We start from the raw sequence: 72,089 nt of genomic DNA, 5'->3' as shown, positions 1-72,089 counted from the left end.
TTGAAAATTGCAGGGGACCGTTGGTCCCCTGCAATTTTCTTTTCAAATGTGCAAGGGCCTAACGGTCCCCTGCACTTATAGCAGTGAGCCAACGATTCCCTGCGCAGGGAACCGTTGGCTCTTTAATGAATTTTAAAAAATAAAAAAAAAATTCAAAATTTTTCGGTTCAGCATAGTAAACCACCGGTTTACATGTCGGTTCATAAACCAAAACTAAACCGAAATTAGTTAAGCCAAAACTGAACTGGTTGTTTCACGGTTCAAAATTAGGTAAACCAAAACTGAACTGCTAAAATCCGGTTTCAGTTCTAGTTCAGTCTGGTTCTAGTTTTGGTTTTATCCGGGCCGATTTTGGTCCGGTTCACAGGCCAAACCGGCCCGTGGCTAGATCTACAAAACACTTATAAGAAAACATATTTTATAGCCCACACCTTACTACATAGTGTGATTTTGCACTATACCTGTGAATCAATAACTTAAACATCACCAACATGGCACAATACATTACTCATATTCATATCCCATCCTACACTACCTTTCAAAAACACATTTCATTACATACAAATATAGACAAAATTCCAACCTTCTATTAACCCTAATAGACCATTAACATCAATTTAAACAACCCATTACCCATACATAAAAAGAATCAACACATAATCAAGATCAAACAATTCTAACCTATAAATTGAACAATAACTATGCAAAAACTCAATCAGTTACTACATCAATTATCAAATATACATATAACTATCCTAAGCAATCAAACCTCATGTGCACATTCAATTCAGAAGTTGTAGAAGCAATTTAGTAAAGAAATTTGCAAGAAATTACATTACTTACCTTGGTACGATAACGACAATAGTCTTCTTGTGGCTTGAAATGGTTCCAAAGGCTCTTCTTCTAGCAAGACGTGACTTTAGCACTCTCTAATTCTATCTTCTCTCTTGTTTGGCTAAAAGGAATTTTAGAAAAAGTGAGTGTTACATGTTCTATGGTCATTTTTATTTTTAGATTTATAAGACGCACATGAGCATGTATGCCAGTTATGAAACATTAAAATCATGTCCTGTGATTCTTGCAAAACTTATCCTTATCCTAGAATTCAAAATTCACTGACTAGACATGATCGTGTACCTTACTTACATGGGCATGCATCCTAGCCAATTTTGACCAAATCATATGATACATAAAAAGACCATTTTACGCTCTCAACCATATCATGCACGAGCATGTAGCCTCTCACACACAATTATGTGTGCCACATAATAACTTCTTAAACATACTTGTGGATGTTACACAAAGGAGAGTTAATAGGCTTTTAGAAATGAGGAGAACTTTAACTCATAATTTATTTTTCAATTAGTTTAAAATTTTGATCTAAACTTAGTTTTTGTTATCAGTCAAAAACCATCTCTTCTATTAGTTAGTCGGTGTCTTTCTACACAATTATTTTGCTATTATGGCCATAGGTTTCTTAATTGCAGTAACAACAAACCAAATTTCATTTAACTTTCCATATAGCTTTCTTTACCACAAATTTGGTTTAACTACAAACTTTTGATTGGTGTTGGACTAATGTAATCTATTTGGGAGGATGTAGTGAAAAACTTGAGGGTTTGTTTGGCTATCTTTTTTATTTTTAAACTAAGTACATTTGAGAAGGATTTTGGATAGGCGAAAGCATTTATACGGTATGTCAAGCAAGGAAAAGGTTCTATGTTTGACTTTGTCATTTTCAAGCCTTGAATAACCAAGGAAGCACAAAAACACACAGTATGGTACATTGGCCATTTTGGCGATTTAAAATAAAAAAGAAACATGTTTCTTTAATAAAAACATGTTTCTTACACATAAAAGGGAACAAATTCTTTCTCCTTTTATTTTGAAATTAAATAACCCTAAACCTAATATCTCCTCTCCCTCGCACTCAATCTATCACGCATCCTCTCCATATTTGAACGGTGGTTGACTGGCTGTGCATAAACTCTATTTTTTTTTCTCCCTCTTATTTGTACATGCAAACTAAAAGTGAAAAAGAAATAATAATGGCATTCTTCCTAAGAATTCTAATTTCTTGCAATATATATTAAATTATTCCTTTTGTTGCTATGGGATTATGAATTTTATGTTTTATGATGCTTTGGGATTGTGAAATTTATGTGTTAATGACAGCCTTGGCAGACACATGCTTCATTCCTATGATTTCTAATTTCTTGCAATATATATATTAAATTATTTTGTGTGTGTATATATATACACACACATATGTTTATTTTCTTTTTAAAATATGAATATATAAATATTGATTTAATCTATACATACATGTTTCAAACACTTGAGTTTGTAATTTATTTTTTGTATGAAATTATTATGTTATATGTTATTATAAATTGGTGAGAGAAAATTAATTATTGTATTTTTTATTAAAATATAGGTTACTATATTTTTTATAAAAATTTGATATTTATAAAAAAAAAAACTTATTTTTTCATATTTGCACGTTTCTCCACACTTCCATTTTCTACTTTTTTTAAGAAAATACATTTTGATGTTTTCATTTTGGTGTTTCGACGTTTTCGTTTCTGTGCTACTTAGTTAGTAACTAAATATTTATAAATCAAAGAGTTCAAATCTTTTTTTTTATAGTGCCCATAGCATGCAAAAGTTGAGTTCTTTCTCTTCACACAGTTGAGTTGTGTTGGAGAAAATGAATAAGTTATTGGCCTTTTAAGGATGGGAGTTGTTGTCAACACATCAATCACCTTCGTAAGCTTGTACCAAGTTGGGAATTGAGGATTATCAATCTTAGGTAGAGCTAGATGTTTCCTTATAACATCCGATTGTTAGAATAATATAGACATACATTGATTAAATATTTTTTATTATTTAACAAAATTGGGTGAATGTGTAATTCAGAAAAATTTTATTTTATGGGTTCAATATGATCTTTCAAATGTGGATCGACACACTTCATGTTGTAATTATTCATTTTGGGTTGTAAGTGTGGGTTGATATAAAGTTAATTGGGCTTTTGATGGGATAGTCTAATTTACTATTATACCCTTTGGTAATAAATTAATACAGACAAGGTCCCCTCCCCAGTTTATATAAAAAGAGCATAAGTTATTTGGGACTATCACTTCTGCAAAACTTATTCTATAAAAACTTGGGGAGGAAAACTTTGTGCTATGGATTGATAATCAGTCTTCTCTAGATCAATCAAATGGCACAAATAGGTATGTTTTAATCCCTAAATCATCTATAATTTGATTTTATAGTTTATTGTGATTAAATTAAGCAAATTGGGTAGAAGTTTAGTATTCTTTAATTTTACTATTGGTGTTTAATTTCATTTTTTCAGCCTACATTTGGTATCAAAGCATCACATTTAGGTTATAAGGTCTGTTATTCACTGAAAATTGGATGAATTTTGGATTATTTGAGTAAAATTCCTGAATTGGGGTTTTTTTTGATTTATGTCCAATTGTTGATGATTAGGCATGGAAAATATATATTTATGTTTGTTATTGATTACATATGCTTTTAAACATGTTTTGGAATAAAATATCGATAAAAAATGGACCGAAATAAGCCTTGAATCCATTTGTGCAACCGTCTAGGTAAAAGACCAATTTTGATTGTTCTGTTCCTTGTCATTGGCCAGAACTACTGTGGTTGGAGTTATTAGTGTCTGAAGATCATTTAACTTATGATTGCCAAACCGATCTCCAATCAAAACAACTAAATTTTGTATTGGCAACGACAATAGGTAGTTAGGGTTCTTGGTGACCCCATGGGCTTTAATTAGGTTAGGAAAACTCGATTATCCTAGTTAATGGGCACCTAAACTCATCATCAATGGTTAGTGCGTTGATCAATCAATGGGTCGACCTGGGGCAATCAATGGATTTCTTGACCTAAAAACTAGATTGACCTTATCTAACCATAGGTTTGTTGGTGTAGGCAAGTGAGATTTCCTCCCAGTGCATCATTGATGGGTGTCATGTTTGACCAGCACATGATGACATGTGCGCATGTCTTTTTGGTGTGTAGAGATGTGTGACAATGTTTTCTAGCACATGAAGGTGATTTTTCGACATGTCAGAATGTTTATTTGTGTTTTGAATGTGTAGATGCTTATTTTACTATGTTATATTTCGTTTAAAACACATATATGATATAATTTTGCTATAAATTGCTGCAATTTGAGAATTAAAGTTCCAAAATGGTTGTTTTGTTCATTGTGTTTAATGCAACTTAAATTTAAAGATTGTTAAAGATATTAATGCACAATATCTCATAAAATCTTTGTTGAAATAAATTTGCTTAGTATCATAGGAATAAATTAGTGGATTGCCCAAATGTTTAATCATCAAAGCAGTGCATGCATCGAAGCTCATGAAATATGCTATCCAGTAATGATACATTCTTTAGTTATAATACATATAATTTTCTATCCAAAGGGAGTTATTATATGTATTAAGACTAATGGTAGGTAAGGTTAATTATATGAAATACTTTGTTCATGGTCATGAATAAATACAATACATCCAAAGGTGGTTGTATTTAATGTTCCTTCGCTTATGATGATGAATAAATCCAATACACCTAAAAGTGGTTGTATATATTCAATTGACATGTGCCTTCTTTTAAAAAGAGGATGAACATTAGTCTAGAAATTTTATTTGCCCAAAGGAGACATTTCTTTTGAAAATCAATTATTCATAAGATCCTCATACGGTTTTATAACTTTATGCTTTGGGATTCTAATTGCATGTCATATTGTTTACCCAAAGGAAAGCTTATGGTGATACAATAATGATCCCAATTTAGAATAGCTTATAAGGTTTTGAGGCTATTCTAATTGGTTAATTATATGTATTGCCCATCAATTGCATGTATACTTATGAATTCAGTTACTATTACAGTGAACAATAATAATGTTGTTATTGAACTCCTAACTGGTAGTAATTTTAAGAGATGAAGGTTTGATATAGAACTTGCACTTGGTATTATTGATATTGATATAGCCTTACGGGTTGATAAACCTCTAAAAACCATTTATGAGAGTTCAACTGTTGAGAAAAAGTATCTTGCTAAATAGGAAAGATCTAACAAACTCAAATTTATTACAAAGAAAAAGACTATGGTTGAGTATCTTTTAAGTAGTCTGCTAGAGTCAACAAATGTTAGAGAATTTTTTGATATCATTGGATAGAGATATCAGGTTTCTAATTATGTTGAAGTTTCTTATTTGATAAGTGAGTTGTTAGATGCTAGATATGACAACTCCCAATGAGTTAGAGAATTTATTTTGAAGATTATGGGGATACAATCAAAACTGAAAAATCGTGTTATTCTCATTAATGCCAATTATATTGATGATTATAGCCTTTATTCCTTACCTGTAAAGTTTAATCAGATTAAAATAGTTTATTATACTGTAAGAGAGAACTTGACTATTAATGACTTGATTACTAGGTGTGTGGCTGAAAAAGAGAAACTAAAGTTAGAGAAATTCGAAACAATGAATATGGTTGGTACGCCTAAGAATCAATTTAAGGAGAGATGACAAAATAAGAAATTTAGGTCTCATGCTCTAGTGAATATAGGCATACTTATTTTTGGTAGTTGTTTTCTGTCTGATATTTATGTAGACTTTGTTTTGTTGACTCAATGAGTCATTATGCTCTTATTTTGATGATAACAAACTAATATGTCCCTAATTATATTAACTAATGATTTTACTTGAGTATGAGCTTAGATTGCAAAAATTGATTCAATGCACTTGAAGGAGTTTCAAGATGGAAATGAAAGAGAAAACTCAATTAAAGAATTCTTGAAGATTTGAAGTAAAACTCAAGTTTAGGTAGACATGTTTGTAATTTAGAGCATTCATTTTGATTAGAATATTTATTTGCATTGGATAGCTCACTTAAAAACTCATTTTTATATCTTTCACATTTTGACTTAAAATGTCATTTTTCAAACTTATTGGGTTAACCAAGTTTTTCACTAAAGTTTTTTAATTCATTTAAAATGATGAAGTTTTGTGAACTACATTTTCATATCTTAAAGTTGGTTTTGAAAGAATTTTCAAAAATGGGTTAAATTGTCACTTTTCAAAGTTTTAAGGGTTAAATTATGATTTTTGAAAATTCAGGGGGTAAAATGTCATAAAATTTGGTCAACCGAATTTGACCAATCGAATCAGCTTCCGAATTGTCCAGAAGCCATGTATTTTGGCTTCAAAAATTCGGTCGACCGAATTTTGGTTTGAATTTTTCCAACGGCTAGTGCCACGTCACATTCGATTGACTGAATTCCATCCGGTTGATCGAATTGTACGTTTTCTGGAAAACTAAAACGACTATCTTTGTGCACAACGGTCACTTTCCTTATTTTCTTCTATATAAACTCAATCAAATTCGTTCGAAAAGAACTTTTGCCACCAAGAACTTTCACATATTTGAGAGCAAATTAGTTTTGAGCTATTTACTTGCAAATTCTCTTCTCTAATCAAAACTCTTGCTCATACACTTTGTAATTCCATTTGCATTGGGTTGTACTAAGCTTTAACTTTCATATACACTCTTTGACAGAGATCATATTTCAATTTCGTACTAAAATTCGTGCTATAAAAGAGTGAGGTTCACTCTTGGAGAGATTAGCAAATTTCTAGTGAGAGAAATTGAGCTTTAACATTTGTAAAGGTTAATAGCACCTTGGAAGCTATTTTGGTTGTGAAGAAAAGCTTAGTTGAGGTTTTAGTCAACCAAGGATTAGTGGAATACTCCAAGGGAGAAAGCTTGGAGGAGTGGACGTAGGTCGGGTTGAGTCGAACCACAATACATCGCGTGTTTGATTTTCTCTTCCCTTAAACTCATACTTTATGTTATGTTATTTTGATTGTGTTGGTTATTTGAAATATTTTTAGTTATTCTCACAAATTAGATTAAAAATAGGCAATATTAATTGATTTGAATAAATTGTTCTAATTTTTTAATTAGGTAAAGATTGTTTTAAATTGCCTAATTCACTCCCCTCTTAGGCCATTCGATCCTACATGTTTGGCTCTTAATAATGTTGATTATTCCTTGAATGCTGAAAATATAGGTATTAAAAGCCTTTTGGTTAGCCAGAAGTCATTCTTGTTATGACATAAAAGGCTAGGCATAACTCTAAAAATAGGGTTAACAGAAAAATTAAAGATGAAATTCTCCATCTCTGGGTTTTCAAGATTTGGAGACTTGTGTCGGTTGTATAAGGAGAAAAATTGACAAAGAATAAGAAATATAGTCCAACCAGGAGTAATGAATTTTTAAAGCTCATTCATACAGATATTAATGGACCTTATTCGTCCACCTTATGTGGTAATAGGTATTTTGTCACCTTTATTGATGACTATTCTAGATATGGGTATATTTTTTTGATTAAAGAGAAATCTAATGCTCTTGAGAAGTTCAAAATTTTTAAAATAGAATAAGAGAAACAGACTAGAAAAATCATCAAGGTTGTGAGCTTTGATCGAGGTGAAGAATATTATGATAGATATGTTGGTTCCTTTTACCAAGTATTTGTAGGATATGGAATTATTTTTCAGTGCACTATACCAGGGACTTTTGAACAAAATGGTGTAGCTGAGAGGTGTAATCGTACCCTTAATGATATGGTGAGAAGTATGATATGTAGATCTAATTTGCCAGAGTATTTATGAGGAGAAGCTATTAAGATTGCATTGTACATTTTGATTAGGGTTATTTCAAAATTAGTGCCCAAGACTCCTTTTGAGCTTTAAACAAGAAGAAAACTTAGTTTGAGATATGTTTGAATTTAGGGTTGTTTAGCCGAAGTAAGGGGTTTGCAATCCTAACGAAAAGAAATTAGATCATAGGAGTGTTAAGAGATATTTCATTAGTTATCTTGAACATACCAAAGGATATAGATTTTATTGCCTATATTGTAACATTAGAGTGGTTAAGTCAATAACTGCTAAATTTCTTGAGCTTAATTTAATAAAAGGTAACAACTCTCACTATTAAAGGAATTTGCAAAAAGGACCATCTAGGTTAGAACCATTGACTAATGCTTTCATTCTAAATAGAATCATTCGAAACATAAGCTTATTTAGAATGAAAGCATTACTGATGATACTATTTTAGATCATGCATTAGTCTAATTTTCTGTATCTAATACTGTACCTGATAAGCCCATTACTGTAATTTCAGTTAAAAGATCAACTAGATATAGACATCCAACTATTTATGATGATTATTATGTCTATCTTAGTGAGTCTAATTATGATATTGGTCAAATTGTAGATCTTGTGAATTTTACAAAGGCCATTTCTTGCCTACAATCAGATATACTGTATAAAGCTATAAAGGAACAAATGCAATCAATGAGTGACAATAGCGTATGGAATCTAGTAGAACTCCCTGGTGGGTTAGACCTATTAGTTGTAAATGGGTTTTTAGAAAAACTTTAAGGATAAAATTGATAGATTTAAAGTCAGATTGGTTGCTAAGGGCTTTACTAAAAAAGAAGGTATAAACTTCAATAAGACTTTTTCCAGTGTCCACTAAAGATTTATTCACAATTATTATGGTTTTGGTGTCTTATTTTGTTTTGGAGCATCACTAAATGGATGTGAAAATAACTTTTTCTAAATATAAATCTTTATGAAGAAATTTATATGTAGCAACTAAAAGGTTTTGAAGTTAAAGGTAAAAGACATTTAGTATGCAGGTTGAAGTTATCTATTTATGGTTTTAAATAGACATCTTAACAGTGGTATTTGAAAGTTTGATGAGGTAATAACTTTGTATGAGTTCGTTGAAACAAAGTTTGATTAGTACGTATATATCAAGATCAGTGAAAAAAGATTCATTCTTTCTGGTCTTTTATGTTAATGATATTCTGTTGGCCAGCAATGATGGTAATTGGTTTCATAAATCAGAGCAATTTTTTGTCTAAGTGTTTTGATATGAAAGACCTTGGAGAAGCATATTTTGTCCTTAGTATTGAGATTATCACAAAATTGATTACATTAAACGAGTGCTTAAGAGGTTTAATTTGCACAATTGTAAGGGTGGTAAAGGATGCATGGTGAAAGGAGATAAGTTTGGTATTAAGCAATGTCCTCATAATAATGTAGAAAAGGGCATATATATCTCATGTTCCTTATGCTAGTACAATTGGGAATTTGATGTATGCTCAAGTCTGTACTAGGTTAGACATTGCATTCATTGTGAATGTGCTTGGTCGTTATCTTTCCAATCCAGGTACTAATTACTAGATTACTACCAAGAAAATCATGAGATATTTACAGTGGACAAAAGATTTCAAGCTGGCATACAAAAAGGTTGAGAATCTTGTAGTAACGTATTCTGATTCAAACTTTGGTGGTTGTGTGGATGATTTTAAATCCACTTCAAGATTTATTTTCATGCTCGCTAGTGAGGTTATATAATGGAAAAGTACAAAACAGACTTTGATAACATCTTTAACCATGTATGCAGAATTTGTTGTTTGTTATGGAACAATCTTACAAGCAATATGGTTGAAAATTTTATTACTGAGCTTCAAGTTGTTGAATCCATCTCTAAGCCTTTGATGATTTACTATGATAATAATGTAACAATATTCTTTTCTAAGAATAACAAAATTAGCAGTAAATCAAAACATATAAATCTAAAGTATTTGATAGTCAAGGTGTTGGTAAAGAAAAGTAATATTGTTATAGAATACATTAGTATATATTGCATTTTGGTAGATCCTCTAACCAAAGGTCTAAAACCCATTATTTTTAAACCACGTGTAGAGAATATGGGTGTCTTGGATCATTTGATACCTTAAGTTAGAGGAATGAGTCATTAATGTATTTCTTGTTACCTTGATACAGTTTATTGTGACTAAGCATTCATACAAATTTCTAGTATGATGTTCATTGATTGATATAAATATAAATACAGTTTATCTTGAGTATGATAGTTGTATGATTGATGGTGTTACAGTATAAATACAATATGTGTCTCAAGAATAAAGTTTATCTTGAGTATAACAATTGCATAAGCATTTTTTTTGTATATCTCGAGATTGTTGGTGAAATGTGTAAACTTCGTTGGAAGTTGTTAACTTCATTTGAAGTTGTGAGATTTTTTTTGTTTCTTTTGAAACATAAAGGTTAAAGAAAAATAATAAAGAAGACTGACATGTAATAGCATATATTTATTATGATCACATTTGGATGATATTTATGCCACGCTTAGAGATCCATGTAATATGATTGCATATAATTGTAATTATGGACATCTTATGTTTTTATTAAAACATAAAGATTGTCTTAATTCGTTATTGACAGGATTGTTTTAAATTAAAGTGTTGTTTTTGGACTATATTTTTTTTCTTACAAGTTAGTGGTTACTTTAGAATAATAAAATGTCATTTACTCAGAAAAAATTGTTTATAAAAGATTATTTTCTTAACATACATATGTATACATATAAAATTTAATCAATGTTGCTCCAATGGGAGAATGTTGAAATAATGTGGGCATATATTAATTAAATATTTTTTATCATTTAATAAAACCGGGTGAATATGTAATTTAAAAAGATTTTATTTATAGGTCGCTGTGAAAATTTAGAAGCGGACTGATACATTTCATGTTGTAATTATTAATTTCGGATTGTAAGCGTGGGTTGATATAAGGTTAATTGGGTTTTCTATGGGAGAGCCCAATTGACTATTTTACCCTTTGGTAATAAATTAACACAGACAAGGTCACCTTCTCAATTTATATAAAAAGTGCGAAGTTATTTGGGACCATCATTTCTGCAAAACGCATTCTGCAAAAACCTAGGGAGGAAGACTTTGCATTGTGGATTGATAATCAATCTTCTCTGGATCAACCCAATGACACAAACATGTATGTTTTAATTTCTAAATCATCTATAATATGATTTTATAGCTTATTGTAATCAAATTAAGAAAATTGGGTAGACGTTCAGTATTATGTAATTTTACTATTGGGGTTGAATTTCGTTTTTTTGCCTACATCAGAAAGAAAGGAACCAAGATTCCCTGATAGTAAACTATCCCAACATGTGGTTACTAACCTTTCGTACATTCTTATAGAGATTAACATATAATTCTTGTAATAATGTTTGAGAGGGAATGATAAGATTTTCGACTAGGTTAGTCCAATCTCATGAACCAAACCATGACCATAATATCATATCATTAAAGTCGTCGATTTTGATCCATGACTCACACAACATTGGTTGACAATAGACATAATTTTTAAGTTGTTCTTCGAATTGTGGAGACTAAAAGATGAGTCTTCTACCTAATAAAAGCTTTCTTTTTTATCATTATTGTCAACTTCCTTTTCTTTGATGGTAAAGAGTTTGAAAACATGGATGTTGATGATTTTGTCACCTCAAATGGAATCAAAGTGTTAGGGTTATTCATGGTCAAAAGCAACCATTATAGAGGTTGATGCAACTTATTTTTCTTTTTCCTTTTGAGAATTGGTCCTTTGAGTTTCTTCGAAGAAAGAGTTTTTTAGAGTTATTTGAAATGAAAAAGTGTAAAGATGAAGGTATTGAAAGTGGGAACAAAGTGACAGGTTTAAGGTAAAAAGAAATGAAAACGACATAAGCGCTAACCTATTTAAATATTATTTGTTGAATGAAAAAAAAAACTATTTTAAATTGTATTCATAAATAACTAATTGTGTGATAAAAAATAATGACATTTATTTAAAGGAGACAGTGATCACAAGGTAATTTTATATAAACACAAAATGACATACTTTTTTCTTCTCTAAACACTTTTTAGTCAAAAACACTTATAAAATGGTCTACAAACAACAAAATTAAAGGTATAAACTGATCAGTGTACACATGTATCATAGAATATCATCAAGGTCATTTATAAAAACTAGTTTTTGTATTACCTGATAAAAGCACTGGCTAATGAATCAAAGATGAAGAAGTTGTCGTCACGTTTTCCTTCCTTCTCTCTTAGATCTGTCACATTTTCCATTGAATCGACTCCAGATGAAACTTTTGTTATGCGATTCGTCTTCATCTGAAGTTGAATCAATGGAAAATGAAGTCGGTGTTGGAGAAGCCAAACTCTTCCTCCTCGATTCATTGCGCCAATGCTTCTTCCTTTATTGTGGGACATCATCAGAGGTGGCAGAGAGAGAAGGGAGGAGAACGGTGGTCATCACTATCACCATCATTGTTGTCGTCAGAGAGAAGAAAACTCGTGTTTGTGGGGGTGAAATGTCACATTTTCAAAGTTGAGGTTAAGGTGAATTGTCACTTTTTAAAACCTTAGGGCAGAGGGAAGGGAAGGGGCGGGGGGAGGGGTAGGGAGAAGAAATGAAATAAAATTATATATTTTTTAATATGAAAGGTAAAATGATAGTTTTACTCTTACCTATAACTAAAATTTTTAACAGAAGTTACCCAATTTTGAGATTGGGCTAAAACTTTGGTGGGAAATAGTCTTTTAGCCTTAATACTTTATACTAGAAATTGTACATAAACTTTTGTGAAGTGTTGAAGAGACATTCTTAATTTTTACCACTTTATAACCTCAGTTTTCATGTGTAAAGTGTCTTAGATGAGGAAACCTTTCACAATGCGATGAGCTATGAGTGTTAACATGATTTATATGCTTATTTATGTCTTTGTAACACCATAAAAAATAGTTTAGTAATACTCTGACTCCACGTATGAGATATAATTTGAAAAAAAAAAAAAAACCCACAGTTCAAGCATACAAGACTAAGATATATTAGATGATATCTATACAGATAATTTTATTTACTTACTATAATTGAAGCAGAGCAATCAACTTCCTTAAGTCTACACAGGTTTAAAAATCAAGAGCCAATTATGTACTTATTCTTCAACCAATTCCCTAATATCAATGTGTTTTGTTCTCAAGTGTTGATAAAGATTTTTAGCTATGTCTATAGCACTAATATTATCACAGCATATGGTTATACAATCATGAGAAATTTAATAATCAAACAACATTTGCTTTAACCATAAACTTACTCGACTTTATCTTTGATTAATTCACGATAAATTTGTTATCAATAAAACATCTACAAGGACAATGATGGCACGCCATTATTAGTAAAATGTATGTTACTGATATACACACGGCCTATCAGCAGTCAAGAGACAGAAGATTAATGGGGTTTGGTGCTTTTATCATCATCCTGCAAGTGTATCAAGTGACAGTGTGGGGAGGCTCAGGCTCATCAGTTCTTGAAGTCTAAATTTATTGAAAGAGAAAATCAAGCCCCAGTCCTAGTCACATAACTTCCCTTTCTGCTGAAAATTGTTTAGTCTATAATTTGTGTTCTGACTCTGCAAGCTATGTATTGATATCCATAAATATTACATGTAAATTTAAGGTTTGATATTTCAGTCTCAGTGCCCTGAAACAGTATGAGATGCCGGTAACCATTTAAGTAAACAGTTTAAATCCAAAACATGTTTTCAAAGTTAATAGATGCATCTGTCATTATTTATTTTAAGCATGAATCTCAAATTATAGCAGATCTTATGCAAATCGCCTCAAATTCAGAACAGCATCTAGCAGAGCAAAATGACAAAGCATATTTATTCCAAACATCTGTTCAAGCTCTAAAAACTTACAAGTTGAAACAATGAAATAGAGCTGAGAGTATTGTTACATCTTTGAAGCAAACATAAAAAGTGGAAAACTCTGTCTCATGTTTTTGCCACCAGCTTCTTTTCGACTGAGAAATCATTGATCAGCAGCGGATCTTTTCTTTGTGGTGTAAGGGTAATATTCCTTGCCAGTGTCTCTTCTTGTGGTTTGACCACCAACATCAATTGCGGCAGAAGTAACAGCAAGTGCTGTGCCAGCAGAAATAGCAGTAGAAATGCTCCTTCCTGCAGACAGAATTGTGCATCAACAGATATATTTTCACAAAATACAAGTTGAAGGCAAAAAAAGATGAATGAATTGACATCGGTACAGATTAAAGAAGGCAAGATTTGATATTTCTGCATATCAATGGCACTAACTTGAGATTCAGAAGGCAGTGACATTCAATCTTAAGCATGTACACAATTACATAACCTGTGAAGCATCCTGGTAAATGAAACTCAATCTGGCATGTTTTTCATGGCCATACAACTAATATACTATGTCAGATTCAATCCTTGCCAAAGCACTTTGCTATACTACAAGTACTGGACAATCCCAAATACCAAGAAAAATTAACTCACAATTCTCACAAAATATTAATTTTCACATTCTTATATCAGAACTTCTAAACTCAAGCATCCTGAATTCCTGCATAAAAATATAAGTCAAACAGGCTTCTATTTACTAAAAAAACTGAAACTCATGCAAAGGAATCCTGTGACATACAAGTGGGGAATATGAAGGCTCAAGAAAGTAGCCAGCAGCAATTTATAGTCAGCAGAAACCATATATACCATCAGTTTCACAGCTAATCCCTAGACAGATTGTTAGTACTTAGTCGATGACATCACAAAACACACATTGAAATCAACAATGCCTCACCTAATCAGTAGAAACAATTCACTAATCTTCATCGATAGATTATCATCACCACATTTTCACCTCAACAAAGCATATTAACAAACCATTCTTAGACTGACGTTAAAGATAATGAAATAAATGCAAGACATATAACAAACAGGAAGGACCTAAGTAGAAGTCAAAACCCACGCTTAAAAAAGAAAAATTGGAACAAAGTGGAGTGCAGCTACAAGAACAGTTAGTCAACAGAAAGAATGCATAAGATGTCTTGTTGCTGAATGCATTGGCATTAAGAGCAATAGCAATCTATCAAGAATTGTAGAGTAAATTTTCTTCAAAATGTAAAAGAGACTACAAAATCACCAAAATATCTGAATTGATGTAAGCCATAGGCCTCCAAGAAATATATATTTTGACTACTTGTCTCATTAAGGTACAAAAAATATCACAGAAAATTCATGAAAGTAAGAATAAAAATAGAAAAATACATTAAGAAAAAATACCTCTGTAGCCAAGAACAGTTGCCCCAGCAATAAAACCTCCAACAGCTCCATTAATAAAATCTCTCTTCATCCTGTAATTCTGCACGAGCTGCTCAACACCGATATAAACTCCCCCAATAGCAGCAAATGTCATCCCATAGTTACCCATCATCTTCAACGTCCTCAACAACCCTGGAAGCGCCACATTTCTCTCAACACGAGGCACATCATACCAAGTAGCAACAATGGTTCCCCAGAGAGTCCCAGCAGCCAAACCCATTGTTGCACCCTTAAATGTTTTCATTATAGGAGTATCTTCATCCTCCAAATACCTTAGCTCTGATGGTTTCATCACTTTATCCTAAACAGGTACTACACAAATTCCACAAACATATCAAAATACCCGCCAATTAGATCACTTTCAATCCCTTCATAAAAACATAACAATCATCCTAACACAATCTTAAGAGTAAAGTTAAACACCAAAACCCTTTTATTTGACGAAAATCAGCAAGACATTAGAAAATCACATTAAAATGAAATTGAAAGTTAATGTAAGCATATAAACCACCAAATGAAATTGAAACAATGGAAAAGATTCCAAAAACCAAATTTGTTATGGTCCATCACTTTCTCTAAAATGGGTACTAAAACAATTCGCACACCCATCAAGCTACCAGCCACTAGACTACATTCCAACCCTTCAAAAACATAAAATACACCCCAATACAATTATACAAAGACAAGCACATGTCTACATTGAATATGGATTCTCTTCATTTCCTATCTCCAGCAATATCTCAATAAAAACAGAAAGTGAAACTTAAACCAGAAAAAGGTAATTAATTAAGCAACTAAGTCATATCAAAACAGCGTAATCAACCCAAAATACACAAAAATACGATGGGTCCGTCACTTTCTCTTAATTGGGTACTAAACCAATTCAAAAACCCAGCAAAACGCCAGCTATTAAACCGCATTTTGAACCTTTGAAAACAAAAGAATCACCCCAACATATTTTTCAAAATAGATTCTTTTCATTTTCTCAAAAAAAAAAATTCTTAACCGAATCAGATAAAACTTCAATCAAAAGAAACATTAGCCAATAAATAACTAAGCAAAACAACAATTTTTCCCAAATGAAATTCGGATGATCTTCCAAGATCAGTTTGTGAATTGATCGGAGTGAGGCAATCCCTAGAGATGAGATTAGAAAGGGAACACAAAAGTTATGATTTTAATGGTTAAAAATGAAATTGAAAAGCGAATGCGTGAAAAAACGAAAAAACTTAAGAATTAAAAACGAGGAAAAAATACGTACCCTCTGAAAATCGAAATCGGAGAGACAAACGAGCGCGCGTGTTGCTCTAGACTGCAAAAGAAAGGGGTTCAACTAAGGGTTATGTCGAGGCTTCAGCTTAATAGAGCAGTAGTTGTCTTTCCCATTTTGCCCAAAACCTTTCATATAACTTTATTATTAATTATTATTTTAACAGCAATGTTATGTTTGAGTTCTGCTACTTTTTCTTTATTTTGAGATCTTTTTTCTTAATTAATAATAAATTAAATACTTACATGTTTATAATTTTTTAATTATTGTTTTAATAAGATTCAATAATATATTTCACCCAAGGTTTGCCCTAAAACCATTTTTCTACCCAAGTTAAAATCAATAAAAAAACGAATGATGTAATAGTAAATTTATCATCTATTAAATTAAAAAATTGAAACTTAAAAAATAATAGTTTTTTATTAGATTTAAACATTTTAAATCTAACAATTTAAATTTTAAAAAAGTTTAAAAGCTTACAAATTAATATCAAAATTTTTTGTAAACCTCATATTTATTAAAATAACTATATGACCTTAACAGTTATAATATGACATTTTTGTTTATAATTTATAATATTTTATTTAATTATTTAAAATTGTAATCGTTATTTTTAAAACTATTTTGAGAAAACTAATATTTTAAATATTTTCAAAGGACTCCAAACCTTTGTTGAATTTCCAATAATCCTATGAAAATTTTTTAAATTTCTTAATATTTTTAAAAATTATAATTCATCTTCTAATATACGATTATAAAAAAAAAACAGTCTTCTTTATCGGAAAGAGGAATAATAAATAAGAGTGGAAGAAAATGGAAATAAGAGGTATTTTATATAATTCAAAATTTAAAAGATTAATTATAATTTTTATTAGTTTAAAGTTATATGATAATTTTAAAAAAAGAAATAATAAGTATAAAATGATAATTTTACTTTTTAATATCATTATTTTATTAATAGAGTTTAATTTTAGATCGAAAAATGTTATTTATAATTAATTTTGAATGAAAAAAGGTTATTTATATCAATTAGAAATAAAAAAGTGTTTTATGATCAAATCTTGGAGGCGAAAATGTGATTCACTCTTTTAATAATGGTAACGAAATAAAATATTTTTTAATCATGGTAAAAAAAAACCATTTTCCACAATTGCCATTATTGGAAGATTTTCGGATATATCTATACACAAAAATTTTCAACTAGGATTAGGAGTAACATAATTAACAAAGGTGAAAGCCTAATCAATGTTTTTTGTTAGGGAAATTAAAGTAAATGCACTATTCTACCCTCATCTAAGCAAAAATACTCTATTTTTTATTTCCCAAGTAAAAATACCTCACTTCAAAGTTTCAAGCAAAAACATCCTAAAAATTTTTAAAATACCAAAACTATTTTTTAATACTTCTATATAAACTCTCGCTCTAATACATATCTCATATTATTCAAACTTTCACTCTGACTTTCATTTTTACTCAATATTTGATACTGTGAGTTTGTTCGAAAGGAAAAAATTTGTATTTTTTAATTCAAATCGAAACAAATCAATTCATGAGAAAAAAATATTTATACGAATCTTAACTCAAAACTTAATTTTATTTGTTAAATCATATTTGTATATTATATAAAAGGGGCATTTGAATATTTGATAATATATTAGGGGGTTAAAAAAGTTATAAAAAATATGTGGGCATTTTGATATTAAACAATATATGAAGGTTTTAAATGAAATGCTAGAAAAATATAGAGACATTTTGATATTAAACAATGTATGAAGATTTAAAATAAAATGTTAGGAAAATATAGAGACATTTTGATACAAAATAACATATGAAAATGTTAAATGAAATATTAGATAAATATAAGAGATATTTTAAAATTAGACAAAATATGAGGGTGCTAAAAAAAACGTAAACAAACAGAGGGCATTTCAATATTATAAGAATATCAAGTTTGTATATGTTATTAAAATATATGGTGCATTTTGATATTGTATAATATATTTGGGAGTAAAATGAAATATTAGAAAAATATAAAGGTCATTTGGATATTAACCAATATATGAAATTAACATTTTAGTTTCCAATAATGTATAGAGGTGTTTAATGAAATGTTGGGAAATTAAAGGTGGCATATTGATATTGGTAAATGTTTATTATGAATTTTTTTATGATAAATATTTAATTTTTTACTAAAATTTCTCATTGTAGAATCGATAATTAAAATGGTTAGTTATGCTGTTATTTGTTTCCAAGGAGAATAGATTTAATGTGATAAGAACACAAGTTTGTTAGAGGCTTTAAAAAATTGGTTAAAATTCCTTCTGAAACAACACTTAAGAGATTTATCTAACTTTTAAGTGTATAGGGTGGTATTAATCCAATCCGAAACTAGATTCAGCTATGCATGAAACTAAAAAGAATCGAGCTTGACTCCCCCGTAAAGATAAAAAATGATGAAGATGTACACAACCTTATTAACATGTCTTAATACTTCAATGAATGTATTTATCTTTTTGTTCCATGTATAGTAATCAATGGACAAGAAGAAGAAGAAATTGCTGACAATGATGATAGTGAAGTGAAAAAAAAATCTGCTAGGGAAGACTTGATTGATTTCTATAATGATATATTCTATACTGTTGTTGAATTGGTTCGTAGAGACAAAGAGAGGGTTTCAGATTAGGGTAACTTTGAAGGGAATGAGATGACTAATATTCCTTTTGGTGAGACAGACTTCTAGGATATGTCACATGTTAACTGTGATATAAATAGTCTCTAGCATAAAGATCCTATTATGGGTGCTGGGAATTATTCTAGACCATTTTTGGATAATGTCCTTCTTGATCAATTTAAGTGGCTACCCGATTTTTCTCTGCAACCTTCAACATTATCAAATGGTGTAGGATGGATTTGAGCTGTAAAACTTGATGGCATTTTTTATGATAAAAATACTTGAAAGATGTTGTAGACTAATTTGCCCAGGAGAAAGGATTTTAATATAGAATGTTTAAGTCTGACACAAAGAAATGGAAGATTCAATGTTATAATAAGAAATGCAAATGATTTCTATTAGGAAGAAGAGTAAAACCTAGTCGAATCTTTCAAATTCGTAAAATGAATCTTATGCACACATATTCAGTAGATCAAATAAAGCCACATCACATACAAGCTAGGGTCTAGGTTTTAAGTCAATTAATGAAGTCAAAATTTGTATTGATTGATCATATTTATCGTCTTAAAGAGATAATTATCAATATCATCGACAAGTATAAAATTGATATTTCATATTCATAGACTTGGTAAGCAAGAAATTGGCATTAAATTCATTAAGGGGTTTACTAAAAGAGTCATTTATACTTTTACTCGATTATTGCTATAATTTAAAGCGTGCTAATTTGGAAACTGTGATAGCTATAGAAACAAACGATGAGCATCACTTTAAGTATTTTTCCATGACATTAGGTTTATTCCATCCATGTATTTAAACAGTATCTTTGATCTATTATTTGTATTGATGTTGTTTTTCTTAAAGGTCGATATCTAGGACATTTATTTCTTATGGCAGCCCTCAATGGCAATAACTAGATTTACCTAATTCTTTTCGATGTCGACAAAAAGAAAGATAATGAAACGTGGGTTTTTAACGAAGCTTAAATATTACATCAATAAAATACCAAAGTTGGTAATAATCTCAAATCGATATTATGTTATATACTCTACAATGACTAAAGTCTTTCCAAATGTACAACATGGGTGTTATTGCTATCACCTTCTCTATAACATGCAATCAAAGTACAAGCATAACTAACAGGTAACAGGTTTATATATTTATAAAATTTTTATATCCATGAAAGTTTTATAAATTTTGATAATAAAATGCTCATATTATTTATAAACTCACAAGTTGCGTGTTTTTATTGGAAAGTTACAAAGTCATATACAGAGGTAGGGTTTGAGGCTATGATAAGATCTATTGATGAGGTGCATTTCCAAGTCAGGGCTTACTTACGTGAGATAGGGTTTCACCGATAAAGTAGTGCACATTTTCCAAGGCATAGGTATAACATAATGACAACTAACATTGCAGAGTCATTTAATACCCTCATTAGACACGCATGGGGTTTGCCCATACAATGCTCGTCGAGTTCATTTGAGGCACATTGCATGATGGTTTTATGAGAGGAGAAACCATGCAAGTGTGTATGGAGTTAATACTAACTGTCTAATTGACAACGAGTTTTTACCCTTATGTTTGTTTATTAACAGATGTGGTGATAATTTTCAAATTGTAAATGAATGTCCCCACTATGTTACACCATAGACAAAGGAGAAGTTTGGTCCCCATGTGTTGAAGGTTGCATGTTTGGAGGTTCATCCAACTACAAATGTTTAGTATTAGGTTATAAGTAGTGGTGGATACATGGGTATTGTAAACTTTCATGAAATGACTTGTATGTGTAAGAAGTTTCAAGTTTCATGTATTTCATGTAAGCATGTTGTTGTTGTTGTAAAACATATGAGGCTTACAAATGTATATGCATAGGTTCATCATTTCTTCATCACCAATTACTACCATGCAATGTATACGAAACCTGTCAATATACTAAAAAACCAATCTGAATGGTTACCTGCCACTAAAGAAAAAGTTATCATGCCTCCTATTTTGTATCATCGTCGATCGAGTCACCTTTCAAACTAAAATAGACGTCCTTCACCAAGTAAAGTCATTACACCCTAGGTTTGTAATTGGTTTCAAGTTTTGTCTCATCGAGTTCATTAAGAAGAGGTAAAAGAAAGAGATCTTCACAACCTTCTATTTAGTTTGATTAATGCATGATTTATATATTTATTAAAATGAGTTATAATTGATTTAGTTTGATTAATGTTTGATTGAAGTACTCATTCATATAAGATGTAATATATTTAGTGTGAATAATGTTTTACTTATATACTTGTTGGAATGAGTATTATTTACGTAATCTATTGAATATTATTTATGTTACAAACATGTGTTCATATTATTTGAGTTCAGATTCATACTTTATTAGGTAAGTTGCAATAAAACTAAAAACATGAAATCAAACACATAACCAATAAACCATCGTAAATAAATATATACATAACAACTCAAAAATCATATGAATATAATACAACTCAAAAATTTTAAATTAATATATACATAACAACAAAGATATATTTGTGATCTACTTGATGTAGTAGAAATACAACTGTGAGGTCAAACGCTGGCGTATCAAGGTGGACGACTCATAAGGGAAATCCAGGCTCCATGAAAATACCAGACACTCTATGAAGCATAACATAAAAACACTATAATCATCATAACCCTCGCCTTGCCAGGGGACACCTTCCGTTAGATGCAATATCTAGTGATCCTCTCATGGTGTATGTCTAACAGTAGTCGAAAAACTTGTCTCTACCAATAATGTCAAGATGAATATAGTGTAGGGTTGCATCCACTGCATGAGCCCATCAATGCTATATGTGTAAGCTATCTCAGAGTCATAAATGGTGATCGATTAATTATGAAAATCTAAGACACCAAAAACCTAATGGGCACAATCGAAGTTTATATGGATGAAAACCTATAACCATTGATAAATTATAATCAACCCACGTGTTGTATATAAGTAAATTATAATGGAAACACGCATATAAAATACCCTATTGACCTCCCTCATGGTTTGTAAAACAAACCGGGGATGTATTCTATCTCCACCATCTTCATGAATAGCTCGAGCCACTTGTACTTATCTAGTGACATGGTACTCCAACTCTCAAATGTCATCTCGATATGCCCCCACAAATAAGGTATAGGTCGTCATCCAATTTTACGGGATGATGGCCTACTGCTTGTGTCAACGTCAACGTAATAGTGTCAAGAAAGAATCTACATGCTGAAATAGATGTAGAACATGAATTCTATTATATTTTGACAAATATACAAAACATTTAACCAAAGTTAATGAATATAGACTACTTATATTGTCGGTCAACTACTCACGTAGCTTTACAACTATGCTAAAACATGGCTTTGGACTGTGCTCTTATTCAATAAACATCATAGTTGTTCGATGTTGCAGCTTCGATGTACCATGTGAGGAAGGATTCCTCACACTCTACAGTAGATGATGGAATAATTTAAATCAATCATTTCAGCCTCGATTTGATTGGATTTGTATAAGAAGTCCGAACAAATGGAATCTGTTGGATAACCCTACCACTAGTAGTCTGCACCAACTAAAAAATAATATAAAATTGTTAATTCATTAATTCATCTTAATATACAAATACAATAAAATAGGTTAATGTTACTTTCTTGACATAAGTTGGAGGAGGTTTAGCGGGGAAATCCTCAATTATTATCAAGTCAACCATCTGTACCCCGAGATGGATTAGAGAAGTAATTTAATATTATCAGCGATTAAAATATCTGAAAATAGACAAATTATAGTGTATGTACCTCATCATACTCTCCTTGTGAAATAACATCGAGTAACTCATCCTTCATGAACTAATATCAATGACTCATTTGCTCGACTTAGGGATGTCAACAATTAATTGCAATCATTCATCCAAAAAAGAAGGAAAAAAACAATTGAAATATACATAACAATATTTAACTACATTTGACTGATTGAATAACAACAATTTATGCTACCTCTATGATCGGGGAAGGTGTACATAGAGAACTCTCAATTGATACCTCCTCATGACTAGTACCTTGTACAAATATTAATAACAAATTATTCAATGACATTTCATATAAAATATACTAACAACAATTAATTACAAACCTCAAGGGGGGGAGGTGATGGAATCAAAAGGCCAACTGATACCTCCTTATGGCCAGTACCCTATACAAATAATAATAACAAATTTTTTAATAAAATTTCATATAAAATATACTAACAACAATTTATTACAAACCTTAAGTTAAGGTGGTGATGGAATTGAAGGTCAACGGGTGAGGGCCTCCTCACATTGTCGCGAGTACCTTGTACAAATTTAATATATATGTTAGACAAACGGGTAAATACAATTTACATAACGAATAAATAAGATATGGTTTTATCATCTAACCCACTATATCTAGTTGTGTACGTGTCACGATGTCATCTAAACAACTCATACAATCCTCTGATCGAGACATCTAAGAAGACATCTACTTTTGTAAGATATACATCTAGTCCTACAAAGAAGAAATCTCTCCTAATATTGTATTGCCCCAGTAGGCCAATATAACATCTAAGGGGATAGAACGAGTAATGTAGTTGATAGGCACTCATGCATGGGGTACTCAGTAATAGGTTCGTGAATGCCATGAACATGTGTGTTCTTAATGGTTAGGATCTCAACGATAGGACATGTAGTACGCTCGGTAATAAGGGCCTAAACATCAACAGGTGTATCAGGACTAGGGACTTGAATATCCACAGGTGGCATAGTAGGAGAAGCTTAATCTCTTACTGACGACAGCGTTGAGGAGTATGACAATGATTGGGAATCCAACATACCTGTGTAGGCAATAATGTCAGCATACCATCGTGTAGTCTCTTCAATCGGTGATGGTTAGAGCGAAAAATTAACATCATTCTACTTATTCAGATATATAATTAAACATAATTGCATTAGTTAATAAATAAATCAATTAATTAATTAAAAATTACATATCTTATCACCAGTGAATATAATTTTCATATGACTCCAACCAAGAACATCTCTTGTATGCCATCTGAATATCCGAGGAGACGTATCAATAGCAACCAAGTCCACTTAATTATACAGGATGTCAATTGTCTCATATGTCCAATACTACAATGTAAAACATTAATGTTTATATTCAATTAATAATTTTTTCCCCCAATAATAAATATATATACTTAATAAATATACACTTACTTAAAATGCCAATGGAAACCCATAGATATCATATTTACATATGTTTGGCATTTGACCCAAGCAGATCTTGTCACTCATTCAAGACATTGATTTGAATGTTATTTCCTATACTAAAACACCCCACGAGTAGGAATTAAATCTGTCTAAGTGATCAAGCAACTAGAGATACTTTGCAGCTTTTGTCTATCATTTTGATGGTGTTGATATTGTCATCCCCCTATGACCTAGTCAAGAAAACCCTTCCAAATCATGATACTGCACCTTCTAACATCCTTAAAAATAGGTTTCTCGAATCCTATCTTTGGATTCTCGTGGAATATATGGTGAAAGAACAGTGATCCGACTAAATGGTAGCCTGGTAATGAGTGCAAACTTGAATGGGATGAGTCTCACATCAACCTCATTACTCATAAACCAAGATTGATCTTTACATAAACCCCAAAATAACTATCGTAACATGAATAAGTGCACAAACACTTCACTAAACCTCGTATCTAGTAATCAGAGCAAATGTCCAAAGCAAGTCCTTTCAAACAATTGCAACTGTGTATGTGTCAATGTAGATTTAATCCTAGATATTGTGGTTTGCTGTACATGAGAGGTAACCTTTATTCAGAAATGTCATGCCTCGTCGAGGATTTTTTATTTGTTATCCTCATATTTTCTTTTATGTAAAATATCATGTAAAAAAGGAATTATTAACATGTTAAAGTTGATAAGAATTTCATAAAAAAATAAATATAAAATCAGATACAATAAAACAGACCTAAAATTAAAAAATTACAAGTCAAAAACCCCCTAAAATGATAAAAACTAAAAAACTACCCTGAAATTTGAAAACTACATGTCAAAAAATCATAAAAGGACAAACATTAAAAACGAACTTGAAATTCAAAAACTACACATTGAAATTCCTAAAACGAAACCCTAGAATGACAAATAAAAAATGAAACAAAAATTTGAAAATTACACATAAAAAAACCTTAGAATGACAAACATTGAAAAACTGATTTGAAATTTCATAACTACATGTCCAAAAACCATAAAATAACAAACATAAAAAAAATAGATCTGAAATTTAAAAAGTACAAATTGAAATATTCAAAAATGATAAAAACAGAGAAATAGACTTGAAATTCAAAAACTATATGTCTAAAAACCTAAAAATAACAAAAATTAAAAAACAGATCTAAAATTTGATAAGTACATGTCGAAAAACTAAAAAAATGACAAACATAAAAAAATAAACCGGAAATTAAAAAACTACACGTTGAAATACGAAAAACGAATCTTAAAATCGAAAACTACACCTTAAAAAACTTATGAATAACTGAAATAAAAAAACAGATATTAAATTGGAAAAACACACATAACAAGCCTTAAATTGACAAAAATTGAAAAATCCAAAAATTGACCTAGAAATCACAAAAATAAAAAAAAGGATTTGAAATTCGAAAATTATATGTAAAAAAAACCCTAAAATAGCAAAAACAGACCTGAAATTCAAAAATTACACATCGACAAATCCTAGGAGTGAAAAAAATCTAGTTGCCCCCTTATCAATTTTCTACTATCCTACAAGTCTTATAGTTTTATTTGCCCCCTTATCAATTTTTTTATCTCCTATAGGTTCTATAATTTCAAAAAATTATTTTTTCCCCACCTGTCAAATTCTCCCAAATTTTCCAGAGCACCCCTCAGGGTTATTATTCAAACTACCCTCCCAAGGTTTCCCTTAAGGTCCTTACTATTTGAAATTTCTTAATCCCCCTCCCTCCCCCTCCCCCCCCACATGGCATCGTTCTAACCTAGAAGAGATTTTATTTACCTTGGGGAATCCGGGGTCTCCCTGGGTGGATCTCCGACCAAACTAAGCCATTTTTCAATCAAAAATCGTCATTTCAACCTCCTATTTCAACAAAAAAAATGAATTTACACATCCTATAACACAATAAACCTCAACAAATTCAACCAAAACAAATAAGAATCAACACATTTTATGTATTGTTCAAAACTAAAACTCTAAACATTCAACACCCAATATCTTCATTAAATTGGTATAATCGTAACAATAAAATGATTCAAACAATATTAGAGATGATATACTAACCTTCTTTTCCATTTTCATCATTGGAAAACATGAAAAATACTGAAAAAATTTTGAAGAAGTTAAACGGTCATTAAACCTGTGGGAGCTTTGGGGTTTCTTTTGAATTCCAACAGCGAATTCAGGGGGAAATGGGTGGGGATACAAAAAATTTTTGGTTTATATATAGGGGCATTTTAGTCATCTCAAATAAATGAGACATTTTTGCTTAATGTTTAATGTTTGAGACAATTTTGCTTAGACCCCTACTGTTTAGGCTAATTAATTTAATTTCTCTTTTTATTTATTTTTTGGATTTGTAAAATTATAATTAGACACTCATATTTAATTCGTACAATAAAATCTTTTAAAATTCATGTTAGAATTTACCATAAAAATATTGAGATACTTGAATCGAGAACAAACATTTTTTACTTTTTCTCTTAGCGAAGGTTACTTTTCGTTGTACTCTCTTATTCACGTGCAATAATATCTTTTAATCTAAAAATTCATATGTAATCTTTATCATTTTTTCTATCTTTGTTGATGCTTATCATCTCTACTCATATTTTCAATCAAAATCACAATAAGGACTTGATTTTTGTGATCTAGATTAATACATTTTCTGTACGGATGTGTTCAATCAAAATCACAATTACCCAACCATTACCATGTTAATAGCCTCCAGAAAAAGGTTATGTTGGGCTAGTTTCAAACTAGGTTGATTAGTGCACGAAACATTTCGATGATTTTAAGTTAAAAATCACATTTACCACTATCTATTAGAGAATTTATTCCACAGACATTAAGGTTATCATCTATGTAGAATTTTTTTTGCAGGTCAATCCGATGGACATAAGTTTACCATCTATATGAAATCTTTTTAGGGAGTTAGTTCGACGGACATATAGTCAACATGTACTGATGTATTGCACCAGATTGACACTAATAATCTCGATACATAAAATTTGTCATTACCTTTTGATAGGATCGTTCAACATTATGATAACATGATCGTATTATTTATGTCACTGGAAAGTAATATTGAAGCTATAGACGTTTATAGATTGACTGCCATATGTGCTTATACGGTTCTTATAATCAAGTTACATGTTGAATCCTTCGTCATGTTTCTACCTACATAAAGACATTTATCCAAGGATATGTATAAATATATACACTTAAAATTAAATAGTGTTACTCAAATGTTCAAAAGTAACTTTACATGAATTTATATCTTTCATAAAATTGGTTGTAGAGCACCAACTCCAACCATCTCCCACTTGCATTATAATCAATCATTCATACAAACGATATATAATGACTGTGCATGACCACCATGCCTCTGCTATGACTGTGAATTAACATACATAGACAATATATTACAACCCATTATTAGCAACCTTTGATAAAAGAGAATTGTTTGAGTATGCAACCAGATCCAATGGTAAGACCTCGACCTTATAACCAAAGTTATGGCTTAGTACTTCTATATTGATCAGCCAGACTCAAAGTCGTAACAAGTTCAAAACTAAACTTCACAATCTAATATGTCATTAAGGCATTACCTTTCAAATGTCTCATATTCGGCTTCAATTGTTTAATTTATTAAATCTCATTGGATCAATTTATATGACTTGACTATTGTTGATATTTTCATATACAACCTAATTATTAATATCACTGTTTCCTCAAGCAGTGACTTATTTCCTTCTTAACCAAGAAAGTATTTCCATTCCTTTAGGAATATAAGGATATTTATTAACTATTCTCCAACAACGCTAGTTTGGATGCAATTGATATCTCTCGAGATTGCTTGGGATATCAATCTAAGTATATAACATGGTGTACATGATAATTATGATAGCAAATGCTAAAAGAATTCAAATAATCTTGCCTCTCACTCTGTGTCTACAAAACAACCCCAAGAGACATACACCATGTGACATGAAAAATCCTTTCGGATTCTTCCATGCTAAAATTTTTCAACATCTTGTCCATGCACGTACTCTGGCTTAAATTGAGTAGTTTACTTTTCTATAATAATAAATCTAATATGGAGGATACAAACTGCCCCTTTTTAAGTCCTTTATGAAAAACTGCTTGGATACCTAAGCATTATACCAGTTGCAAGCATGGTATCTTACTTTTGAAACACAATAATAGAAATATCATTGCACTCTCACTTAATTTTTTGTGCACATAGGATTCTTATTCATTTTTTATAAACCAAAAAGCTTAAGGTTTTGTCTAAATAAACATTCTAGCTTATCAGCGTTTCATTAAGTTCATTTATGGAACTCATCGACTAACATACCCCGCCAAGTTGTCTTAAAGGATAAAACTCTTGGTTGTGATGTAGTCATGTCTAGTACAAGGTTTTAATCCATAAACTTGGTCTTTGATAATAAATTATCAAACTTTTAAACAAATGATATGTTGTAAACACAAACATTTCTAGATTCGTTTAAGTGTCATTTAGGTTTTAGGTTTTATCGTCACGAATGACTAATGTGTTACTATCAAAAGCCACAAGAAATATGGTTCTTCTACACTCATAACACACCTCACCATACCTACGTTATTTATGTGTATTATGGTGGTTCACTCCATTCCTATTAAGAATAAAGTAACTTTCTTGCGATGATTAACTTTTTTATTTGGCACATCATTTATTTAATATCTATTTTATCTTGTGGATTAGAACTTGATTAAGTTCAAACAAGCTTTCGGCTTGTATGGAATGGAGAAGTAGTCTCCTTAAATTTCTTTTATGACACCTGATAAGATACACTTATTTTTAATATAAGTCTACTTATCATTTTATCTACTAATTCTTATTGAAGCATACCATCGACGTTCTTAAGTTTTCAAAGGTTTGAAAATCAAGGGCCTTTGTGAATAAATCAGCTGATTGTGCATTTGTAAGAAAATAATTTAAGATAGATTTTTCTTCAACCAATTCCCTCAAAAAGTGATGTCTAATGTAGATGAGTTTTGTTCTCTTAGATATGTTTATAGCACTAATATTATCACAATATATGATAATGCAATCCCGAGAAATTCTATAATTAAACAACATCTGCTTTAACCAAAAATCCTGTGTATTGCAACAACCACCTGCTATATATTCAGCTTCATCTTTTGATTAGTTCACGATAAATTTGTAATAAGTTCATAGTTTGCCGTTCAGACATCACACCATCATTATTAAAATGTATGTATATATAAACGGAAGGCTTTTATCAGTAGTCAAAACACACAAGATTAATGGGGTTTGCTGTTTCTATTATCACCATGCTGATGCATCAAGTGACAGCGTTAAGGAGACTCAGGCCCATCAGTCTTTGAACAAAATTCATTCAAAATGAAAATCAACCCCCAGTTCTTGTTCCTCACTTACCTGTCTGCTGTAAATTTTCTCCTCTATAATTTATGTGTTTTGATTCTGCAAGCTATGTACTGATATCCGTAAATATTACATGTGAATTTCAGGTTTGATGTTTCTGTCTCATGCCCTGAAATAGTCAGAGATTGTTGTAAAAAATGTACCGGCAACAATTTGAGTAAACAATGAACTCCAAAACATGTTTTCAAAGTTAATAGATGAATCTTGATTGTTCTAAGCATGAATCTCAAATTATAGCAGAGCTTCTGCTAATCGCCTCAAATTCAGAACTGCATCTAGCAGAGCAAACTGACAACGTATTTATTCCAAACATCTGTTCAAGCTCTAAAAGCTTACAAATTGAAACAATAAGATAGAGCTGAGAGTATTGTTACTTCTCTGAAGCAAACATAAGAAGTGGCGAACACAGTCTCATGTATTTGCCATTGGCTTCTTTTCGACTGAGAAATCATTGATCAGCAGTAGATCTTTTCTTTGTGGTGTAAGGATAATATTCCTTGCCAGTGTCTCTTCTTGTGGTTTGACCACCAACATCAATAGCGGCAGAAGTAACAGCAAGTGCTGTGCCAGCAGAAATAGCTGTAGAAATGCTCCTTCCTGCAAACAGAATTGTCCATCAAAAGAAATATTTTCAAAAAAAAAATACAAGCTGAAGGCAAAAAGGCAGTATGTATTGACATCAGCATAGATTAGATCAACCAAAGATTCAAGTTGTTTCACCAAGTGAAAATGCACACTCATTATGGTTATAGAGCTCCACATATTAACCTTTCCATGGATGAAATGGTTGATATTAAACAGATAACAAGGGTTATCCCATATCAGAGGTCATTTTGAACAAAGATCGAAAATCCAACAGATGTTGAAGATATTCCTATTAAAGAAGGCAAAGTTTGATAATTCATCATATCAATGGCACTAAATATAGATTCAGAAGATGGTGACATTCGATCTTAAGCATGTATACAAATGCATCCTGGTAAATGAAACTCAGTATTGCATGTTTTTCATGGCCACACAACTAAAATACCATGTCGGATTCATATCCTTGCCAAAACATGTTGCTATAATACCAGTAATGGACAACCCCCAATACAAATAAAAATTTACGCACAATTCTCACAAATATTGATTTTCACATTCTTATATCAGAACTTCTAAACTCAAGCATCCCGAACTTCTGCATCAAATGTAGGTCAAACTGGGTTCTATTCACTATAAAATTCCAAACTTATGCAAAGGAATCCTGTGTTACACTTGGGGAATATAAAGGCTCAAGAAAGTAGCCTGCAGAAAAAATATTAACTGGGGCCCGCAAGTAAGTGTAATCAGCAGACAACATATACCATAATTTTCACAGCTTATCCACAGATGAGATTACAAAACACATTGAAACTTATCATCACAACATTTTCACCTCAACAATGCATCACTAACGAGCAATTCTAAGACTGATGCTAAAATTAATGAAACAAAAGCAAGAATTAAATATAACAAACAGGAAGGACCTAAAATCTTGTAATCATTGGAACAAAGAAAGTAAAAGCCAAAACCCAGACTTAAAAAAAAAAAACTGGAATGAAATGGAGTGCAGCTACAAGAATTGTTAATCAACAGGTAGAATGCGTAAGATGTCTTGTTGCCTTGTGCAAAGTCTTATTAATTGTACATGCTTTGAGTATATGGTGTCATTTGGTTTGTTTTAATTGTAAAAGAATAAGATTGAAATGGTGTAGTTTTTCTGTTAGATTTTTAATATTGATTTGGCTGTTATACAGTGTATGTTTAGGTTAAAAACCTGGGAAGAAGAGTAACAGATTTTCATTATTTTTGCTTGCAATTCATGCGATCTCTCCTCTCTCTCTAATTCAAATTCTTAGATCTTCCTTCCTCTCTCTCTTTCAGCCAACTCTAACCACCTTTCAGCTCCTTGGACAAACTCGTTCTACTTCCTGGAAAGTTTATGGCGAACCACTGTATCATTGGTATCAGAGCATCAACCTGGCAATGGCACATGAGCTCAAGAGCTGCAATGAGAGCTTACACAAATGGTCACTCAACTTGTGTCCGAATCGGAGAAGCAACAATAGGAATTCATACAAGAATCGATGAAATAAATAAGTTAATCAAAGAGTTGAGTCTTTAGCAAGCTGAAGTAGTATCACAGCCAGCGACAGGCAAAGACAAAGGAAGTTCAAGAGGTGAAATGGAATCACAATCACTGGAGACAAGCAACACAACTAGATTTTCCTCACTTCAATGGAGAAGACTTTGATAGTTGGCTCACAAAAGCCAAATATTATTTCCAAGTGGACGAAACTCCAAGCCAGGACAGAATCAAAATAGCTACCCCGCAATTGGAAGGTCATGCAATCCAATGGCACCAAGGCTTTATGAAATCCAAAAATGAGGTGATGCTGACTTGGGAAGAGTAGGCGGCAGCCAAGTGAACTCGATTCGACAGCTTTGCCTATGATGATCCTCTGGCCGATATACAGAACCTCAAACAGATAAGTTCCTTGAAATGATACTTGGATGCTTTTAATGAATTAGACCCTAGAACAGGCATTAATGAAGAATAGGCACTGAGTTTTTCTTGTCTAACCTTGTGGATATGTTGCAAATGACAGTTAAGATGTTTACGCCAAGGACACTAGTTAAGGCATACTGTTTAGCAAAATTACAAGAAATCATAATGGCGGCTCTTAAGGAGCAACTGAAACATGCAACAAAAACCACACTACGCATTCCTCTAATACACAAAAACCCATATCAAAACCCAAACATCAATAATTTCCTGACTGGACTAAGTAATAGTACTAGTTTACTGCCTATGCTAAATACACCTAGATTAAGTCCACCAAATCTACCTCCCAACCAAAAAAAAAAAAAAAAAAAGAGCCACCAACAATGGAGTTTAGAAGGAAACAAGCTTTGTGGTGTTGTTGCAGGTTGAGACAGGGGCTGATGATTGCAGTGAGTTGATCAAGTAAGGAGTGGAGGCTAAGGAGTATGAGCTAATGTAGTTGTCCCTTCAAGGCTTACAAGGTTTTGTGGGTTCAGACTATGAGACCTAATGGACTGTATGGCAAAAGAAGGCTTTACATTCTAATTAACTCCAAGAGCACACACAATTTCTTGAGCGAGTAAACTGTTCATAGATTGGGTTGCCCTCTAAAAGAGGTCAAGAGAATCCAGGTGACAGTAGCAAATGGCCAAGAACTCCAGTGCAAGGCTCTGTGTGAGGGTTTATAAGTGAGGGTCCAGGAGCATATCCTCTGCATATATGCATATACCCTTCCCTTAGGTCGCTATGACCTTACACTAGAGGCACAATGGTTAGCAAATTTAGAGACATTGTCTAAACTTTTGGTGATCTAACAATGAAATTCTCTATTGGAGATTTTTGTTGCAGGGAAATAAGGAGAATGAAGTGAAGGTAATATGGGATGAACAATTATGTTGCTAACTAAGTAGCATGACTTAGCTTCCATACAACTATTGTGGACTGGAAATAAAGGAATAGGAGGTCACTTATATGATTTGCAAATGTTGGATGATACTACATGACTGATTGGAAGGAGTTAGACAATTTACTTAGAGAAGTATAAGATGGTTTTACGAACCAAGAGGGTTGTCACCAACAAGGTTCCAGGACCACCAAATTATCTTGAAAGAAGTACAACCTATAAATTTAAGGTCATAAAGGTATGAGGGAGTACAAAAAGATGGGATTGAAAAAATGGTTAAAGAGATGTTTGAATCTAAGGTGATCAGAGATTGTGCTAGTCCTTATTCCAACCCTATTGTTCTGGTTAAAAGGATGGTACTTAGAGGATGTGCATCAACTATATGGCATTGAACCAAGTTACAATTAAGGATGGTTACCCCATTCCCTTAATTGAAAAGTTGTTCGATGAGCTTGGAAGAGCTATTATTTTTTTAAAAATTGACCCTCGACCAGGATATTGGCAAATCTATATGCACCCCACATCCATAGATAAAACAACCATCAAAACCCATGAAGCCACTATGAACTCCTAGTAATGCCTTCTCACTAATGCCCCATCAACATTTTAAAATATTATGAACTGTGTTGTCAAGCCTCACCTTAGGAAATTTATTCTAGTCTTTTTCAATAACATTTTAGCCTATAATAAAAGTAAAGATGATCATCAATGTCACCCAGAACTTGTGTTGCAATTGCCAGAATTGAATTAGTTTTTCGACAAAAAAGAAACAAGTGCATATTTGGGGCTACACAGTTGGGCTATCTGGGGTATATCATTAGTGCCAAGGGAGTGACAACTAACCCAAAGAAGATTCAAGCTGTTAGGGACTAGCCTGTTCCAAAAACTCTTAAACAACTGTGAGGTTTCGTGTGGTTATCGGGTTATCATAGGAGCTTTATTAAAGGGAACGACTAGATAGCTAAGCCCTTAACTAATTTACTCAAGAAGGATTCATTTCTCTGGACAGAACTACTAAATCTCTTTTGAACAACTTAAGTTTTGTCTCAACACAACCCCTGTTCTAGCTTGCCGGATTTGAACCATTCCTCATTGAGACAAATTCTTTCACTGACGGAATTGAAGTAATGCTCATGCAAGTGGGCCATCCTGTAGCCTATATTAGCAAGGTTTTGTACTCCTTTTCAATTTATGAAAAAGGATATGTTGGTCATCTTATTTGCCATTAGAAAATGGAACATTATGTGAGGAACCAACACTTTATTATAAGGACAGAAAACCAAAGTCATAAGTATCTACTTGAGTAGAAATTAACTACTCCATCACAGCAGGATTGCTGGCTAAGTTATACAGTATGACTATGAAATCCAACGCAAAAAGGAAAAGAAAATGTAGTTGTCGATGCCTTGTCAAGGAGCCATAACTTGGAGCTTAATAATCTAACCACTTTTATATTACCAGTGGAATTAATGTCACAAATCAAACTGGGGTAGCAACAAGATGCTTGCATGTTGTAATTACTACTAAAGGATAGAATCCAGTAGCTTATGGGAAGTTTGAGTGGCCGAATGGATACTTGACGAGGAAAGGAAAGTTGGCGGTAGCTGATAATCCTGAATTGCAGGAAAATTGTTGGTGGTATTTCATGATTCGACCTTAAGACACTTTGGGGTAACAACAACCATGAAGAAATTACAGTTGTAGTTTACTGGAATGGGATGTGAAATTTGTTCGTAATAACATAAGGGTTTGCCCAACTTGTTAGAAATATGATGCGTACCTAACCAAGAATCTACACTTGTTGCAACTGCCAAGAGCCTTCTGGAGATGTGTCTACCTGCTGCTATGTTGACAGTGTGTTTTTGCATGGTATTAATTGTACAATGATGGTTGCGGGATGATTGTAATGGAATAATTGTAATGGGAGAGGATTGAAAGGAATATAATGACTTTATTGAATAAAGGATGCTAGCAGACATTGTTTATTAATGAAACCAGAAAACCAGAAACCAAATACACAGGAGCCAAAACAGTGTCCCCAATGTCCCTAGGCCTCAACCCCCAAAACCCAGTAATTGATTAAGAATCTGTTCGATGCCTTCCTCCCCTGTTTTGCTTCTCTTTTATAGCCAAACTCTCTTGTTGATGATGAGTTCTATCCATGTCCAAACTCCCCTGTTGATGATGAGTTTTATCCAACTCTCCTGGTTTATCTTGATATGCTTTCCTGCTAATATGATAATTATTTGGATGGTGTTTATCTTCAATGGATGATATCTGAGCAACCGGAGTGGGGGAATTTCCTCTCTTGCCCTTTCCTTGATAGGTTTTAATAACTGGAGGTCTCTCACAATATAACTATATAAGCCAGAGAATTTGGCTTCTCCTAAACTGTTATAGCCCTTGCCAACGCCCACTGGTGTGTTCATAAACCTTACAATGAATTTCATTGAAGGAAAGCCAAAATCATAAGGGAGGTCAACTATCTTTTTTGTTGTCGATTGACTCACCAAATATGCCCACTATATGGGCCTTAGTCACTCCTTCTCGATTCAGACAGTTGCCCAACTCTTCCTGAATAATGTGTATAAGCTCATGCAAATCCTAACACAATTACAAATGATAAGGGTATCATCTTCCTCAACAAATTTTGGCAGGAACATTTTTAGATGCAAGGAATTGGCCTTCAATACTCCACCAACTACCATTGTCAAACAGATGACTAGAGTGAAGTGGTCAATCGATGTGTGGAAGGTTATCTCAAATGCATGGTTGAAGAATAATCACATACTTGGTATCATTGGCTCTCACTCGCAAAATTTTGGTACAATACTAACCATCATTCTAACATCAACATGTCTCCTTTTGAAGCATTATATGGGTACCCTCCACCCATTCACACTTCTTATTTCCCTAGGACTACCATATTGTGCACATGGGAAGCCAAAATCCCCACGCTCAAACGAATCTAGAAAAGGCCCATCATAGAATGAAGGTATCGGCTAATAAAAGGAGAACAAACCGCTAGTTTCAAATTGGAGACTTCGTGTATGTGATACTACAGCCCTATAGACAAGTGGCAGCTCATCAAGGCAATCAGAAGTTTCAACCTAACTACTTCAGCCTTATCTTGTTACTAATGTTATTAGTAAGGTGGCATATCGACTACAACTCCCAACTGAGGCACTAATCCATAAAGTTTTTCATGTGTCCCTCCTACGACCTACTTATGCCAGAGTACAAGCTTCCCCACTCTTACCCTATCAATTCCAACAACCATACAAGCTACCACATGCCATCCTTGATAGGAAATCGATTTGATGGGATAGTGTTCCAACAACAAAGTTGTTAATTAAGTGGCAAGGTGAACCTAGAGAGTTGGCAACATGAGAGTTCACTAATGATATTCAGTAGAGGTTTCCACGCTTCTCCCTTGAGGACAGGGAATATAGGGAGAGGGAAGTTGACATGAACTGAACTGAGTGAGAGCAGGAAATTTGATTTACATGAGGAAGAAAATAAACAATGTGACAGTGTAGCTCAGCCAACACAACATGATGCCATTCAAGAATATTATTAATTGTATATGCTTTGTGTATATGGTGTCATTTGGTTTGTTTTAATTGTAAAGAATAAGGTTGAAATGGTGTCATTTTTTCATAGATTTTTAATATTGGTTTGGTCATTATACAGTACATGGGTTAAAAACCCGAGAAGAGTAATAGATTTTCATTATTTTTTCTCACAATCTGTGTGATCTCCTCTCTCTCTCTCTCTCTCTAGTTAAAATCCTTAGATCTTTCTTCCCCTCTTTTAGGCTTTTAGCCAACTCAAACCGCCTTTCAACTCCTTGGACGAATGCATTCTGCTTCCTAGAGAGTTTACGACAAACCACCTTATCAACGTCTTAAGAGCAGTAGCAAACTATCAAGACTTGGGCAAAATTTTCTTCAAAATGTAGAAGAGACTATAAAATCACCAAAACATCTAAATTGATGTAAGCCAAATGCATCCAAGAAATATATATTTTGACTACTTGTCTCATCAAGCCAAACCAAAAAAATAAAATTCATGAAAGTAAGGATAAAAATAGAAATAGAAATATCCATTAAGAAAAATTACCTCTGTAGCCAAGAACAGTTGCCCCAGAAACAAAGCCTCCAATAGCTCCATTAATAAAATCTCTCTTCATCCTGTAATTTTGCATGAGCTGCTCAACACCAATATAAACTCCCCCAAGAGCAGCAAATGTCATCCCATAATTACCCATCATCTTCAGCGTCCTGAACAACCCTGGAAGCGCTACACTTCTCTCAACACGAGGCACGTCATACCAAGTAGCAACAACAGTTCCCCAGATAGTCCCAGCAGCCAAACCCATTGTTGCACCCCTAAATGTTTTCATTATAGGAGTATCTTCATCCTCCAAATACCTAAGCTCTGATGGTTTCATCGCTTTATCCTAAACAGGTACTACACCAATTGACAAACATATCAATATACCCGCCAATTAGATCACATTCCAACCCTTCCCAAAAAACATAACAAACACCAAAACCTTTTCTTTGACAAAAATTGACAAGAAATTAAAAAATCACATTAAAAAAGAAATTGAAAGTTAATGTAGGCACAATGGAAAAGATTACAAAAACTGAACTTGTGATGGTGCATCGCTTTCTCTAAAATGGGTAATAAACCAATTCACACAACTATCAAGCCACCAGCTACTAGACTACATTCCAACTCTTCAAAAACATAGAATACACCCCAATACACAGATTAAACATTAACTATGGGTTCTTTTCATTTCCTATCTCCAGAAATATCTCAATAAAAACAGAAACTGAAACTTAAACCAGAAAAAGGTAATCAAATAAAAAACTATGTCAAATCAAATCAGCGGTAAATAATCCAAAATAAACAAAAATACAATGGGTCCATCACTTCCTCTTAATTGGGTAGTAAACCAATTCAAAAACCCATCAAAACGCCAGCTATTAAACAGCATTGTGAACCTTTAAAAACAAAAGAACCACCGCAATATATATATTTCAAAATAATTTTTTTTTCATTTTATTAGAATATAATGTTTAACTGAATCAGATAAAACTTCAATCAAAACAAACATTAGCCAATAACAACTAATCAAAACAACACTTTTCTCGAATGAAATTCTGACGATCTCTCAAGATCAGTTTGTGAATTGATCGGACAAGCAATCCCTAGAGATGACACTAGAAAGGGAACACAAGAGTTCTGATTTTGATGGTCAAAAATGAAATTGAAAAGCGAATAAGCGTGATAGATACCCTCTGAAAATTGAAGAGTCGAGCGAGTGCGTGTGTTACTCCAGGCTACACATGAAGGGGATTCAACTAAGAACTCCGTCAGATTCTACAGCTCAATAAATTGGTAGTTGTCTTTTCCATTTTGCTGAAAACTTACCTTTTTTTAAAAAAAAAAAATAAATCTGACAAAATAAGACATTTTCTTAATCATAGTAAAAAAAATTAAAAACATTTTTCAGTTACCATAATTTGGAGATTTTTGGATAATATTTACACAAAAATTATCTAATGGGAACAACATAACAAACAAAGGTGAAAATCTAATTACTGTATTCTAGTTTTGGATTTGTAAATTTATTAATTATACATTAATATAAAAAATAATTTGATTATCATATATAAACCTAACAATTCGTATCATCAGCTCATATTTATATTATATTAGTTTAGATTTCGTATTAGAAATATTCAACTTTAATCTGATCTGAATTAGAATTATATAAAAAATTTTTAATTCTAACATAATCCTTTAATATTCAAGTTAACCTAATCTAGCCCAGGTTAACCCTAAATTATTGATTATTTTCATTTTCAAAGTGTTTCTATTGTTTTAATTTATTCATCAAATAACTCTAACTTACCCTAAACCCTAAACACACAATATGACATTTTATCTTGTTTACAAATGGTCTAAAAATTAGATACTAAGACCTTTAAAATGCATCAATAATAGAACTAATCAAATTACATTCTTACTACTTAATAATAAAATAAAATATTTCAATAAAAATAAATTTTAAATAAGTAATTATAATTATATAAAAATACAACTATATGCAATTTTAAATATTTCAAATGTTGTTGATATTATCTTTCAATATTTATATAATTTATCAATAAAACTATGCGTACACGCTTTTAGTATATAATTTGGGTATATAAATGTATTGGATCCAGGTCCACCCATGACGGGTCAACCCGACCCAATTTGATTAACTGCCAAAGAGCAGTTATTAGCGGTTATTGGCGGTTGGACTTTTATATAAAAAGTCTTAACTGCCTCCCAAAGGGTGATGAGATGAAATGAGAGAACGCCATTTTTTACAGAGAACCCTTCCCTGCCAAAATGAATGCACAGTAAATGAGTCTCCCAAATGGAAATCGGTACGTGGGCAAATGGCGTCATGGAAACAGACTAACGTCAAAGCCTCGCGTAGAATTCGAAGACGCTTCATCGAACACATAAACGGGTACGCAAATTCTATTTACAATTTTCATAGAATTCGGATCCTGTCATGTTTAATTGTTTCTAACATTGATATCAGAGCCTAGGATACATATTTGTTATGTTTTCTGTGAATGGTATTACATATACTATGCCAATTAGAATTTGTATATGGAAGTTTGTTTAAAATTTTATTTTTGGGGACGAATTTAATGCGGGCAAAATTGCATGAAATTGGTGTTGGGAAACATGTTGGATGTATGTTAGGAATAATATTACATGTTTTAAATTGAAAATCAACTCGAATTAACGTCGGAATCAATCAAAATAGACCCAAATCTGAGACCCAAGGCGTGTCTTTCCTGCTCGCCATTTCGATGGATTCCGGCACCATCGGCGCCAGAACTTGGAACGATTGGACTCCGCATTGACTGAGCTTCAAAAGCCCTATGGTATTATCGTCGGAAAATGGCTAATTAGACGGAGAGCAAGATTAGGGTTCATCGTGATTTCGGGTCAAAATCGGGTTAGGAAAACCCGATTACCCAAACCGGAGGTCAACGGGTTGGTCAAGACTCGAACCGATCAACGGGTTAACCTGTTTAGTCAACCGGGTCACCCAACCTGGATCATGACCCATGGATAACTCGGTCAACTATTGATCGGTCAATGGTCAAATAGTTGACTAGTCAACGGTCAACATTTGACAGCGTGTGGTGACCAATTTCGATGCGTGGAGGCACGTGAGGGCACGTGCAGATATATATACGGCGTGTGGAGGCGCGTGCGATGTTTACTTGGCGCGTGAAGGAGCTTATGAGCTTATTTCCGCGCATAAACACCCACTTTCAGTGTGCATTAGCACTTGAATCTTGTTTTCTAGTCCTTAGAAGTTGTGTAATACTTGGATCGGTATATGAGATGTGTTCCATGGGTCTTACGGCGTATAATGACATGTAATATCTTATTCCAATTCTCGAAAACACATATTGGTGTTTTAGGATACATGTTTCTACTTCATGCAAATTTATTGATTAGAGACCATCATGTTACATGTAGAAATTATCAATATCTTATTGAATTCTCTTAATTGGGAAAGAGAAAATATCTATACGTGAATATGATCTCCGTAATCAATGATCTTATTCGGGACAATAAATTTGAAACTTTTTTGGGACTGAATGGATTCATTACAACTTGCTATAGAGCGACGCTTAGTAATGTACGATAGAATATTTATTATTTTATCGCTATTCCCAAAACTAACGTAATGTGAGGTATTTGACCCAACACAAATGTAATAGAGACTTTATTATGGATAAAGTGACTCAAAGATTGATACGGGTTGATGAAATGGTCCTAGTCAAAATAGATGATGCATTCGTTATATCATATATATTTGTTAAGTGTAGGAATTCTAAGATTGGTAGAATTTAATGAAATTCTCATCCAGAATTAATATTGACGTAATTAGATTAAAATTTAAAATGTCAAGCATTTGTGTCATGGGAGATGATTGGGAACATAGTGAACTTTCGATTATGTGCCTTATGTGAGATATTTTAAAATTTTAATGCGTAATTACGACAATTGATGTGTATTTGATTGCATTGATAACGTTGTGTCAGATAGATGTCTCTGTGATCTAGTTAACCATAACATCTTAGAAAATGATGGCTGATTTGAATGAGAATGATACTGAATAGAGAGAATTAAACCATGTGGCATTTGAAATGCATAATATCCTATGTGAGCAAAAGGCTTTAGAGGCTGTGAATCAGGTTAAGATTTAGTTGTGGCTGACTAAGGGATAGAAACCTAATCAGTGCCTTACACAAACATGATGTGGACGCACATCACGCATGTAAGAAGCAAGATCCACTTCGTGTGATATCTTGATTAGTTTCATGATTATCAATCTGGTATATAAGTAGCATGAAAGTTCAACTGCATATGCCATAAGTCTGGTTTTAGTTGAAAAGTTTAGAGGAACTGCAGTCCTCAACTGATGACAGTTGATTTTTGAATTTGATTGAATGTCAAATCTAATTATGAAACTAAAGTCAGTTACGCGTAACCTGATATATGAACAGGAGGTTCATTTAGAAAAACGATTTCTTCTCGAAAGTGGGAGTGTATCAAGGTACATATGACCCATAATGAGAAAAGAAGGACTTTTGTTAATTATTCTAGCCGCATAAAATTGGAGTATAAGCGCCCATGAGGTAGCTGAATTTAATACTCATGCATACGTTGCAGAATCAACTTTTAAAAGTGAGTGGCTCAAGTTCTAATATAAGAAGGAGATTGTTTAATGCTCAAAGAATAAGAACAAGGAATTGAAATGAGAAGAGTGGCAAAAGTACTAGAAAAAGAGATGAAAACAAGATGAGTAGTTGCAATAGAAGCAACAAGAATTATATCGCCTGTGAGTGAACAGAGATGAAAATGATAGTCTTGTTTAAAATCAAGTGATGAAACTTTGATTTTCTGGTACTATGATATTAACTGAGTATTATCTTACGTGAATTATGGACTCTGTAGCCACCGACCAAGTAGTTCATGATAGAAGATCTTTAATAGATTTCTATCGAATTCTGGATAAAATGGATTGGATATATGTGGGCAACAACACAAGGGTTGTAGTAAGAGGAATAGACATAAGCAAATAAGTTTTACAGATGATCGAATCTTATACCTACACAAAATCTATTATGCTCCTAATATTCAGTAAATCTTTGGTCAAAGTACTTGTTCTTCTTAAACTAGGATATAATTTGAATTTTTCTGGGTGTTTTATTGAAATGTGATAGAATTGATTTCTACAGATTTGGTTTGTTGGTTGAATGGTTATATGGTGTTTATCACCTTACATTTTTGATAATGTTAAGTTTTTTCATTATTTGCTTCTTCTATATGTATGGAAATGAATGCAAATAAATGACATGTTACATTAGGGCATGTAAGCCAAGATGGATTGAATAAATTGGCTTATGAAAGTTTATTAGGAACTTTCACATAAATAGAATTGTCCATTTGTAAGGATTGCCTAGTTAGAAAAACTTCTAAAAACCATTTGACAAAACTATATGAGTTTGACTTCCTTTGCAATCTATATACTTAGGTATATATATATTTTCTATGAATGTAAAGTTTGAGAATGTATCTCACTTTTCATTACTAATGATGATAACAATGCTCGATTTGGTCTTGTCTACTTGATTTCCCATAAGTCAAAAGCAGTAGACTACTTTAGACACTATATAATTGAGATTGAGAATCAATTAGACAAAATAGATAAGAGTTTTATGAACTCACCGAGATTTTGAGCATTTGTTCCAATAATTCAAGGAAATGAGTAATGAAATCAATAGTATGGTAACAGTAATTCCAAAAACTTTGCAACAACCGGTGTAGCGAAGAAGAGTAATTGAACTCGATTGGAAATGGTTAAGTCGGTGAAAACGCAAGCAAAACGTCAAGTCACTTTGTGATGATATGATATTTATTGCTGCTTGAGAACTTAACCGATTACCTACTAATCCAGTTGCTTCCACTCCCTATGAGTTATGGTAAGATAGAAAATCTAAGTTAATTGATTGCAATCTTAGTGATTAGCAATATCAATCCATAACTTTTCCCATAAGTTAGAGTAATTGGAACTGAGAAGAAATGAATATATCTTTATCAGATACATTGAGCACTCCAAAGGGTATGTGTTCATTAGGGAGGATTTCGTTGGAAGATTAATTGAACTTATATTAGAGATACTACATTCATAGAGGATATTTTTCTTAATAAGGATGACATTGATAAAAGGTTTCATTTGAATGAGATGAGAAATTAATGAGGATAGGTATATCTTAGCGACCATTGGTTGAGTCCTAAGATATAAGCCCTATACTTGTTCTAGTTAGTGGGAGCAAATGCAATTGAGCTCCAGCCTATTTCGGATAGTGGGAGTAATGATCTTTAATTGTTTGTTTCATTCATCTCACCCTAGTAGGAGCATTGAGATTAAGCTTTAATCTATTTTGGATAGTGAGAGCATTAATTCTCAATTGCATTGGAGTGGACGTCCAAAAGTATTCAAGTGACGTTTTTAAAGTGAAAACAAAGTTTTCATAACCACTCCTCAAGATGATGAAAAACCTAAAATAAATGTCTCATCCTTTGATAAGAAAAATTTGAAATGCATTGGAAGAAGAGATAGAATACTAAGAAAACAAACCAATTCTAAGTTTTGAGTGACTTATCGCCAGATCGAAAATTCATTGGGAATGAATGGGTTTTTTTTTTTAAAGTTGTAAGGCAGATGGCTCAATCAATATATATAATTTCGCTTAATAGCGAAAAACTATACCCAATGAGAAGGTATAGATTGTGTAGAAGGATATTTTCGTCATTTATAATATTTACTTCAATGTATCTGGTTCCAGCTATGATAACACATTTAAATTTAAAATTACACCAGATGAATGTCAAAACAATTTTCTTTAGTGGAAAACTTGACAAAGAAATCTACAAGAAATAAGATATAGATCTTATTGTTATAGGTCTGAAACGCAAAGTGTGCAAGCTTCAAAGACATTGAATGACCTAAAACTGTTATCAAGATACTGGTACTTGAATTTTGAAATGATTAATCAAGACCATCATGTCTATGTGACAAAGTCTGATGACAAATTTGTAATTTTATCAATGTGTATGATGATGTATAAATAACTAGAAATGATTTGAAGTAAGTGATAATCATCAAAGGATGGTTGTCCATATCTTTGATTTGCAGGATGTGGGTAAACAGAATATATATTGTGAATTTATATTGAGAGGAATTGTTCAAAGAAACTTTTGACTCTGTCATAAGAGCGTAATATTCAAAAGGTTCTACAATAATCCAATATGGTATATTGTGAACCTATTGATATTCCTGTGACAAATGACGAATTATTGAGCCAAAAGAGATATGTCCCAAAACTTAAGATAGAAACAGAGAAATGTCAAAGGTTATCTATTCAGATGCCATCAGATGTATTATGTATGCTATGATGCGTACATGCCCAGATATTTATTTTGTTATTGGGTTGGTTAGTCGATATAAGTAAATATTGAAAAGAGCACTGAAAGGCTGTATGTAGAATTGTTGATATTTTTAAGGCTCTGTGGATGATTGATTATGTGATTAAGGATCAAACTTATGTTTGATTGGCCATTGAGATGCCAATTGGGGAAGTGTTTTTAAACCAACGCAAATTAGATTACCGCTAAGTTTTCTTACTCCAAAAGGACCCATATCTTGGAGCGATAAGAAACAGAGATGCGTAGCCGTATCCACATCGGAAACCTAGTATATAGCCTATTCAATAAATGTGCAAGAAATTGTTTGGTTAAGAAGATTCTTTGTGAATCTGAGTAAACAGGACAATATTGTTAGAGCAATGGTTGTCTGTTGAAATGAAAGATCTTAATTTTTTATAAGATAACCAAACGTATCGACACTAGACACAACGTAATAAGAGACTCAATTTCCAAGAGGGAAATAAACGTACAATATAATTCTACGCATTGTATAGTCACTGATCCTTTGACTGAGATTCTTCCAAGAAAGTATATCTTGCACATGTTAAATTTCTTGGATTGCGTAGACAATGATTGATGAGTGTTGAACTTATATATTATACTAATGACACAACGTCGAAAATCATGAATTTAAGTTCATTTTATGTTTTGAACTTATGTCCCGAAATTCTTGGGTTTTCACTGCATACACATCATTTTTAGCTCAACAAGATTGTAATATCACACAAGTTAGAGATTGACTCACTCACACAAGCAATCGTCTTTGGTGCTAAGAAAGCGAGCAAAGATGAGACATTATTCTTGAGAATCGTGATGCTAAGAGAGCATACCAATGGGAGACAAATTTCTCAAGAAAAAGATTTATTGAAATAAAAATGTCACCTTGATGATTGATCAAGATGAGGTCATGAATAGATATATTTGAAAATGATCGATTTGGATTCCCCACGTCTAAATAACTTGTGAATGCTAGATGTGAGTTCTTAATATAAATAAATACTTGCAAGTGTGAAGATGATTAAGAACTCAGGTTAGGCGCTCGGGGTAGTGACTGAACTAAGATCTATACAGTGTTGTAAATGACATTTGAGAAAATACACACTGTAGTACATGATTCATACCATATGTGCATAAGTAAGACGACCAGTTAAAGTAGTGGAAGGATGAATCCCTGCTCCTTCACTGTGTGAGACTTTATGAGGATTAACTCATGTTGATACCCTTTGACTCTTTACTGTTGTTTGATATTTACTCTTAGTGTTGCTATCTTAGCTTGGAACCTATGACCACGCATGATTCGGTCTATAGAACATGACTAGAAAAACAGCTAAGTTTAAATTGAGAATTTCGAGTAGAAGAGGAAGACTTATATATATTACATGTGTCCATTGGCTAGCCGATCATGTCACTCATGTGGAGATTGGACTTGATCATGGATACATAGGAAAATAACACGATGAAAAATGAGGGATTAAAATGAGCTGGTGTTATCGAGTAAGTCTGGGGTGCTGCGAGCCTAACGCTTTATTTTTGTTTTATACGGGTTGAAGCGGCTATGCTATTCCTAACAGATGCATAGTAATTAACTCCCAAGTGCAGATTGCTCGCGAGGTCGCACGACACATTTGCAAGTATGAAACATACTATTATATGAGATTTCTGTGGCTAAGCATTTGGTTTGGGTCTTCCATCATGTGTGAGTGGGAGATATTGGATCCGGGTCCACCCATGATGGGTCAACCCGACCCAATTTGATTAACTGCCAAAGAGCAGTTATTAGCGATTATTGGCGGTTGGACTTTTATATAAAAAGTCTTAACTGCCTCCCAAAGGGTGATGAGATGAAATGAGAGAACGCCATAATTTTACAGAGAACCTTTCCCTGCCAAAATGAGTGCATAGTAAATGAGTCTCCCAAATGGAAATCGGTACGTGGGCAAATGGCGTCGTAGAAATAGACTAACGTCAAAGCCTCGCATAGAATTCGAAGACGCTTCATCGAACACATAAACGGGTACGCAAATTCTATTTACAGTTTTCACAGAATTCGGATCCTGGCATGTTTAATTGTTTCTAACAAAATGATATGTCATTATGTGATTAGATGATTTTGATTTAAGGATAAATTAATAATCAATCACATGATGACATATTATTTATATATCCAAATTGTATACCAAAAGTGTGCACGCATAGCATTATTCATAATTTATCTCTAACAAATTCTATTAAATTAATATTTCTCTAAAACATTCGAGTCAATTCATGTTGTATTGAGTTACTTTAACACTATCTAATTTAATTTTGAATCGTATCAAATTGATTCAAAATAAATACTTAATTCTAACTCGATTTTTTTATATCATGTCATGTCGGGTTAACAATGTGTATAAAAAATTGTCAACTCTAATCACATATATCTTAAATATTAAAAAAGTATCAAGATAATTTTAGTTTTGTTACAATTATATTCTTATTAATTTTTTAGGATAAAAATAATTTTATTTTTATTTTTAATTAATATAACAACTAATATAAAAAAATTAGAATAATTATATTTAAATGCATTTAAATACAATAATATCTTTTTTTTATTATTTACTACTTAACACAATAATTATTTATGATTATTAATTTTTATCAAATTTTATTAAAGAGAGCAATAATATATACTAATAATCTATAGATAGTTAGAAATGATTTGAAGTAAGTGATAATCATCAAATGATGGTTGTCCATACTTTTGACTTGCAGGATGTGGGAAAATAGGATCCATATTGTGAATTTACATTTAGAGAAATTGTTCAAAGAAACTTTCGACTCTGTCATAAGTGCATTATATTCAAAAGGTTATAAAATAATCCAATACGGTTTACTGTGAACCCGTTGATATTCTTGTGTCAAATGAAGAATTATTGAGCCAAAGGAGAATGTCCCAAAACTTAAGATAGAGGCAGAGAAATGTCAAAGGTTGCCTATTCAGATGCCATCAATGTATTATGTATGCTATGGTGTGTACATGCCCAGATATTTATTTTTTGATTGGGTTGGTTAGTCGATATAAGTAAATATTGAAAAGAACACTGAAAGGCTGTATGTAGAATTTAGATATTTAAAAAGCTCTGTGGATGATTGATTATGTCATTGAGGATCTAACTTGCGTTTGATTGGCTATTGAGATGCTAGTTGGGGAAGTGTTTTTTTTTTTAAACCAACGCAAATTAAAATACGGCTAAGTTTTCTTACTCCAAAATAGCCTATATCTTGGAGCGGTAAGAAACAAAGATGCGTAGCCATATCCACATCGGAAGCCTAGTATATAGTTTTTTTAATAAATATGCAAGAAACTATTTGGTTGAGAAGATTTTTCGTGAATCTAAGAAAACAGGACAATATTGTCGGAGCAATGGTTGTCTGTTGAAATATAATATTTTGAATTTGTTACAAGATAACCAAATGTATCGACACTAGACACAACGTAATAAGAGAGTCGATTTCCAAAAGAGAAATAAACGTACAATAAAATTCTATGCATTATATAGTCACTGATCCTTTGACTGAGATTCTTTTAAGAAAAGTATATCTTGCACATGTTAAATTTCTTGGATTGCGTAGACAATGATTGATAAGTGTTGAGCTTATATATTATACTGATGACACAACGTCGAAAACCATGAATTTAAGTTCATTTTATGTTTTGAACTTACGTCCCGAAATTCTTGGGTTTTTACTACATACACATCGTTTTTAGCTCAACAAGATTGTAATGTCACACAAGTTAGAGATTGACTCACTCATACGAGTAATCGCCTTTGACGCTGAGAGAGCGAGCAAAGATGAGACATTATTCTTGAGAAATGTGATGTTGAGAGAGCATACCAATAGGAGACAAATTTTTTAAGAAAAGATTTATTGAAATAAAAATGTCGTCATGATGATTAATCAAGATGAGGTCATGAATATATTCATTTGAAAAAAATGACCGATTTGGATTCCTTACATCCAAATAACTTGTGAATGTCAGATGTGAGTTCTTAATATAGATAAATACTTACAAGTGTAAAGATGATTAAGAACTCAGGTTAGACGCTAGGTGTAGCGACTAAACTAAGAGCTGTACAATGTTGTGATGACATTTGAGAACATACACGTTGTAGCACAAGATTCATACCATGTGTGCATAAGTAAGACGACAAGTTAAAGTAGTAGAAAGATGAATCTCTGCTCCTTCACTATGTGAGACTTTATGAGGATTACCTCGTGTTGGGATCATTTGACTTTTTACTGTTGTTCGATATTTACTCTTAGTGTTGTTATCTTAGCTTGAAACCTATGACCACGCATGATTCGGTCTATAGAACATGACTAGAAAAGCAGCTAAGTTTAAATTGAGAATTTCGAATAGAAGAGGAAGACTTATATATATTACGTGTGTCCATTGGCCAGTCGATCATGTCACTCATATGAAGATTAGACTTGATCATGGATAAATAGGAAAATAACACAATGATAAATGAGAGATTAATGGGAGCTAGTGTTATTGAGTAAGTCTGAGGTGCTGTGAGTCTAACGTTTTATTTTTGTTTTATTCGGGTTAAAACAGCTATGCTATTCCTAACAGATACATAGTTTTTAGCTCCCAAGTGTAGGGTGCTCGCGAGGTTGCATAACACATTTGCAAGTATGAAACGTACTACTATATGAGATTTCTGTGGCTAAGCATTTGGTTCGGGTTTTCTATCATGTGTGACTGGAAGATATTGGATCCGGGTCTACCCATGACGGGTCAACTCGACCCGATTCAATATAACTGCCAATGGCAATTATAAGAAGGAGTTGAAGGCAGTTGGACATATATAAAATTGTCCAAAACTGCCTCTCTATTAAAATATACGTTATTTTTCTCATTACAAAAGATGAACTCTTCTCTCTTGCCAAAACTAATGCATAGTAAATTCATCTCTTAAATGGAAATCAGTATGTGAGCAAATGACGTCGTGGAAACAAACTAACGTCAACACCTCGCGTAGAATTCGAAGGCTTCATCAAAAATTGAAACGGGTACGCAAATTCGTATTTACATATTTCACAGGTTTTGATCCTAACATGTTTAATTATTCCTAACACAAGGGAAAAAGTTCGCTAAAATAATTGATATCCCCAAATTCACCTATAAATCTATACTTTATATGCTTTATTATCAAATAAGATATTATGAAAAGCTCTTTTAATTTTTAGATAAAATATTATAGGTGAATTTTATAAAAAGCTCTTTTAATTTTCAGATAAACAATAATTAACTAAAAATATACATTGGGCTGTTTGGGCCCAAACTGTAAAAAGAAGCATTATTTTACGGAGCCCAATTTTTTCTTCAGCTCTTCTCTCCTCTCTGAGAAACTCAAACATGGCCGAATCAACGAAGAACCAGAGCACTGACGGAAAAGAAGAAGAAGATGATTACATGGGGGACCTCACTCAGTTTCTTCCTTCTGAACCCTTTATTCCTACCAAGTTTTCTCTTAGAAAGGTTAGTCTTTTACTTCTACAGTTTGCTCTGTTTCACTCTTCATTATGCAGTGCCAAAACCCTAATTTAGCACTGATAACTTAGCAACCATAAATCTTGTTTTTTTTGAATGACATGAATAAAAAGAAACTAATTCTAGGATTCGGATTCCATGTTATTTGGCCCTTGTTAAGCTGAAAAATCTTAAAAACTCAATTGGTTTATTTTTCATAAATTATGATGCAAATTATTGATATTTATTGGTTTTTTTTTTTTAATGACATGAATTTTTGTAGAATTTGTTTTTTTTGTTTTAAGTTCAATTTTCGTAAATTATGATGCAAATTATTGATATTTATGTTAATATACTTTGAAAATGGTTCATATTGTTTCTGATATGGTCTAAAAATTATGGCATAAATTGTATTAAGCAATTAGATGAAGTCTGATAACTGTTTCAATTTTCTTCAGAATCCGAGTAGTGAGCAGGTGGCTACTCAGTCTTCCAAAAAAAAGTCCAAGACCTTGAATTGGCAGGAACAGCGTGAAATCAATAGAGAGAAAAAGCAACAAGAAGAGGATGAATTAACCTTGGCAAAAATAGAGGTGCCAATTCCACAATCTAACATTGGGTTCAAGTTGTTGAAGCAAATGGGTTACACGCCTGGCTCATCACTTGGAAAGGAGGGCGCAGGGAGGATAGAGCCAGTTGGCCTTGAGATTCGAAGGTCACGAGCTGGGATAGGGCGTGAAGACCTGCATAAGGAGAAGAGGAAAAGAGAGGAGATTGAGATGGAGAGGAACAGGAGGAAAGAGGAGGCTTTAATGACAGAGTTTGGGTCTAGGCAAAAGTCACAATGGAAGAGTCGTAGGGTTACTGTGAATTTCCATAAGGCAAAGGCAACTCTTGATCAACTGGAGAACAAAGAAGTAATGCCGGGGAAGGACGACAATGAAGAGGTTGAACAAGAAGAAGAGGAAGAGGAAGAAATAACAGAAGAGGTATGTACATAAAAAAATTCCATTCTAAGTTATGTTTTAGATAGTTCTTGCTCTTCATAATTCTAAGGTGGGGCAATTTGATTAAGAAATAGTTACAAATTAAGCTCCCTGTTGATGAGTTTCTATGGTCTATTGGTTTGGCTGCATTTGGTGGGTAACTTACAAATTCACTATTGCCATTATGGCAACTTGGTGATGCATGAAAGTGGAGCATAATGATAAAAGAACTGGCATAATGTTGATAAAAGATAATAGTTGATTCATCTTTTATGAGGGTGTGAAAGTATATGCATGGTCAAGCATGTTTGAAATTAACTAAATTGTGAATAATTATGTCTTTATGGGCAATTATTTTACTTTGCATAATGCTTTTCTCTAAATCTGTGTGTGTGTGTGTTATGTGTCAAAGAGAGGGAATATGCATGTTAACTTGTTTTACTTGACCTAGACATGGTATTTCTGATTGTTTGTTCAATGCCTTATTTGCTGTTATATTTTTGGTTTGTGCTTCTTCGCTGTTTTATGCTTCTTTAGAGAAGCCCCTAGAAAGGTTAATGGATACTTTTGGAACTTTGTGGTGATTGACAATCTCACCGAAATTGATGCAGGATTTGCAAGATATATTGTTGAAACTGAGAGAGGAATATCATTACTGTCTCTTCTGTGGAGTTCAGGTAACTTCATTAGTACCCTTTCAATGTGGTCTTAACACCTGATAATGAAGAATTTTGGAATTCGTTTATGAACTCATTTACCCCTTTTCATATTTTTCTGTTTATTTTTCAGTATGAATCAATGGAAACTCTTTCAGCTAACTGCCCTGGAACTGATGAGGATGACCACTAGATGACATTTACGCAGACACCCCAGAACCCGTTTGTTCAGCAGATTTCAAAACTCGGTGAAGTCTGAATGCATAAATGTCAAGCTCGCCTCTGGTGATATTGTTGCAGTCCTTCCATTCTTGCCTATACAAGTATCCACGCATTGAATTGCTGCTTTTTAGAGTCAGCATGAGCTCAAATCAAATAGATTTAAATCCGGATTTCATTCTAGATTGGAGTTTGCCAGTAAAACAGTATTTGCTGGATAACAGTGTGTAAACTTCTCCATGATTATGAGCTTCATTAGATGTACTAACGTATTGACAATTAGCTTGGTAAACATTAAACTTTTATTATCTTTGTGTCTTTGTGAGAATCTCTCATCTGCATCAGCTCCTGACTTGTTTGTAAGGTAATACAGTAACTTAAAGAGACCAAACTTGCTGTCTCAAGACACTAGCTGCATACAGACTACAGTAATGAAAAAATAATGCGTTTTGAGGAACTAAGTTCCCTGCAGCAATGATTTTAGCCCAACACCAGCTACTTGTTACTTCACGAACACTAGCTAATTGCTAGTAGCTTAGAACAAGACTTAAACACAGGTGTTTTATCAGTACATCAGATTTCACAACCTTAAAAAGACACAAACCTACAGTCAGTTTGGTTGTATCTTAACCAAAAAAACAAAAGACAAGGTCACCTGCTGTATTGTTTGCAAAAGATTATTCTAATTCATAAGACCAGACAGAAAATCAGTGCATTTACTAACAAGAGTGGTCACAAGTCCTGGTTGTTCATGTTCCATAAGAACTGGGATCAAATGGGGGCACTTAAAGTGACCAGTGCATCTGCTGTGTAGCGTCATCATAATCCCTGGAGTTGTCAAGTTCCATGTATTGCCTCTGATTTAGCTGAGACGACTCGAGTTCGCCAGAAAGTTGACTGTTAACAGGCTGTGAAATTTGTCCCAAACCAAGATGAGGGGGCACCAGCTGCAAACTGCTACTGGCTTCGTTGCCCTTGAAACCCCAAGATATATTTGGATATGGATTAACAGCCGTACCATGAGGCGACGTAGGCTGATTTATGGATGCACCTTGTGCATGCATCAAGTCACTCACTCCAAGACCCGGTACACGGTGTCTAGAGCCCCATGGTTGATTTGACAGAAGAGAGAGAGCACAGCTTGAGTCAGCAACTCCTGTGAAGCAATCCCCTGAAGTGATTCCAGGACCGGAAAAACCAGTCCCATCTGTTGGACCTTGTAAGAAAAGATCAGATGTGGGATTTGGAGAATGATTCTGCCATGGTGGATGTGGAAGATGTCTTGCTGTTGCAGTGCTTTGATTCCCAGGCAGCCGGTCAGGCAGTCTTGTCAATGGCCATGCATCACTAGCACCAGTTCTTGGGTATGCACTGAAGTTGACAAGAAATCCTCCACCTCTGCCGCTGCTTTCTGTCATGGCAATGTCAAACATTTGTAACTTCTTTTGCAAGAATTGTCAACTGAAGATAACATATATATGTATATATATATATATTTGTATGATAACTGTGAACAAATAAGAGTTTTGAAAATGAATTTGTACTCATGACGACTAACCAAAGACAGACGAAGAGATCCTGCCATAGCGAGTGGCTAACAATGATCCAGGTGGTGGCTTCCTCCGGCGCTCATTATGGCCTGCCAGGCGCCTGCGGCAGCTTCTTTTTCCTTGGTCAAATTCAGCAAGCTGATGAAATCTGGGTACACAACACCACATAAGCTATTAATGTTGACAGACTTTGAATAACATCAACACCAAATGTTTTTGCAGAAAACCAACAACAGCAAGATCACAAAAAGTGGAAATAATCGACTATAATTATTATCATAACTTAACAATCAGTCTTCTAGCATTATTCATGCAATAAATTCATCAAGCACATTAGATTGAATAGCTGAACACTAAAGTTTTATTCAAGACTCTGCATAGCTTGAGTTTGCATGGTACTTAAACTTAGATATTAAAAAGCAGAACATTAACAAATCCTCACAACATGAGGTAAAGTGTATCTCAAAATATGCCTTCATTATATGCCAAATGTGCAACATGATTTGGCTTGCATTGATTCAATCCACTTTGTGTTATTAATGCAGAGGACTCTCGTGAAAAGCACTATATAATGAAGTCCTTAAGACATCCCATTAACCTAGGTTTTCACTTGTGCTTAAAAGGAATTCGATTTGTTTGAAGATAGGGTGTGTAGCACTCGTATATGAATAATAATTACCCACAAACCATCCAATCAATCTAATTTATCACCTGGGATAGATTACTTAAACATTCATTTTCTAGAATTAAGATCAAAACATTTTGCCATTTTAATTTTAAACATGACATGCCAGCATTTCCAGCTCCATATGTCCCTTTTATTTCCTTAAATGACTAAACTTTCTTGCAAATAATTAGCCCAATGCGGAATTCACCATTGAAATTTGAAATGAATCATAAAGCTGGAGAAACTAATTGAAGTGTTAACAATGTAATGCCCAATCTACACTTTATCAATCATATAATTTTAAAATGAGTTTGTATACACAATCGGACACACTGAGAAAATGCACATACATGACAATGAATTTAAATCATGAATCTTTTCCAAGAAACTACAGCATAAAACCAATAGTTAGGTAGCTATTACAGCATTGAGGTATTTATGTATTCAGAGCCCAATATTGCAGCTATTAATCTTGCCATCTCACATAGGCAATGATTGAAAGAGAACTAAGTTTGTTCCAATACCTCAGCTATAAAAGTTTTATTTCAAGGGAAAATTGGGAAGAAGACAGATTGGTGCATGGAGATGAGAAGGGGGATAAGAAAGATTCTCGATGCGGATACATACTTATACCAAATGACATTCAAACTGTGGAAAACAAATTCAGAAAATTCCTCAGACTTGTACTCTAATCATCTTTATAGTACAAACAAACATGTCTCAATTATTTATGCAAGTGGTCGGCAAGAAATCTTGATACTTATGAAAGACACGTCAAGAATATCTTCATAGTCTTGGAGAGACTATCAAGCTTTCGATCATAACCAAGTCAAGAACAAACATCTAAATTGCAGCTCAAATATTATTGTGACATACAAATTCCCAAAACCAAACAAACAACCATGAACATTAACAAACTCACAAAAGCCCTACACAAAATGTGATCAGAAAACCAACATTAAGAGCCAAAACATTGTACCAACCAAAAACAAAAAATTACTAAAGGCAAAAAAACTAAGTCCAAAACATTTACCAGTATCAACTCCACCACAAAATGATAGTGTTTGTATATTCTGGGTTCTTCCTCAATCAAACAACAAAAACTAAAGCACCTAGCTAAACTGACAAACTATGGGTGAACAGTGAAACAAATTGATGTGCAGCAAAGCATTCTCCATTTGCAATAAAATTAAAAAAAGGTAAAAGTTAAGGCTAACCTGCTACATTGTTGGCAAAACCTTTGCTCAAGACCTGCAACAATGACCATAGGAGACTTTGAATGCATGCCACAAACTTTATGCCTAGAATAGTAAGCCTTAGCATCGCTTAGATCCACTTTACAGCCCTCGACCTGGCACCTTGGTGGCTGCCCACTTTGCAAAGCTCCACCACCACCACTTCTCACTTTCTTCCCTGACCCGGACCCGGATGAAGAACATGGTTTACCTGGAGCCCCGGAAGCACTGCCGGCATCCTCAAAATAGATTTTTTGACCAAACTTAAGACCATTAAGCGACTCAGTTGAGGAGTTAGGAGGGGAAGATGAAGAACCACTACCACCAGGACCACCGACAGCACCTGAGTCAGAAAAAGAGCCTGAACCCGGTTCCATAAGTGAGGTCTATAGTACATTCATGGTGGTGTTTTGGGTCATGATGACGACAGAAGAACGTTTGTTGAGAGGAAAAGAGAAAGAGAAAAGTGAAAGATATGGACCGAATTTAGTTTAGTTCTAAGAATAGTAAAAGGAAGTGGAGAGGAGAGGCGAGTGAAAAGCTAGCAAAGCAGACACCTGACGCTGATAATAATGGCCCATGCCAGCGAGAGAAATGTAGTACACTGTGTGGAGAGAGAGAGAGAGAGAGTTTGGTTTGGCTGTCAGAATAAAAAAAGAGAGAGAAAAATCAAATAATGGAGGAGAAAAGCTGAAGAAAGAGAAAGAAAGAATGTACTTTGTTGGTTGTTGGGAAAATTCTACGGTGGCTGGGCATGAGGTTAACGAAACACAAAGTCTTTATGTAGTTAACAAATGGTTGCTACTCGAGGATTTTTTATGACCTTGACAATGGAATGGATAATTCTTTGCCATTTATTATAGATTTTGCTATTGGAATATTGATACTAACGCTCTGTCGCATCAAAAGAAGGACCCAAATTTATTTTGGTAATATTTTTTTTATTATTAATTTATTTTATTTTATTTATAAAAATAAAAAATTTTGATAATTTTTTATTATAAATAATAAAAGATATGTAATAAAAGTTATTCTTAACATCATTTTCTTATTTTATTATTATTATTATATCTATATTTATTAATTTTTTTTTAAAAAAATATCTTTATTTTTTATTAATATAATAGAAATATTTAAAATAATTTACATAAAATAATATTTTTATATTCTTTTATTACATTTCAATTATCTATTTTTACTAAATTTAATAATAATTTATACTTAATAATTTTAAAATTAATTTTTTTATAATTTTTTATTTTTAATAAAAAAATTACTCTAATAAAATATATCATATAAATAACTAGAACATTACCGAAAGAGTATAAAATAAATTAATCTCTAATATTAATAGGGTATGTCATCTCCTACTCCTTTGGAGGGGAGTGTATGTAAATTAATTAAATAATTCTTAAAGAATTTGGAGAGTAAAACTTGGGTACCTAATATAGGATGTCACTATTTTGAGTAATTGCACTGGTGTTGTGTTCTTTGCAAATGTGAGGTTTTATATTTGTTTAAGGCCAAAAGACTTATTTCCATCCAAAGGTTTTGAGTATTCTTTAACTTTTATATATTAAATTTTAAAAACTTAAATATTTATTTTTTTGTTAAAATTTTTTAGATGAAATTGTTATTTAATAAAAAATTATTAAAAAACTAATTTATTCTCTTAATTTAAAAAAACCAACAATTTTTTTATATCTAAAAATTTGAAAAGTTCACTTTTCCTCTTAGGTTTTTTTTCCTCTTTCGTCTTCTCACCTATGCGTTCATCAGCTCTTTCTCTCTCTCCGTCTTCAATTTCATTCCGTCGAAAGAGAAGCTTGTGACTCTTGAATCGATTGCTCTTCATTTGTTGATTGCTCTTATGTTACTTCCAATTTAGACGTATCACTCTTGAAGCGCATACGTTTGGGAGAAGAGTGTCAATGGATCGGGAGAGACACATTTGAACTGGGAGCAATCAAATGTCGTTCAGTTTGACCTGTTTTGATGGAATGAAATCGAAGACGAAGAGAGTAAGAGTTGACAAATGCATGGGTGGGAAGATAAGTCAATCAGCCAGATTTTAGTTGTTAGAGAAAAAAGAAAAAAATTAAAGATAAAAGTGAATTTTTAAACTTTTAGTTGGAAGAAAATTATTAATTTTTTAAATTAAATAAAAGAAATAAGATACCATTTTAATTTTTTAATATTTTTTATTAAATAACATTTTTATTGTTAATCCTAATAAAAAATTTTAATTAAAAAATAAATATTTATATTTTTAAAATTTTGTCCATAAAAATTTAGAAATACGCCAAACTTCCCGTGGGAGTAAGTCTTTTGGCATTTGTTTAATAGAAAATAGGTACATCCTCGAATAAAAACTTTAAAATATATAAATGTCCGAGATTTTGATTAACTTTCATTGGAGCCTAAGGACCAATACCCTTTATTTACTTAGTTTTTTTTTTTTCTTTCTGTTTTTGGTTGGTTACTACTCACATGGAACAAGAAGTTCAATGTTTCAGTTGGCTCTACTGCTAGTATTATACTGTAACAAATACAACTTATTTAATCAAAATAAGGGTTATTATTGCAGAACCTTGGATAAATAAATTTTAATTTAATCTATTTTTTGTATTTTTAGAAAATTGCAAACAAATAACATTTTGATAGACGAGACGAGTATCTAATATTTTTACAAAGTGGTAAATAATAATTGCAAAAAGATTTGTAATACATTGCAAAAACTTTTTAGATGTTAACAAAATTAAACGATTGTACAAGGACTCTACGCTTTAATCATTTGATGTATTTGAGTTACGTCAACTTTCCTCCCAAATTATGAGTCAACTAATGGTCAAGGACTAATCAATAGGATTAGAGTTAGCTTCAATCAAAATTGTTAGAGCTCGAATCATAACTTGGATCAAATAAGCCAATTTTGACGAAAGAATTGTGTTCATTCTTGAAAACAAACTGTATTTAAACTAATTTGAATATTTAGTTTGAATTTGATTTAATAAAATCTAAAATTAATTTTTTAAATCGAATCTAAGTCTCAATACGAGATTCTCGCAATCTTAAGTTGATATTGAATTAAATCTTTTGATTTGAGTCAATTTCCAATTAGAACACATGCGAGCATCATTTCAAAAAGTATGAAATATTTGGTGTCTTGTTAAATTCTAGTAGTTACATGTCTCAAGTCATGCTCTTTCGGGCACATCTTTGTATTGACATAGACTAATTTGATTCTTACTGTTTAAAACTATTGCTTCTCATATGGTGGAGCTTTATTTCTATAACGACTTCTTTTTTTTTTTTTTTTTTGCCTTTAAAAAATAGTTTGTATAATAAAGAATAAACTTTATGTATAAAAGAAGGCCAAACGACTATTTCCCACCCAAGGTTTAGCGTTTTCTCAAAAGTCCCCCCTTTAACTATGAAAACACCAAACACCCACCCATGGTCGGTTAGATTTAACCAAACCCTAACGGCTGAAAATTTTATCTCCTTTTGCCCCCCTAAACTTTAAAAACTGAAATTTTCCCCCGCCTAAGTTTTAAAAAATGATAGTTTCACCCTAGGGTTTGGTTTTAAAATCTCCGGCGACCTCTCCGGCTCCGTTGCCGATGGCCGCTCCCTCCGGAAGCAACCTCTCCTTCCGACGATCTCTTTCCTCCTATTTGGAGGTCCGATCGGCGCCCGGAGACGCCGTGGGAGACGAAGACTTCGTCGGGAAGATGAAGTTCTTCGTCTCCCAGACGAAGCCGACGTCGTCGTCCTCGTCTGGGAAGACGGTCGTCTTCCCAGAGGTCTTCTTCTGGGAAGACGATCGTCTTCCCAGACGAAGAACTTCGTCTTCCCGACGAAGTCTTCGTCTCCCACGACGTCTCTGGGTGCCGATCGGACCTCCAAATGGGAGGAAAGAGATCGCCGGAAGGAGAAGTTGCTTCCGGAGGGAGCGGCCATCGACAACGGAGCCGGAGAGGTCGTCGGAGATTTCAAAACCAAACCCTAGGGTGAAACTGCCATTTTTTAAAACTTAGGCGGGGGGAAAATTTCAGTTTTTAAAGTTTAGGGGGGCAAAATTAGATTCTATTTTAGTTTATTTTTAATATTATAGCTAAAATGACGATTTTACCCCTATCACCGTTAGGGTTTGGTTAAATCTAACTGGCTATAGGTGGGTGTTTGGTGTTTCCATAATTAAAGGGAGGACTTTTGAGAAAACGCTAAACCTTGGGTGGGAAATAGTCGTTTGGCCATAAAAGAATATAAACTATAAAGTTAGTCATTAAATCAGACAAGACAAAGTTCCTCTTAAATAAAAATCGTAGTCTTATAATTAAAATAAATCTATTGATATAACATGCCTCCTTATAGGGAGCATTTTATAAAATAAAAGTTGCTTGGGCTACTCATTCACATAATATGTTCTTCCCCTTTTTCTTTTATTCTTTTTTGTCTCCATGATTGGTATATTTGTTTACACTATCTTGGACAAGAAACTTAAGCGAAAAAGCACTAAAGTGTGCTAATACTATTTGGTAACGTTATTGAACTAATACAAACCGTAGAATGTGAGATCAACGGTTCACAATTTTTACTATATAAAAAAGGAGAAATAAAAAATTAAATGCAAAGGTACAAGAACCATCATGACCAGCACAACACAAACACATATTGATGATAACATGTTCAAGCAAAAGTTGAATTTTGACCCAACAACCCACCAACCTTTTTCTTTGTTGATTGTTTTAAGGTAATTGTTGAATCCAAAAAGATTTCATTCCATTTTTATGATTTAAATTTGAAAAATTAGATAAAATACCTCATACTACTCTAAACTAAGCATAAATGCCCCATTTTCTATTTCCTAAGTAAAAATATTTTCTTTTCAAAATTTTAAGCAAAAATGCCCTAAAAATTTAAAAAAAATACTAAAACTACGATTCACCATTTTTATATAAACCCTCATTTTCAAACCTTTTTCACATCATTCAAACTTTCACTCTCATTTTTACTCTATTTTTGATAGAGTTGGTTCTTTTAGAATGAAGAAAATTCGTATTTTTGAATCTAAATTGAAAAAATTCAATTCATGAGAACAAGGTATTTATATGAATCTTAACCCAAAATTTAATTTAATTTATTAAATTAAATTAATATATTATATAAAAGAGACATTTGGATATTTGATAATATATTAGGGTGTTAAATAAAATGTTAGAAAAATATGAGAGGTATTTTGATATTAACGATGTATGTAGGGTTTAAATGAAATGTTAAAAAAATATAAGGGCATATCAATATTAGCAACATATGAGGGTCCTAAATGAAATGTCAAATAAATATAGAGGGTAAAAAAATATTAGAAAAATATGAGAGGTATCTTGATATTAAATAATGTATGAATATTTTAAATAAAATGTTGACAAAAATATAGGGTCATTTTAAGACAATACAACATATGAAGGTTTTAAATGAAATGTTAGATAAATATATGGGGTTAAATGAAATGTTTGAAAATTATGGTCGGCATTTTGATATTAAACAATGTATAAAAGTTTTAAATGAAATGTTAGAAAAGTATAAGGGGTTTTTTGATAAAATATAAAGTATTTCGATACAAAATAATATCTGAGGGTGTTAAATGAAATGTTAGAAAAGTATAGGAGTATTTTGAAATTAAACAATATATGAAAGTTTTAAATGAAATATTATGAATATATAAAGATATTTTGTTAAAATATAGGGGTATTTTGATACAAGACAATACATAAGGGTGTTAAATGAAATGTTAGATAAATATATGAGGTATTTTAAAATTAAAAAAAATATGAGGGGGTTAAATAAAATACACCTAAAATGAGAGAGCATTTCAATATTTCAAGAATATCAAGTTCGTATAAGTTATGAAAATATAAAATGTATTTTGATATTGTATAATATATTAAAGAGTAAAAAAAGTTAGAAAAATATAGGGGTATTTGGATATTAACCAATATATGCAAATAAATATTTCGGTTTCAAACAATGTCTGGGGTGTTTATTAAAATGTTAGCGAATTAGAGGTGGCATTTTGATAGTCAATCATATATGAGATGGTTAAATGAAATTGTAAAAAAATATAATGGTCATTTTGATATTGGTAAATGTTTATTGTGGATTTTTTATGATAAATGTTTAATTTTTTACCAAAAATTTTTATTGTAGGATTAATAATTGAAATAATTGGTAATGTTGTTGTTCGTTTCCAAGGATGTGATCAGAATACATTTAAGTATGTTTAAGGTTTTAAGAAATTTATTAAAATTCCATTTAGAACAACACTTGAGAGATTTATCCAAACTTTTGAGTGAAAAATGTGGTATCAATCTAATTCAAAACTACATCTAACTATGCATGAAATCAAAATGTATTGAGCTCAACACCCCTGTAAAATTAAAAAATGATGAAGATATGGAGGGTTTTATAGACATGTCGTAATACTTCTAGAAATATATTCTAGTATTTGTTATATGTACCATAATCCAAGGACAAGAAGAAGAAGAAATAGGTGGCAACGATGAAAGTCAAGTGAAAAAGAACTTTGATGAGGAAGACTTGATTGATTTTTATAATGATGCATTCTATATTGTTGCAGAATGGGGACGAGATGACTAATATTCCTCCTGATGAGCTAGACTTCAGGGATATGTCACATGTTAATTGTGATATAAATACTCTGTAGCTTGAAGATCCTATTATGGGTGATCGTAATTATTATGGACCATTTTTTGATAATATCTCTATTAGTCCATTTAAGTAGCTACCCGATTTTCCTCTACAACTTGCAACATCATCAAGTGGTGCAAGATTGATACGAAAGGGGAATGCTATAAAACTTGGTGACATTTTTAAGGATAAAAAACACTTGAAAGATGTTGTGAATCAATTTACCTTGGAGAAAGGATTTCAGTACAAAGTGCTGAAGTCAGACACATTGAGATGGAAGATTAAGTGTTATGATGAGAAATGCAAATGGTTTCTATTGAGAAGAAGAATAAAACCTAGTCAAGTATATCAAATCCGTAAAATCAATCCCATGCACACATGTTCAGTCAATTAGATAAAGCTATATTACAGACAAGCTAGAGTTTAAACTTTAGGTCAAATAATAAAGTCAAAGTTTATGTTGATCTTATTTATCGGCCTAAAGAGATCATCATCGACAGGTATAAAATTGGCATATCATAGTCACAGCCTTGACGGGTAAGAAACTGTGCATTACACGGGCTTACCAGAAGAGTGATTTATACTTTTACCCTATTATTGCTATAATTCAGAGTGTGTTAATCTAGGAATTGTGACGCATATAAAAATAGATGATGAGCATTGATTTCAGTATTTTTTCATCATATTAGGTTGTTCCATCTGTGCGTTTAAACAATATCTTCGCCCAATTATTTGCATTGATGCTGCTCTCCTTAAAGGTCGATATCTGAGACATTTATTTCTTACGGTGGCCCTGGATGGTAATAACCATATCTATCGAATTGCTTTCAGTGTCGGTAAAAAGGAAGATCATCAAACACGGTGTTGGTTTTTGACAATGCTTAAAGATTGCATCAATGAAGTACTAGAATTGACAATAATGTCAGATCAACATCATACTATATACTCTACAATAACTAAAGTCTTTCAAAATATACATCATAGATGTTGTTGTCATCACCTTCTTTGCAACATGTGATCAAAGTACAAGCATAACTCACAGGTAACATGTTTATACATTTGTGAAATTTGTATACCTGTGAAAATTTTTATAAATTTTCATAACGAAGTGTTCATATTATTTATAAACTCACAAGTAGCGTGTTTATATTGAAAAACAGCGAAGACATATACAGAGGAAGATTTTGAGGCTACGATGAGATCTACTAATGAGGTGCATCTTCAAGCGAGGATTTATCTACATGAGGTGGGGTTTCATCGATAGAGTAAGACACATTTTCAACGGCACAAGTATAACATAATGACAACTAATATTACAGAGTCATTTAATACCTTCGTCAGACACACAAGAGGTTTGTCCATCATGATGCTCACTGAGTTCATTTAAGGCACATTGTATCAATGGTTTTACAAGAGGAGAAACTATGTAAGTATGTAATCGTAGTAATACTAATTATCTATTTGACCACGACCTTCTTACATTTATGCTTATTTATTAACAGACTGGCTTATGTTTTTTTAAATTATAGATGAATGCCCCCACCTTGTTATACCATGGATAGAGGAAAAACATGGTCACCATGTGTTGAAGGCTACATGTTTGGAGGTTCATCCAATTACAAATATTCAATATTAGGTTATAAGTAATAGTAGATACATGTGCATTGTGCACTTTCATGAAATGGCTTGTACGTCCATGAAGTTTCAACTTTCACGTACTTCATATAAGTGTGTTGTTGTTGTTACAAGACATATGAGGATTACCAATGTTTATGTATGGGTTCATCCTTTCTATACCATCGAGTACTATTGTACAATGTATGTGAAAGTTATTAATCCACTCGGGAACCAATCTGAAATGATAAAAATTGAAAAACAGATCTGAAATTCGAAAACTATACATAGAAAACCATAAGATAACAAAAATAAAAAAACTGATTTGAAATTTGAAAACTATACATTGAAAGACCCTACAATGACAAATATAAAAAAATGAATCAAAAATTCGAAAACTACACATTAAAAAACCTTAAAGTGAGAAACATAAAAAAACTGATTTGAAATTCTAAACTACATGTCCAATTATCCTAAAATCATTAAATAAAAAAATTGATCTGAAATTTGAGAACTACATATCAAAAAACCTAAGAATAACAAATACTGAAAAACTAATCTGAAATTTGAAAACTACACATCAAAAACCTATAATTCACAAAAATAAAAAAACGGACCTAAAATTCAAAAACTACACGTAAAAAAACCCTAGAATATGAAAACATAAATAAAATTCATAAACTACACAAAAAATCATGGATTTATACAAAATATCAATTTGTCTCCTTAACATTTTCTCACTTTTTCACAAGTCCTAAATGTTTAAAAATATCAATTTGCCCCCTTATCAATTTTTGTCTCTCCCACAAGTCTAAAATGTTTAAAAACTCGTAATTTCCCTCGAGGGATCCCACGGGTATCATCATTTAAAAAATCAATATTTTCTTTTTCTCTTGTGCGTTTTCGTGGATACTATTCCAAAACTTGCAATTTCTCTCCTCCACATAGACCCCCCGGTGTAACTATTGTTTAGAAAATCGCATTTATCCGCTTCTCCAATGTTGTCAATTAAACTGGGGGATATTTTTCAAACCCGAAATTCCTCGACTTCGTGAATATCCCCCAGGGTGAAGTTCTGACTTCAAAATGGGTCAATTTTTATATCAAAATCGTAGTTTTTGGCTACTATTTTAAACAACAAACAATTGTACACCTACTTAAACACAATAGCTTTAAACTAATTCATTCAAAACAACCAAGAATCAAGCTACAAAATCAATTGTTCAAATCCAAAAACCCTAAATTAAGAATGCCCTAAATCTTACTCTAATCTATCAAATCTAAACATAAAAATGATTCAAATAAGATAAGAGATGATTTACTCACCTTATTCATTATTTTTGTCATCAAAAAACATCAAAACTTTTGTCAAAAGTCGAAAATTCCTCGCTCTATGGAAGACTTGTGGAAGAACTCATCGAAATTTAATTTTGTGCATAGTTGAGCAGGAAAAATATGGGTGAGGAAAAGAATTTTTCTGGGTTTATATATGAGGGCATTTTGGTTATTTCAAATAAAGGGAGCATTTTTGCTTAAGTCCAAAAAATAGGTAATTTTCTTAAACCCCTAATGATTAGGGTAATTAATTTAATATCCCTTTAAATTTATATTCAAAACTAAACCATTATTTTGTGTTTTAATTACTTTCACGATCATATTATGAGCTTATGAGTTTCCCTTTAGCATTTCATGTGAGTATTTTTTTTTAGGAATCTATTAATTATTTATTTCCATTATATATTATTTGACTAACAAAATCTATTTTGATTTTTTATTTTTGGATATACAAGATTCTAAGAAATCTGGAAAATTTTGTTGAGAGCTTAAGAGTTAGTAGGGTCCCTTTGTATGTTGAAATAAAGAACTAACAACATCCAAAGTTGCAAGGATGTCCCACTTATTTTTTGTCTAGAGGTTGTACATACTTAATAATTACTAGCTTTTTTTTAATTGTTAATTGTACCTTTATTATTATATTGTATTATTTATGTATTAACCAACTTTTTATTAAATTGATTAGAATGTCATAAATGAGATTTTACTTCCTATAAGGACAAAAATGGAAGCAAAGTGATTTCAACTTGTGATGAAGTTCATGGGCTACAATGATGTTGATTACATTCAACCACATGATGCTCTGTCGAGGATATCAAGCCATGAGGATGTCCTAAGGACGTGCCCCCTACTACTATGTCCCTTTTTGCTGAGATGTTTCCCCTAATGCAACCTCACCACCCGATCCCAATGCATACAAGTGTCTGAAAAAATAAAATTTAAAAATCAATTAGTAAACATTTAAAAGCACAAAATAATCATAAGTAATATGAGTTAGTATTTACCTGCAATGTTCCATCTATTGAAAAACTATATCTTTAAAGTCTCCTAAATAAATTTGTAAGTGCGGTGAAGGGCAAAGTACAAGTGTTCCTCATTAAGGAATTAAAGAACTTGATGATGTTAGTTGCCATTATATTGTACCGAAGGCTATTGAAATGATCATGCTGTTAGAAATTTCTTAGTGTGGACTAACATTAATTATATTTTTGGTTTAATAAAATTGGATAATTGAATAGTGCAATATCAGTTTATAGGATAGACTTAAGTGATCAATAAAGATACATTTAATACACTTAAAGGTTATAGTTTAAGTGGACAACATAAGTATGAGCTTTGAGATTTATTAGATCTTGATGAGAGGTTAATTAACCTACTACATATTGGCTAGGTCTCTATTTTAAAACCTAATGTAGTATAACTGCAGTATAACTTACTCATTTAAATCTATCATTCAGGGAGATTTATTGAGCAGAAGCTCAAGCCATGTTAAGAGGTAATCTCGATAGCTTTACAAATTTAAATTACATGACAATACAAGTATTTAGACAACCCAAAAGAATTTAATTCAATATTTTATATCATGTGTGTAGACCTTATGGATTTAGAATTGATTTATTTTATTCAGTTTATACAAAATAAATCTTACATGTGATATCATTACTAGACGCATTAGGCTATAAAATCTGAATTTTTGAAATTGAAATATTATTTGTTAATTCTGATTTTAGGGTTTAAAATTGAAATTAGGGTTTGCATGCAATTTCAATTTAGGGTGCATTCAATTTGAAATTAGAGTTTCAAATTGATTAACTAAACTCTGAAATTAGAATTAAAAAACCCCATTCTAGAGCTTTAAGGAATGAATTTCAGTCTGAAATGTTTAATTTTCATATCAAGGATAGTTTTCTAGCCAAAATTTGACTTCAACGACCATTGTGCGTGCGACTACTTTCTTGTTGCAATTTATGTTGAAATTGACTTGCCTAAGCCATTACTGGCATGATCCAGGTACTCATGCCTATTCTTGATTCACCTGTGCCACTCCTAAATTCCACTAAGTCTACATAAGTTACCAGCGACAAGCTAATTTACAAAATAATTGCGGTAATCCCATGTCACAAATGTTCAACTTTAATCTATGAAAAAGTGATGATTAAGTCAATTACAATGTGTAACTCATCCTAAAGATCATTATCCTCTAATTAGAATTCCCAATTGTGAATGGAGTTGGTTGTACCAATGTTGGAAAACCAGATTTTGAAGATTAGGGTTTTTAGGTTGTCATGGGTCAACTCAACTCGAAAGGCAAATCTTAAAAGTCAATCGGGTCAATATTAGACCAAGTTGACCTATAAACGCAACCAAACTTGGCCTAAATGGATCATGACCTAACTTGATGGTGCATGGCATCATGTGCACACCTTTGCAAAATAGGCACACATGATACATGTGTAGGCATGTGGTACAATTCTTACAACATGTACAAGCACATCACATAGGTAGGTCTATATGTGGATGTTTTCTCGAAGCACGTGTGAGCACATGACCTACTTAGGAGGCACGTTCAAGCACATGAAACACTTCTTGAAACACGTGACAATTTATACTTATGTTCTTGAGGTGCATTTGATATATGAAATCATTGGTTTAGTGCTTTGGCACTCCCTAGAAGCAAATATAAGCTTATATTGGGTGCAAATAACATGTAGGGTCTTTCGAAAGTATATCAATGGATGTAAATAGTGAATTACATCTAGTGGCTACACGTAATTATATGTAATCAAGTTCCTAGTAGGTGTGTGTGCATGCATAAAAGATTATTTGGACATATTAGTATGGGTGAATGTCTTATAAGAGCATGTAATAAGATTTTAAAGATTTTTTGGGGCACACAAGTGCACATGAAAAGGGATTATAGGGTGTATGTGAAGGCAAAAGTTAGTTAAACACATTAAAGTGTGTAAAAGCCTAAGTTAGCTTGTGAATAGCTAGTGGTGGCATGTAAAGACATACAAGACTCTTGTAAGTTTCCAGTTGGTGGCATGTAAAGACATACAAGACACTTGTAAGTTTCTAGTTGAAGAAATATTGTGACATTAAGGATAATCTTAACTTCGTAGTGTGTGTGGTTAAATTACTATATTAGATCAAGACTATTGTTCATTAGGTTAAATACAACAATTTTAAGAAAAATTGTTAGAGACAATAAGATATCGTGTCTCATGAAATCTCAACTAAGTCAATAATTTTTAGTATCATTGGAAAAAACTTGTGAGTTTTCATGATAGTAATAGCCAAAACTTTATATTAGAAGCCACTTCCTTAAGCATGTCTTTGAAATGCATCTTGTAGCATTTCTTTATTACCAAAAACTCATATTGCGTCGTGTAGAGACATTACCAATATCCTTATTAGGAAAATTTGCAAAAGGTGATGGAACCAAATACATTGAATTAGGAACATTGTCATGAACATTTATTGAAGTTTCGTCATGATAAACTAGACCTTTATATCTTACACTACACTTGATTGCACCATTTTGATCCATTCTCAGATTATGTGGACTTTTTTAAACATCAAATGTTTTATCTAACTCAAAATCTTCCATTGGAATATCATTCATCTTTTCCCCTTGATCAAATGCACCCCAAGTCACTACTTTATCCTTTCGACCATGGACCTATTCGTTAACAATCACACACAACTTTACACCATCTTCAAAATCTTTATCATTAACATCCATGTTCACATTATAGGTTTTATCTTCTTCTGGGCCATACTATGGCTATGCCATTTCCACATTTACAAGCGTAGAATAGTCATCCTCATTAGTTATTATGGAAGGTTTGTCTGTATATTGTTCCTCATAATGCTCTTCTTGAAAGTTCTCTTATATCCTTACGAGTCACTTTCATATAAAAAGGTGTTGCTTGTATCATTCTTCCTTATATAACACTATCAAAGCTCAAATGTCATGATCATTATGAATCTTCTAAGGCAATCCATTAAGCGAGCTTTCAATATGCATACAAACATACGTGTTGTGTGGATATGATTATACCTTTGATTGATTCTCATACAAGAGCTCAGTGCCTCAATTAATCCTTTGTTATTAGTTTTTACATCAATTACTAACAATGTTTGATCCCTGCCATAACACCCACAGGTATATCTTGAGGGCATTATGGTCTTTTTACATATATTGATGATTATATATGATTATGGTTTTGAGAATAAATAAAATATTAAATAAGTATTTAAGGCAATGATTGACTGTATATGAAAGGTGTACACCCATACATTATGCACCACATAGGTTAGATGGATAACATGTCATGTTCGATTTTTTAAAGTAGCACACGATCGTGCATACCAAGTATGCACACTCATGCATGACATTATAACAAAACTTTTTATATAAGGCACGTTTGTTGGAAATTAAGGATTATTATCTCATTTTTGAATGTGTCCTTACTCAACATAAGAGGAAAAAGATGAACATTTTGTGTGCTTGTGTTACAACTCTAATGGCTTTTTTAATGAGTTTTGGTGAGACAAGAGAAGGAAAAGAAAGAAGAAGAAAAAGAGTATTACTAACATAGAATTGTTTGACTCGATAGAAATCTGTAAGTAAGATAACTCCACTTTTTTACATTTGATGTTTTTTTATGATTCATGAGATTATTGGGATGATTTCTAAAGGAATGGAATCCGATATGCATGTTATGATCAAGTAAGGGAACAAAACAGAAAAGAGTCATAACATGTTTTAATTATCCTTGTTTATGAAAGCTTGTGATTCTAGATGTTTGATATGTGATTTTGTGGCATTAAGAGAATAGATTGGTTTATATGGTGACATATAAAATTTATGAATGTTTAGGCATGATAGAAAGTAATACAGTGGCATGACTAAAATAATTTAGTATACGATTATAGCTTGGCATGTATATTATGTTTAAAGATTTTTTTTTTTTTTTTTTTTTTTTTGCTATTTAGGGCTTTAGAGACATGACTGAATTGTTGTTGAATGCTAGAAATCAATGAGGAATCCATTAGGTGCAAAAATGAGGCTGAAATATGTTTGCCAAATGCCATATATGATCATATCAAAGTTAGACACTATCATGACATGCCTAGAATAGTTTTATTTTAGGTCATGTATGGTTATGCATGAGAACATATATGCTTGTATATGATGAACCAATATTTTCACAAAATATTTTTCGATGATTGTGTGAAGGGCATACACCATTGACTAATGACTTATAGACTAGGACATAGGGTATACTCGTGCATCTAGTATGTATGACCATACATAGGATAGAATGATAATAATACCTCTAAAAAGTACTTTGGTCAAAGAAGATAAGTGTTAGAAAAGTAAAGAAGGGTGTATACCGATGCACTTGACCATTCATACCAATGCATACTTGTAAGTGAAGTTAAGGTGAGGAATGAATGAGGAAGTAAGCCATGCATAGTTAAAAGAAGAGGTACACTTGTGCATATGACCATGCATGCTCATACATAATATGTATAAACATGTATAGTTGTAAGGGTTTGGTTATACATAAAAAGGTTGATGTATACCTGTGCATTATGTATAATGAATAATAAAGTTAAAGGAAATATGTTAAGTGTTTGATGAGTTATCCTGAAAGGGTAACACGAACTTCCATGGTATTTTTTAAGAGATATGATTATTAAGTTATGAGTTATATGTTAGGGTGAAAGCTAAGGTGAGCTTGAGTTGATTTAATGACTCGAGATGCATGTATGCTAGCCATGAATTAAGGTTATTAAGGTTGCTACGAGAGGGCACCATGAGTTTATACTTCTTACACCACTTATAAGTGAATGGATTATATAGCAATGCTCACATGGCCAAGGTATTGAATCCTTGTATTAATTCAATTCATTTGGTATAGTATACAACTTCAAATGAGATAGTGTTTTCACTTAAACATAAGAGATTGTAATACCCACATGCATGCCTAAGGGTATTTATGTCTTTTTCTCTAATTTGAGTTTGATTATATGTTGTTTTAAAGTAGGGGTAGTTGTACACAACAAGTGTGGATGCTCATTCATGCCTTAAGAAGGGCAAAATAGTCATTTTGCATTGAGTGCATGAAAATGTCTAAGTGTGAAGGAAGAATGGTCGTTAGGAATGAATCTTGTGTATCTATTCATCAAAGTTTGAAATTACATAAGACTAGTTTTCTTGTGATTTCAGGATTTGCCTTTAGTTAGGTAACTAAAGGAATGATTATACATAAGGGACACACGACCATTCGTGGAATTATATTGACAAAATAATAAAAGTCACCAAGTTTGTTTGGATTATTTTGTGCATACGTTTTTCAAAGCCAAATAGAGAAGTTTAGAGCATTATGGTGTGACCAGAGAATGCATAAGAGAATTTGATCACCATAATTTCCACAACCACACAAAGAAAATCAAGTTTTCATAGTGCAAGTAAGTAGTTGGCCTCTTTATCTCTCAATTTTTTGATAATGTATATGAATTCCATGATTTTGTTTATGATTGTTAATGAGTAGTGTTGTGTCATCATAATAAAAAAAAGTCATCAAGTTTGTTTGGCTTATTTTGTGCATATATTTTTTAAAGCCAAATAGAGAAGTTTAAAGCATTGTGGTGTGACCAGAGAATGTATGAGAGGATTGGATCACCATAATTTCCACAACCACATAAAGAAAATCAAGTTTT

The 72,089-nt window shown here is 32.4% G+C and overlaps 4 protein-coding genes across 4 annotated transcripts; 1 reads left to right on the top strand and 3 right to left on the bottom strand.

Annotated features, from left to right (window-relative positions):
* Positions 1-13,629: 13,629 nt before the first annotated feature.
* Positions 13,630-16,527, bottom strand: LOC123227470 (outer envelope pore protein 16-3, chloroplastic/mitochondrial-like). The gene is made up of 3 exons (XM_044652276.1): positions 16,375-16,527; positions 15,075-15,425; positions 13,630-13,952 (listed from the first exon to the last, which is right to left on the bottom strand). The coding sequence occupies exons 2-3, from the start codon at positions 15,403-15,405 to the stop codon at positions 13,804-13,806; spliced, it is 480 nt and encodes a 159-aa protein (XP_044508211.1). The 5' UTR covers positions 15,406-15,425; positions 16,375-16,527; the 3' UTR covers positions 13,630-13,803.
* A 13,436-nt stretch (positions 16,528-29,963) lies between these two features.
* LOC123227469 (outer envelope pore protein 16-3, chloroplastic/mitochondrial-like) lies at positions 29,964-38,731 on the bottom strand. The gene is made up of 3 exons (XM_044652275.1): positions 38,578-38,731; positions 37,391-37,741; positions 29,964-30,395 (listed from the first exon to the last, which is right to left on the bottom strand). Exons 2-3 carry the CDS (start codon positions 37,719-37,721, stop codon positions 30,247-30,249), a joined length of 480 nt encoding a protein of 159 aa, XP_044508210.1. The 5' UTR covers positions 37,722-37,741; positions 38,578-38,731; the 3' UTR covers positions 29,964-30,246.
* Positions 38,732-50,208: 11,477 nt separating this feature from the next.
* LOC123226876 (G patch domain-containing protein 11) lies at positions 50,209-52,550 on the top strand. The gene is made up of 4 exons (XM_044651415.1): positions 50,209-50,390; positions 50,840-51,370; positions 51,979-52,044; positions 52,157-52,550. The coding sequence occupies exons 1-4, from the start codon at positions 50,268-50,270 to the stop codon at positions 52,214-52,216; spliced, it is 780 nt and encodes a 259-aa protein (XP_044507350.1). The 5' UTR covers positions 50,209-50,267; the 3' UTR covers positions 52,217-52,550.
* A 170-nt stretch (positions 52,551-52,720) lies between these two features.
* Positions 52,721-56,432, bottom strand: LOC123226875 (squamosa promoter-binding-like protein 9). The gene is made up of 3 exons (XM_044651414.1): positions 55,677-56,432; positions 53,801-53,940; positions 52,721-53,653 (listed from the first exon to the last, which is right to left on the bottom strand). The coding sequence occupies exons 1-3, from the start codon at positions 56,069-56,071 to the stop codon at positions 53,028-53,030; spliced, it is 1,161 nt and encodes a 386-aa protein (XP_044507349.1). The 5' UTR covers positions 56,072-56,432; the 3' UTR covers positions 52,721-53,027.
* Between the last annotated feature and the right edge of the window lie 15,657 nt (positions 56,433-72,089).

This window comes from Mangifera indica, chromosome 10 (assembly GCF_011075055.1).
Source record: "Mangifera indica cultivar Alphonso chromosome 10, CATAS_Mindica_2.1, whole genome shotgun sequence".
Taxonomy (NCBI): domain Eukaryota; kingdom Viridiplantae; phylum Streptophyta; class Magnoliopsida; order Sapindales; family Anacardiaceae; genus Mangifera; species Mangifera indica.
The sequence above is the reverse complement of the archived record's forward strand: the minus strand, read 5'-3'. Positions and strand labels throughout refer to the sequence as shown.

Bases quoted from the DNA above. Each gene is read 5' to 3' on its own strand.
- LOC123227469 (XM_044652275.1), bottom strand. From the start codon at position 37,721: ATGAAACCATCAGAGCTTAGGTATTTGGAGGATGAAGATACTCCTATA. The intron at 30,396-37,390 runs GTAATTTTTCTT...TTCTGTTTGCAG, and splicing joins AACTGTTCTTGGCTACAGAG to GAAGGAGCATTTCTACAGCT.
- LOC123227470 (XM_044652276.1), bottom strand. From the start codon at position 15,405: ATGAAACCATCAGAGCTAAGGTATTTGGAGGATGAAGATACTCCTATA. The intron at 13,953-15,074 runs GTATTTTTTCTT...TTCTGTCTGCAG, and splicing joins AACTGTTCTTGGCTACAGAG to GAAGGAGCATTTCTACTGCT.
- LOC123226875 (XM_044651414.1), bottom strand. From the start codon at position 56,071: ATGGAACCGGGTTCAGGCTCTTTTTCTGACTCAGGTGCTGTCGGTGGT. The intron at 53,941-55,676 runs GTTAGCCTTAAC...TTGTGTACCCAG, and splicing joins TTTTGCCAACAATGTAGCAG to ATTTCATCAGCTTGCTGAAT. The intron at 53,654-53,800 runs GTTAGTCGTCAT...TTGCCATGACAG, and splicing joins GATCTCTTCGTCTGTCTTTG to AAAGCAGCGGCAGAGGTGGA.
- LOC123226876 (XM_044651415.1), top strand. From the start codon at position 50,268: ATGGCCGAATCAACGAAGAACCAGAGCACTGACGGAAAAGAAGAAGAA. The intron at 50,391-50,839 runs GTTAGTCTTTTA...AATTTTCTTCAG, and splicing joins CCAAGTTTTCTCTTAGAAAG to AATCCGAGTAGTGAGCAGGT. The intron at 51,371-51,978 runs GTATGTACATAA...AAATTGATGCAG, and splicing joins AGGAAGAAATAACAGAAGAG to GATTTGCAAGATATATTGTT.